The 71604-nt window shown below is 35.1% G+C and overlaps 8 protein-coding genes across 10 annotated transcripts; 2 read left to right on the top strand and 6 right to left on the bottom strand.

Annotated features, from left to right (window-relative positions):
* Window positions 1-3075: 3075 nt before the first annotated feature.
* LOC122578328 lies at window positions 3076-12086 on the bottom strand. The gene is made up of 9 exons (XM_043750266.1): window positions 11877-12086; window positions 11387-11571; window positions 8465-8646; window positions 6247-6531; window positions 6101-6159; window positions 5947-5983; window positions 5783-5854; window positions 5008-5332; window positions 3076-3654 (listed from the first exon to the last, which is right to left on the bottom strand). The coding sequence occupies exons 1-9, from the start codon at window positions 11974-11976 to the stop codon at window positions 3289-3291; spliced, it is 1611 nt and encodes a 536-aa protein (XP_043606201.1). The 5' UTR covers window positions 11977-12086; the 3' UTR covers window positions 3076-3288.
* A 3398-nt stretch (window positions 12087-15484) lies between these two features.
* Window positions 15485-17978, top strand: LOC122610448. Its single transcript, XM_043783439.1, has 3 exons — window positions 15485-15935; window positions 16101-16954; window positions 17082-17978. Exons 1-3 carry the CDS (start codon window positions 15485-15487, stop codon window positions 17655-17657), a joined length of 1881 nt encoding a protein of 626 aa, XP_043639374.1. The 3' UTR covers window positions 17658-17978.
* Window positions 17979-19466: 1488 nt separating this feature from the next.
* On the bottom strand, window positions 19467-20591 carry LOC122610449. Its single transcript, XM_043783440.1, has one exon. It carries the CDS (start codon window positions 20589-20591, stop codon window positions 19467-19469), a length of 1125 nt encoding a protein of 374 aa, XP_043639375.1.
* A 642-nt stretch (window positions 20592-21233) lies between these two features.
* LOC122610450 lies at window positions 21234-22271 on the bottom strand. The gene has a single exon (XM_043783441.1). It carries the CDS (start codon window positions 22269-22271, stop codon window positions 21234-21236), a length of 1038 nt encoding a protein of 345 aa, XP_043639376.1.
* A 2827-nt stretch (window positions 22272-25098) lies between these two features.
* Window positions 25099-34418, bottom strand: LOC122609942 (homeobox protein knotted-1-like 2). Of its 3 annotated transcripts, none has more exons than XM_043782899.1 (7): window positions 33713-34418; window positions 29304-29591; window positions 27696-27816; window positions 27313-27506; window positions 26674-26805; window positions 26251-26387; window positions 25099-25561 (listed from the first exon to the last, which is right to left on the bottom strand). In XM_043782899.1, the coding sequence occupies exons 1-7, from the start codon at window positions 34055-34057 to the stop codon at window positions 25558-25560; spliced, it is 1221 nt and encodes a 406-aa protein (XP_043638834.1). In that variant the 5' UTR covers window positions 34058-34418; the 3' UTR covers window positions 25099-25557. The 3 variants fall into 3 exon arrangements, with proteins under 3 accessions (XP_043638834.1, XP_043638833.1, XP_043638832.1); XM_043782898.1 differs by having other exon boundaries at window positions 25099-25569; XM_043782897.1 differs by having other exon boundaries at window positions 25099-25572; window positions 33713-34417.
* Window positions 34419-40585: 6167 nt separating this feature from the next.
* LOC122578723 (trafficking protein particle complex II-specific subunit 120 homolog) lies at window positions 40586-51609 on the bottom strand. The gene is made up of 10 exons (XM_043750744.1): window positions 51128-51609; window positions 50058-50264; window positions 49739-49921; window positions 48819-48928; window positions 47772-47831; window positions 46917-47205; window positions 44835-45127; window positions 43569-44446; window positions 41636-42571; window positions 40586-41065 (listed from the first exon to the last, which is right to left on the bottom strand). Exons 1-10 carry the CDS (start codon window positions 51539-51541, stop codon window positions 40845-40847), a joined length of 3591 nt encoding a protein of 1196 aa, XP_043606679.1. The 5' UTR covers window positions 51542-51609; the 3' UTR covers window positions 40586-40844.
* Window positions 51610-52697: 1088 nt separating this feature from the next.
* Window positions 52698-53759, bottom strand: LOC122609708. The gene is made up of 2 exons (XM_043782656.1): window positions 53430-53759; window positions 52698-53283 (listed from the first exon to the last, which is right to left on the bottom strand). Exons 1-2 carry the CDS (start codon window positions 53748-53750, stop codon window positions 52843-52845), a joined length of 762 nt encoding a protein of 253 aa, XP_043638591.1. The 5' UTR covers window positions 53751-53759; the 3' UTR covers window positions 52698-52842.
* A 2106-nt stretch (window positions 53760-55865) lies between these two features.
* On the top strand, window positions 55866-57175 carry LOC122610451 (protein MAIN-LIKE 1-like). The gene is made up of 3 exons (XM_043783442.1): window positions 55866-56204; window positions 56291-56683; window positions 56873-57175. The coding sequence occupies exons 1-3, from the start codon at window positions 55866-55868 to the stop codon at window positions 57173-57175; spliced, it is 1035 nt and encodes a 344-aa protein (XP_043639377.1).
* Window positions 57176-71604: the final 14429 nt, after the last annotated feature.

A 71604-nucleotide genomic window follows, 5' to 3' on the forward strand; every position in this document is an offset into this window, starting at 1 on the left:
ATTTTTTTAAGTGTGTGTGTGTGTGAAGAAACTGAAGGGCCCTCAGGCCTTTCAGTTGGGCAAACAGAGGACTGTTTTGGGGATGAATTTATAGGAAATGAAAAGGGAAGGGTATGTGTTGTAAATAGGTGGAAGTTCAGGGGGTTGATTGCTTGATTGGCGGAGAATACATAGGGGGTTTGGGTTGGTTAGTTTTAAAGTAGGGTGTCGTGTTAACTATGGTTAGGTTTAGAGTTTTATTTGGATATTTTAATTGAGTGATGTGATCCAACGGTGGAAAATGGTACACATGGATGATTAATATATACGAATGAACTGCTGACAGCTAATCACAATTCACGTGGACCCTACAGGTATTGTCTAGTTAATGACTTCATTAATGTCTTAATGAAATTAGATTATGCAAATCGAGTAATTTAGGTACAAACATAATAAAAACATCGAATGTGGAAAAAGATATTTGGCCTTGAAACATACAAGACTAAGAGGAGTAGAGGGTTATGGGAATGTCCATCCTTTACTCCAAGCTTGATACGTGTCCTGTACCAATCATAAGGAATGCCCCAAGGCATCATTCTTTTTTTTTTTAATATTTTTTTTATAATTATTAAATGTAATTTTTTATTATATATGTTATTTATATATAGAATAAAGCTTAAAATTGTAAATAAAACTTCGAATAATTAAAACGACTTACAAAAATTCAAATTAAAAATACAATATAAATTCAAATTAAAAGTACTTAATAAAAACATAATAAAACTAATCAAATCCATATTCGGCACGAATTCTTGCCTGCTCCTCTCGCAAAGCCGGTCGGTTTTTCGGCGGGACAGTAGACACGTCCCTAAACAATAAGTCCATATCTCTGCTTCGTTGTTTTTTGGTCTTGAATTGAAGCTTCTTAAGTTCGAATTCTTGGCGTTGCTTGCCCTGTTCTTGCAAAGTCCGCATCTCCACCGCTAAGTTAAACGCCTCCTCATCCGCCGCCGCCTCCTTCCCCTTTCGTGAGCCCCCTGCACGTCCGGCTTTTTTAGTCTGATCTCTCTCAACCAGACGGCTCAACCTAGACAGTTGTGGATGCGGTTCCTCCTCATCAGTATCATTAAGATCAAATGCAACCCTCGCAGTTGACCCCACACTTTGCTGTCCCGAACTGTCTGATGTCGTCTTAGACCTTTTTGAACTCGGCTCACCTTGACTACTCATTGACTCCATAGTTTGAATAACCTCCCACTTTGAACTCCTCCTCAAACACTGTCATTCCTTTAAAAAATTAAAATTCGGGTTTAGAGAATTATACTCGCTACACGCATTACTAATCAAATCCTGTTCGCTTGTACCACTTTGATAACCCGAACCACTAAGCCGAGTTATGATAGCATTGAACTTGGTGACACTAGTCCGGATTTTTCGCCACTTCCCCTGTAACGATTCAATGTCTCGATACGTCGACCTATTCAAGATTGTATGATAACATTCTTGAACCTTCAACCAAAAAGTCCGAGCCTTTTGATAATTTGCTACAAAAACATAAATATATATATATATATATATATATATAAATTGAAAATTATATAAATATATATAAATATAAACCGAAAATTATATAAATATATATAAATATAAACCGAAAATTATATAAATATATATATATATTAACCGAAAATTATATAAATATATATAATATAAACCGAAAATTATATAAATATATATATTAACCGAAAATTATATAAATATATATAAATAAATCTATACCGCATTTAGGGTCTTCGGAAACATCAACCCAAGCTCGACATAACGCCAAGCTTTCCGCTTCCGTCCAATTTAGTTGGGACAGTATTTTCTTCGGCTTGTCGGTGTCTCTCTTTCGATGTCTTCGTCTTTCTTTTTGAGGAGACGAAACACTAACTTCGGGGGTTGTGTCTCTTGAACCGCCTCCAAATCTTCGAAAGAGGAACCCGCGGGTGGTGTATTGATCATCCGTTGCGAATCTTAAAAACAAAGAAATAAACATTGAACCATATCTATATATATATATATATCCGAAATATATAAATAAAGAAATATATATACCGAAAATAATATATATATATATATATAAATATATAAACCGAAAATAAATAAATATATATATATAAACCGAAAACATATATAAATTTTACCAAACATGCCGCCGGGTGTTTGAGCGAAACCCGACGGAGAAAGATTATAACCAAAGTTATCTTGTCGAATCCACGGTGTCCTATTTCCCGGCGGAGTCATCGGTGATCCAATGTTCATTGTACCGAGTGATTGAATAAACTCCGGGTTTTGGTGAAGATTAGGATCATCAAGTAAGTCGGGTTGGAAGGGTGTTCTTTGAGTGTTACCCGCGGTTTGGTTGGGAAAAAGGTTCCACTGATTTGGAAACATTTTCGGTTTTGTGTGTAGATGATGATTTGTATTTTTAAAGAAAAAATTTGAGGTAGAAAATGGAAGAAGAAGATGGATAGATATAAGATATGTATAATGTATATATATATATATAAAGTTAAGACTACATGGATTAAAAAAAAAATAAAAAATTCAAACATTCATTCATTTTCCGAGTTCCAAAGCGTTTGACTACTACATGCCAAGCAAAAGAGACGCGTTCGAATTACGAAGGGGCTCGGTTTCAAATGAAGTGGAACGCCCCCCGGGGCCGAGATCCGGCGTTCCATGGCGTTCCGCACGAAAAAAAAAGGCAGGGGACGGGCTACTCCGTGTAGTCTAACAAGTTATGCTTGATCAAGTCACCACAAACTCTTTCTAAGTTACCCACAGGACCACATGTAACTAGAACCACAAAAAAGTCGACCTTATACTTAATAACTTGAGGCTTAAACCCAACCAAATCGAATGAGCTCGTGAAATGAATCAAAAATCAAGTTTCTGCTTGGTTATATATTTCAAGTTACTTTGATCACCGCAACCAAAATCAGCTTGTAAGACGCTTTTTTGTCTAGCTCAAAACCCTACTATTTCCGTACCATCACTTTCTTAAAACACATCGTTAACGAACGGAAAAATAAAAAGATCAAAGAATCTACGTATACCAAACATCATCTAGGCTCATCTATTAATAATAAACAATCACAAACTGAGATAGATCCAAAGATCATAGCAAAGCATAACGCTGAACGTATACACTACCAACTATTCTCAGAGTAAATACAACAATGGAGAACGAATGTCGAGTAACACAATCACATTCTCTCCAAAGCCATCAAAACTATTCACACTCTCCTCCGCATGCAGCAATCTTCACGTACCCTTATGATCATCTGTTCTTGCAATGAGTATTTTGGTGTAGACACGATGCCTTCTCTCTCTTCCATAAATAACCCAAAAAACAAGAGACAACAACACTGCCATTGAAACCATCAACAGCCCGATGTAAATCCAGTTGCTATATCGCCGAAGACCAGGACAGTAGACCCGTGAGATGTCACTAAAAGTCTTTCTGACAAATGTGCAATCTTGGAGTTCTACCAGAAAAGGCCCATATAGGTACAGCCCATAGCTTAGTTTTATTCCGGCTGACATTTGACTATAGAAATCAGGAGTTAGGCGGCCGGTAGTGGTGCAGATCCCGCTAGGTGAAACTTGACACACAAACTGACTGTAGACCTGCAACCAATCAAAAATGTGTAACTAAAAGATAGCATAAAGGTGGCATCAGGACGGGTAATGGGTTCCAGCTGAAGTAGCCGACTCTTGCTATTGTTCAAACTAAAAGACACATTTTTTTACTTTCTTATTAGAATGATTTGTAAGAGTTATGCCTTGTGAATACACTTGGAGCAACTTTAAAACCCATTAGACCCTTTCTTTATTCATATTCTATCAATTTTCTTGAATTGACCTATTAGAGAGTTTTACCAAATGGGTTGGAACCTCCCCTCTATATTTTATGATTAAAGATCAAATTTACTTTCTTAAGAAACAGTTGTACCCTAACAATTTATACTTTGATGCTGAAGAAAGAATGATAATATAAATTCTTTAGATAAACCGTGATGGGAGTCGATGTGCAACTAAGGGAAGCTTAACTTTCTTGGGAAACAGTTGATAGCCATAGTCAACATCATTATAAGTAATATGGCATAAATATTTGAACTTGTATCAACTACTAAGCATTAACAATAAAGGGACATTAGTTTTGATCTCAGTAGTCAAAATGCAGCTTTTGGTTCCGAAATGAGAGAATATATTCTACAGCAGTCCAGATCGTGTTATCAAGCATAATCATAAGAGAAATGATTAAAAGAATACATTTCAGGATCAAATTATTAACTTTCAACTTCCAAATTTCCAGAGAACTTATCATTTTAGAGGCAAGAAAGGGAAACACATTGCAGTCTATAATAAATTCTAGGACCAAAGAACATACAGGTGAGATCTATAACCTATAAATAGAGGAACACTAGCTTTGGCCTACAAAGTCGATGCACGTTACTGTGAGTGCAATATATGATGATGCATTCTTAAGAGTATAGAGGAAATCTAGGAAAAAAAAACTGCAACTATGACAAAGATAGTAGCTAGTGACATAACAACTGAAGCCGGAAGATGAAAGCCTTTTGAGATCATGTTTTCCAATTTAAAGGTCGTACTTAATATTTCAGATATAAAATAGACAGCATGTAACCATGCTAAGCTTCATCACAACTGATATTAATTGCAATAGATGGGCCTGAACTTCTGAAATCACATGTCTAATTATTGTGAGCTATGACTAAAAAAGTCAGGACACAGATTGCTTTAATTTGAACGAAATTAGTAAATTATAACATGGAAACCCGAAAGTAGAGGTGGCAATTTCAATCCATATAAATGGCAGGAGTGAGGTTCACTTGGCTCCTAACTTGGGATAATGAGAAAAAGAGTCAGCTGACACATTTTGGCTAGTGTTTGAACTGCCTACTGTTCCATCTTTACACGAGTTACAAATATAGAGAAATCTCACAAAGATTATCATACCTGTGTGGCATTGTTCAAGGACACTTCTTTTGGGTCACATGCTCGATCACTGAAGTCTGGTCTGAATGGATTGCAGAGAAGCGGCATCAATGGCCCAGACTGATTGAAAAACAAAGGCGTGAAATTTGGGGCGAAGTTAATATTAGTGACATTAGTGATGACTTGGTTGATCACATTAACAAGTTGAGAGGTGACTTCTTTGCTCCTCATTGAAGTTTCTTGAGCTGTAGCGTTGTCTACACAAGGGAGAATGTCGTCTAACGCCGTATGTGCAGTTGGGTTAGCAACCCACTGGTTCATCGACACACAAGTGTCTGCAGTCACACTAAGAAATCACAGCAAGAATATTGTTAGTGGTAGATATCAACCATACGCTAATTTTGTGAATCAGGTTTAACCGAATAGTAGACCTTCGTAGGGGGTGTTTCGATGTGTTTTGCAACTGAATGGGTGATAATAATCACAATAGTTTTAGGTATGGGACTGAATATTCAAAAACCCTCTAATTTTCTATTAAATAATAGTAAGCATTTTACCTATTTCTAAACCAAAATATTCTGATTGACATTTGAAAAACTGAGTAGTTCTGGACAAAATGTAAAAACGTAACTGCACTAAAAATGATCACACTAAGCATTTTATACCCAAAATTGCTCAATTACAGTGACTTATGGTCCACCAAAAAGACCCTTATAACTCTATCCAAAACTAAAGCACAAAGGGCCCATCTTGCTAGCTAATCAGTAGTTCATTATAAAAAAAAATGAAAACTTACTTGTGCAGCACAAGGAACACGCCAGCCAATATAAATGTTCCGGTCACAAGAATCCATCCAAAAATCACCAAGCTGCAACGGTTCAAAAAGGGGAACTTATTTCAGAAAAGAAACGAAATATGACATAAATAACATCATTGTAAAACATCAAATATCATACTCACGTGTAAACCATTGATTGCATGCCAAAGAGTGAAAACACTGCAAGAAAACATAAGAATTGAAGACTTGATATGAGAAAAATGAACAAAAAAAATAAAAAAATAAAAAATTAAAAAGATTCATGCAATGTATAGCAAAGGAATGAAGAAAGCGTACAGAACCCCAAGAATGTCAAGAAGAGCATCACAGCTGAGAGAATAATCAGAGCCAACCTCCTGTATAAAAAACATAAACTTTACTATTCTGTGAAACATTTGTTACTTACATTATATTGTTTTCATACTTTCGAGCCAGTAACTCACACGGCATTTAAGACACGGTGTATGTCTTCTTTATTATCTTCAGTTCGATCAGAAAGAGCATAAGATGATGTGTTCAGCTTCACTTGTATCTCATCAATATCTGATTGGACTTGAACTGGCAAAAACACCTGGGCTACCCCTATTTTCTTTGCAGCAGCAAGATCGTCAGACAAACTCCTTAGCTTTTCTGCAGTTGTATTTGCCTGATCTACAACATATTCTAATGTTTTTGTTGTACTGTGATGGAATTTCCCTTGCCCCGTGTATAAAACAACACATCCAACACTGAAAAAATCCAAGGAGAGCCGTTATTATTAATGTTATCTTTAAATTGTGAATAGGAGTCAAGAGATACAAGATCAGCAATAACAACGTTCAAAAAGGACTTTTGAACCATCAACATTCTTGACTTTTTGGTCATTCTTAAAGAAAAAGCATAGTTGTCAAAAGCGAAGGCGACCTCAAAGCGCAAAGACCCCAAATAGGGCGAAGGCGAGAGATGCAAAAAAAGTGCACGCCCGGAAAAACAAAAGCGCACTAAGTAAATAAATAATATTTATTATAGTGAAAAGTAATAGTAAAAAAAATCAGATGTCAGTTATAAAATCAAATATCATTCAAAAAATATATACTTTTCAACCAAAAACTTCAAATTATTAGACAATTATAAACATATATAAAAAAAAACATAACTTTTCCTTCCCCCCATTTTATATTTTCACTATCTTCTTTTATCTTCTTAAAAGACTATGGTCACTCATTTTGGACGGAAAACATTAGATCTAGCCCGATTTGGCCAGATCTTGAATGATTTGGTCGAATGTTCACCCATTTGACCATTTTGGCCATCGTTGACCACCACAGTATACCGTCGTTGACCCCCTTTTTCATAGTCGACTTGGGCCTAGAGTTTCAGGCGCTGGAGGTGCGCCTCGCCCGCCTTTTGCGCCTAGGCGCAAGAGGCGCTCGCCTTTAACAACACTGAGAAAAAGACAGGGAAACTTTTTGCAAGAGGTGTGAAGTATGGACTATCACATTTTACATATCCTAAACTTGTTAAGGATCTTAGACAATTCAGTATTTCTTTTTTGACTTTCAAAAATTCTCATCTGTTTGGAACAAAAACCAAACAGGGTTGAAAAGCTGATTATTTGATAATAAGTCGAGATAAGATTTGACGAATTATATAAAATGAGAAATAAAAATCTAAAAGTGTAACTTGTTATCTATGTTTACTAGAGACCACGTGACACATGATAATTCTTTTATTTGGATAGGGTTATACTCAAACTCACACGAGTGTAACAAATAACGCTTACGGTTGAGTAATTCACAATTTCAGTAATTTGTTTATTTTATATATATCTGATGCATGAATTATGAAATCACTAGTATTTTTTCATCTTATGAAATAAGAAGTCAAATAAAAAGGTAACAGTCAATCTGTTTAGCCTGATTAAATCATTGGTCAGCCACAATTCATTAACTAATGTAGTTGATCATAAGTCAAACCAGATGATAAGCCGGTCTGACTTGGGTCCTCATTGACAGATTGGGTATATATAGAACTAATATATATACATATACATACACAAATATGAATTTATGAACAAGCAAATCTCGGATCAAATGGTTAACATCCTTGCCTCTGGAGACAAAGATCAAGGGTCGATCCTTACTCCTTGCAAGGCCGGAGGTACTTTTTAACATGGGGCGGAACTAGGAAGAAACCTCTGTACCTCATGTGGGAGTAAGGTTGTCTATATCTCATCCTCCATCCATACACCGTTGAAGACGGTATTGGGACCCTAAATGTGTGTGTGTGTGTGCCTGTGTGTATTAATATAAACATCCAGTGACCTGCATGCTCGTATGCCTATATACGTATAGGACCAATAGGGGTGGTCCGGGTGGATCAGGCATCGTCAAAAAGAATCAAAAATGTTGTCACTGATGCACAAAACGAGTTTTTGACGCAAATTATGATTTTGATATAAATGGAAATAGAATCAAAAACTTGTCTAAAAATATTTTATTGCTTTTAGTTTCTTTTTGGAAAAACGCATCTTGTGCAATTAAATAGAACTGGAGAAATTGAAAACATAAAACTATTCAAACAGAAAATAAAATTTATGCCAGTTCACAAATTGATACCTTTTTACTTGGTGATTGACACACATACACATATAAATAGATAGAAAGGGAGGAAGAGGCATACATTGCAACGATGGTGAAGAGGACGAGGAGGATAAGAGAGAGCGCATAGGCCATTCTGGAATAGCCATACGGTTCTCGTGCACAACAGCAATAGCAGAGACAAATCATCGACAAGCACAACCCAAAGAACACGAACCAGGCAGCAGCCATAGCAAAGAATGGTACAGCAGTAAATGCCACAGACTGCATTGAGTATTTTTGTCATGATTACAACTTCAAGAGCAAAGTAGCATAAATATGTATAAGAGATTTTATATTTAAAGAGGTGGTAAATTCAATCCATCTACTTATAAAAGGTCTGATTTACCTTTTACTAAGATCAATGTAGTTGTATGTAAACCCTTCGAATGGAACATACTGATCAAAAGGGTTGAAACTTGAAAGTCGACTAAGATTAATAATGTAAGATACAGTTTCTGTAATCAGAACTAAAGCACTACTTGATTGCAAAAACCAGGATAAAATGTGTTTCAGGTAAACCCTTTCAACCCAATCTCTTGACACATTACCCAACCCAACCCAAACATTTCTACCACATCCAACCATGAAAATATAATGCTCCACCTATCCCACAAAAATAATTCTCTTTTCAATATGTGCCAAAAATTTGTACAGTCATTAATGCTCAATAGATTAATCAGCACAATTGTATGTCCATGTCCAACATTGCAACTTCAAATTTCAAACCTAGTGTTTTCTAAGTTAAGAACTTAGATCGATAATTATAGCATTTTAAATCAAAACGCTTTTGATTTTTATATGATACTATTGTTACAGACATTGATATATAATAAATTATTTCTCTAGAGCAAAAAATAATATGTAACAATGCTGAAGTCAACACTCAACACTAATCTGCCTGACTTAGAAAAGACAAAACTTAACTCTCTCTTTGCGAATGGAAGAGCGAAAGAATGAAGAATCTTTAGTTTTTAAAATATATATACGTCTTAGTTCTATACACACACAGAGTATAAGATCATAAATTACACTAAATATTTCATAATATTCATTTTAACAATTATGCTCAAAACAAGGATTATGAGCCCAAAAAACAGAATAATTGTCATTGGATGTCAATGGTGGCAATTAGAACATATCCATGTGCTATAGAACGAATAAATCAATAATTAAATGATATACATAATAAATGTATCATAAATTAACATTATATTGAGAAACAAAGATTCTTCAATAACGTAATTATGCCCACATGTTGGATTAAAAAATCATCAGTCTAATAGCAAAGATATGGACCAAAGTTTCATATCTTGTCTTTTACTCAAAGTCCCTTTATGAAATGCTAGCTAAAAGAGAAATTCAATAATGCAATAGCTGTCCTGTAAACTTTATATTAAAAATATACAATCGACATGATCTGTTTGCGTGTTGATATATAAATTAATGTTCATTAGTATGTGGTATTGATAATACTTTCTCAAAACTTATATAATATAGTATGAAACTTTCAAAACTATCAAACACCCTTTTTTAATTCAAACGTTGACTTCTAAAACATAAAAGATTCTCCAATTCACACGCATTTTAAATAGAAATAAACTTGGAAATAATAAGAATAAGAATACTGAATACTGTATGTGAGTTAATTTTAATAATGTGACATTCTTTGAACAGATATATTTAGTCCTCACATTCCACTCTTCCAGAAATAAAACTCTCAAATTTAATGTACTGGATTTTAGATATTACTAGTAAACGATAAGTTTTAAAATTGCAAAATACTGCCATGAAAAAAAGATGATCTGTTTTTTTCCCTACCAAACGTAAAATGTAATGTTTTACTTGGAAATTGGAATTAAACCTTTGGAGGGAGCAGTGTTTTTCGCAATGAGACATAAATAAAATCTATATTTAAGACCAATTATTCAAAGCTAGTGTACTTGTTTCCAACTAGTTTTTGACCCCATGGGTGCCATATAGGGCCACAGTCAAAAGTTTTTCCTCACCCACCTGTAGGCTCATTTGGGTTTCTTGTATGCTGGTCCATATAATAAAAAGCGTAATGTTATATTGTCTTGAAAATACTTCTTTTCCTCTATATTAGTAAAATGTTTCCTCCATTTATTCATATATTTAGTAAGGGAGCACATACATATATTACATTTTTTTATGATACCACAACATACAACTATTATAATACATAGTACAAGTATATAATGCACAGTAGTGATAGATATATCAAAAGTTGTGGTGCCTTTATCAATTCTCATTGAGTAAGAAACTTTTTGCCACAAAATAAATTTCTCCCAAAAAGAAAAGCTAAAGGGGGCAAATTTTCAAATTTCAAATTCTGGCCTCCAGATAGGATGTTAAGTCACAAGTCACTATCACAACATTCATTGAGATTTAAGATCTCCTAACATATAGAAATTAGAAAATAATTATCATGATTCAAATAAAATCTAGATTTTCCTATTTAGGTCTTACTTTTTACTGCAACATAATGATCAATGTATGCTTTTTAATCAACTTTTTCACTGTTATCTTTATGTGGTTTGTAAATAAATTAATGTTTTTTCTTAAAAAATCCACATGATTTCTGAGTTTTTTCTTTTCCTTTTCCAATACTTAATTCATAACTTAATGTCTTTTTCATTTTATCATTAAACCTCTTTTTCCAGATAATTTATGTGGGTTTCTTTTCACTTCTTTAATCCAAATAAATTCGTGAAGCAAAATTCCAAAAAATAAATCATATTACACCCATTTCCAAACTGTTTCCTGGCCACCCCGGACTTCTAAAACTACATAAAAGAATACGGGTAATCGGGTTATGAGACGAATTATGGACCTAACCGGTATATGTGACTGTTTCCGAACCATTTCCCTGGCCACTACTAAATATAAAGAAAACTAAAACATAAATTATAAAAAAATAAAATAAAATTTTAAGAAAACTTACAGCCCAATAGTGGCGCTCACTAATGTTCCATCCTCCTCTATACTTCTTAAATCCATCAAGGGGATCTCTCCTTGTTGTTCTTTTCTGAGCCAACACCAGTGATGAATTCAAAACATCTTCTTCAACAAGTAACCTTTTCGCCCCTAAACTTTCCATTAATTCATACTTAACCCCTTCACTTTCCGCTGCAAAAATACAACAACAAAACTCAATATGTAAAACCCTACAACAAATTTCATCCAAAACCCAGAAAAAAATTAACAGAAACTCAACAAATTTAATATCAATTTTTTTCGCCCCAACTTTCCATTAATTCCATATTTACCCCCCTTGATTTCCCCCTGCATAAAAACTCGAGATTTAAGACCCTACAACAAATTTTAACAGAAACCCAGAAAAATATAACACAAAATAAGACAAAACTTTATGAATTTACTAAAACCCATATAAAAAGTTTGAACCTTTTTTGGTTGGATCACAAAGAAAGTACCTGAAATAGATGTTTTGTGGGAGGAAAAATAGGGTTCTCCATTAGAGAGAATGAAGAACAGGGCAAAAAGAAGAAGAAAAGCATATGAAGTTGATTGCATTGTGTGATTTTTTAATCAATTATTACAAGAAATTTATATTATGCAATAAGAATATTTTTTTGTGTTCGGTGGAAATTTTGGGAGGATTTGAAAAGTGAGTAAAAAAACAGAGTGAAAGAGAAAAGGAAATTGCGGAAAAAGAACCGCTTGATATGCAAAAGGGGTTTATGACAACTAATAAGTGAATAATTAAAAAAAGAAAAAAAAGTTAATTTTGATTGAAACGTTAATTTGAAGAAAATTCTAAATTTAGTACTACGTAATAAAAGAGAGTTTATACAATCAAATTTGGTTGTATTTTTGTAAAAGTAAAGTAAAATAATGTGATTGATTTGGTAAGATTATAAACATGATTAATAATTTGATGTTGACATATAAAATCAACGAAGTCGGATAAACGGTTAACACCATTTCTTCTTGCGACATAAGTCAAGAGTATCAATCATATTTCTTGCAAAGCTTTAGGTTTTTTTTATTTTGGATTGAATTCATGGAGCAGTCTTTTCGTACTGTCATGGTAGGAGTAAAGATATCTAACATTTTAAACCCCCTAAGAGTAGTACAATACATTTCCATACCATTTGTCCATTTTTCTTTACCGATACAAAAATAATTTATGCATTTACTTTTTCTTACAAATGATTTTATCGAAAATCTCTTACAACTAATACTACAACAATAAAAAAAAATAAAACTTAAATATATTAAACATCATCAAATTCGTGGCAGTTCGTCAATGCAATCATAGGCCATGAGTAATGTTCGCCCTCATTATTTAATATAAGAAAAAGATGGCATGATGCAGAAAGAAACATATATTCATAACAAGAACATTATAGAAAGAATAGATGTGACTTTAACTTTTCTTCTTTAAATCTTAGAAAATCATATACGTTTGGTGAGGTTGTGTCGTTAAAAAATTTATCAAGAAAATCTTGTGAGACAATCAAGAGAAAAAAGAATATAACACATATTTTCTCCCTCGTGATTATATTACTTGAGATCCTAAAATTGATGAAATCGGATGTCACGCATGCTTCTTAAATTATGAGATAAGAAATGTACGTCTTGGTTAATAAATCTTTTAAATATCACGCTTCAGTGAGCTTGTTTGAAAAATGGCATATCGAGTTATCGACTAGTTAACATATATCCAACATAGTATATATATGATATATCTATCTACAAAATCAACTAAACCTATTTAACGTGTTGATGAAAAAATAATTATTTTGGTAAATCCAACATTATGATATATTTCATATCTGTATAAGGTGAACTATTCAACTATTATATATCATGATGGTCAAAATAATTAATTGGTATCCGATTGATAATTAAACTTATAAGTCAAAATCCATTATCAACTTGCATAGGTTACGCCACCTCTCTATTTAAATTTAAAATCAACAATGAAGATAAAGAAAGTCTAACATATAATAATACCGTAGTAATTGGAACATAGAAACTCATATTTATGATTGTTTAGTATGTATAAAACTAAACTAATAGACTAGCTAGATGATTTTTTATTTTTTGTATTTTTTATCTTTTTGAAGGACAAACTATTACATAACACAAATATCAACATAGGAATATATTTTATTACTAGTCTTGGGTCCGTTTGATTAACAGATTATTCTAAATCTTATGATGTTTAAGCAAGTATATAGGCTTAAGTTCTAAAGAGTTAATCTAGCTTAGGAAGGGTTGAAAGGTTGCGTAAGGCTTGTTGACGGTTCCCAACTGGTGTGAGATTAGTGAGATAATCGCACGCCACCAAGCTTATATGAGAGTGTTTGTGTGTGTTTCATTCTGCCTTGAACGAGATTCATGGCAAGGTATTTATAGGGCCTAAGGAAGGATCTAGACCCGGTCCCAAATCCATGACGCCATGGATGCAGGAAGCCGTTGAGTGGTGCGTCGTCTAGTGTAATGCAGTACTGAGGGTGTGCCAGATATATAGACGTCATGATATTGTCGTAGTCTATGGATGTGTATAGACGTCATGATATTGTCGTAGTCTATGGATTAGACTCCATAGCCTAAAGGGTGGTAGCCTAAGTAAGTCGTAGCCTACTTAGCCGATAGCCTAAGACTCCATAGCCTATAGGGTGATAGCCTAAGTAAGCCGTAGCCTACTTAGCCGGTAGCCTAAGTAGGCGGTAGCCTAAGGATTACGTCAACTAAATCTTTGCTAAAAGTATAGCCGTGGGTATACGTTATCAAGCCCCCCAGCCTAGCACTTGTGAGCTTGTAAAGTGTTGGGCTAAGAATTCATTTACAAATCTAAAAAATTTGAATCTCATAAGATTGGTCATGGCCGAAGGGTGTTAATATGGCCGTAGGCTGTATTTAAATTAGTCGTGACCCATTAGATAGATTTTGGCCGTAGCCTTATCCAAATTTTATTTTGGACGTAGCCTTAATATTGTTATGGTCGTGGCTCCTTAAATGGGTTGTGGTGATAGGATATTAAATTATTGTTTTAATATAATTGATATAAATAATTCTCATGTGCTAGGGATTTTGTGTGTATGTATTTGGTTTTCTTTGACTTCAAGACCGTAGGGGGTGGTGACACAGTGGGTCCATAGGCTATTAATTTTGCGTATTTGAATATTACTAACTTTTGGATAGTCCATGGAAAATCTAGATATTTTATTTTCTTAAAAAAGGAAGTAGGCTAATGTTTTTTTTAAACATTGTGGGCCTGAACCTAAAGAAGATGTGTCTCAACCTTATTGGCTTGTAGTTTCCATAAACCATAGGGTGTGAGCTGATGTGTATTTATACACTTATTCCCCCCTAAAACAGGGATACAGAAAACTACGAACGCAAACAAAAGATTCGCCAGAGAATATTAGAAAAATTGTGTGCGCGTGGTATAAGTGTGTCCACGCATGGGGAATCAACCTGCTGCTTCATATGTCTTGTCACATGACCCTATTTGTCTGTCTTTCTTATAAATAGGGGTAAGATTAATTTCACACATCTCTTTTCAAATCCAAACAATTGTTTCTCTCATGGGTGAAGAGCCGTAGGGCTCTCTTCTTTTTCATTACTAAAATTTTTTTTTATATATATATATTTTTTTTCTTCGGTCGTAGCCTATTATCGCCTCAAGTGACCGTAGGATATAGCCTACCTCAAGAGTTTCGATCCGTAGGCCACTTGAATCCGTGGGGTGCTCGATCCGTAGCCTATTATTTAACAGGTTTGTCTCATCTTTTGTTTTTAATTATGGGTGGTTGTAAGAAAGATTTAGCCTTACATACATGTAGTATAGACAAGGAAGACATGCTTTGGTTTCTTAAAAAAAATAGGTTTCCTCCTCGTAAGGGTTACATGGTTCCTAGGCCTACGGATACCATTAAAGAGGCTCCACAGGGAAAAATAGGTTTGTACTTTGCCATGTTTGAGGTTGTTAACGTCTGGTTACCTTTTACACCTTTTCTTTCTAAGTGTTCTCCATTATTTTGGATGTCATGTTTCGCAAATTACCACAATGGGAGCCGCCAAGATCGCCATGTTTGAGGCTTGTTGTAGGGCTCGTGATGGGGAGCCTACAATCGAATTGTTTCGTAGATTCTATAAGTTATGTTGTTCCGGGGATTGGTTTTCTATGGAGAGGAGGTCTGAGCCTGGCTTGGGTGAGTGTATTACAGATTACAAAGATTCTTTAAAGGGCTGGAAAAGTAGGTTTTTTTATGTAGATTCATCAATTGTGCTTCCTAGATATTATCAGGCTCTCGAGTTCAAGGATGTTCTTGACACTAAAGGGAAAATGTCTGACCCTGTTCCGTATGATGGTTTTGACGTGGAACTGTATAAGTCCCTGTTGGCATCTAAGGTTGTTTGGAGGACATTGCCAGAGGAGATTCTTTATCTTGCTAGATTAAGTAAGACATGGGCCCATCATCCCGCGGAGCCACTGATCTGGGGCGCGGATGGGAAGGGTATGGATATTTTAGTTTGCTTTACTATGACTAATTGTGTATATTTTAGTTTGCTTTACTATGACTAATTGTGTATAATTCGTAGCAATAACTTGTAAATATGTGCATATTTGTGACATTATATCTTGACTCTATTTCTAATTAAAAGATATCTTTTGATTGCAGTGATGGACTTTACCACTTTTCTGTTAGAAGGTTATGAAAATTCCTCTTATACTCCTGACGTCCCTAAGGGCGAGCGAGTGCCTACTGTTAAGGACTTGGATTATTCTAAAGAGCTTGAAGTACTTTTGGATGATGATGGAGAGCTTCAAGCTATAGATCCTCAGGCAGAAGGGATGGAGGGTGTGAGCAGGTCTCAAACTTTGGGGTTGCCTGCCTGTGCTAGTGATTTTGGACACATATCAAATAAGCAGAAAAAGAAGATTCAAGTGGTAAGCCACTCGGGTCCGAAACGAAAGGGTAAAATAGATAGGGAGACAGTATCTGATCGTCCCAAAGTTAAGAAACCTAAAGTTTTTGAGGGAATAAGGTTGTCTGAGCCGTCTGGTGGAACTTATAGGCTTCGTAGTGATGGCCAAAGTACTTCTGGTTACGGTATGGGGAAAAGTAGGGCTTCCCTGGTCAAGGTATTTGGTTCTAAAGCAGAGAGGACGCTCCCTGGCGAGCTTTCAGATGGAGGAAGGGAGAAAGAGGAAGAAGAAGACGAGGGAGAAGAGGAAGAAGAAGGGGAGAGTGCCACGGGAGGATACTATGCTCCTGATTTCAAAGTTGATTTGCTTCCTGCCATTCCTTCTGTTAAAGATTGGGAGCCTCCAGAAATCCCAGATGTAGATGGTCCTTTTACTTTGACGCTTCCTGGGGTTCCTTATAAGAGTGGTCTGCTCGAGAGGAGTGAGAGGGCGGCTTATGTTTCAGGCGTGGTGATGCCTTCTCGCTGTAAGGAGATGGCTGGTCGCACTACCGATTCCTTCCACGATCACGGTCGTGAGATAGCTATTCAATATATGTCTTGGCAGGTAGATTTTATTTTATTTTTTTATTATTATTATTTATACATACTTGGATATACAAGCTAACCCTTCATTATTTTGGGTTTCTCTTCTTTTTTTTTTTTTTTTTTTTTTTTTTTTTTTTTTTTTGCAGGATGATAATTTTCGCAGGTGGACGATTATGGAAAAGAGCCTAAGTGAAGCAAGGAAACAGGTGACGATGCTAAAGCGCCAGTGTCGCAGATATGAGGATAGAAATGGCACATTTGCATTCGGACACCAGGTTGAAGATCTTAAGACCGAACTTCAGATTGAAAAACAAAGGAACGGTATGGTGGATGCAGAGTTAGACCATGAAAGGGGCAAGATACGGGATTTGGTGAAGTTGGCGGAAGACTGGAAAGAAAAACATGATAACAATCGAAAGAAAATTGAGGAGTTGATGTTGGAGTTTAGTGAGAAAGAGAAGTGTTATCTTGATGAGGTTCGTGAATTAAAAGAGAAAGTAGGTGAGCTTGCTGGTGAGAAGCGGGCTGTGTTGGAGGCTATTCCAGAGTTTGTCCGGAAACTTCATTCTAGCCTTGAATTCAGTTTGGCTATGGCTGAGGTTCAAAAGTTTGCTGTACGTTTGGGTGCTCACCGTAACCTTGAAAAGTTACATGCTAGGAATTCTAAGTTGGACATTACTAAGCATGAGGGGTACAATCCAGGCATTATATCTGAGCTTTAGAGCGCAGGGGAAAAGTTTCGACAGAAGACTTATGCTTACCTTACTCAGCTAGCATCTAGTTCGGGACTCTCGGCAGAAGACCTATTGAAGATTCCGGCTCCGGAAACTACCTCTACTTCGTTTTCAGTTCCAGCTCCATCTACTTCTTAGGCTTTTCTCTTTATTTAGTTTGTTGCCTCTGTTGGTTTTAGACATTTCCTTTATGTTTGTATGTTGCCTCTGTTGGCCTTAGACATTTGTTGGCCTTAGCCATTTCCTTTTGTGTACGCTTCATGCTAACTTTGTGTTGAACAATTTTTATGTTGCTTGCCTTTGTTTTAATGATGTTGTTACCTCTGGTCTTATGCTTTGGATTCCTATCTTGGTAGCTAGAGCGTTGCCAAGATTAGTGGTAGGGTAAGTTCTTTAATTACTTCTTACCTTTATACGAATTGCATGTTTCAATGCCATAGATTAAATTTAGGGCTTATGCACTTCTAGTCCTAGTAGCCGGAGCGTTGCAAGGACTCTATAAAATCTAATTTTTATATATGTATGGTTTTTCGCACTACTAGTCCAAGTAGCCGGAGCGTTGCATGGACTGTATGGAAACCCTTAATATTCATGAAACAGGAAAATAAAAATTTGCTCAAGTGTTGAATGAAATGGAAACCTTTGATTTTCATGATTTTTCTGGGCCTGAGCCGCTTGTACATGTTAGGCCGTGGGCCGTAATGTGAAAAAGTTCAAAACGAATCATTTTAACAATTTGGTAGTGCATATTCAAACATAGCATTTTTTGAGTTGGCCTCCATTCCATGTCCTTGGGAGTTCTTCTCCCGTTGGTGTGGTTAATTTGTAAGATCCATTCCCGCAGGCTTCAGAGACTAAGTAGGGGCCTTCCCGTTGCGGTCCCAATTTGCCTTGGGCTTCTGCCTTAGTTGCATGATTATTTCTTAACACGTAGCCTCCTGGCAGGAAGGTTTCTTTATGCACTCGCTGGTTGTAGTACTTCTGCATCTGCTTTTTGTATTCAGCTTCCTTAATGGCTGCGACTTCTCGCCTTTCTTCCAAAAGGTCCAAGTTGGTTCTTAGTTGTTCTTCATTTTCAGTGTTGCTTATGAATCGTCTGGCCGTTGGAACACTAGCTTCAGCTGGGATCATTGCTTCTGTCCCAAACACCAGGCTAAAGGGAGTTTCCCCGTTGCTAGTTTTGGAAGTGGTTCGGTGTGCCCAAAGTACTTGATGTAATTCGTCCACCCAACCATTTTGGCTTCTTCCCAGTCTTGCCTTGATCCCCTTAACTATCGACTTGTTTGCTGACTCCACTTGTCCGTTGGCCTATGGGTGGGCCACTGATGTGAAACTTTGGTGTATTTCAAGATTTTCACAAAAACTTTTAAACTTTCCTTCACAAAACTGCTTCCCATTATCGCTCACGATTGTTTCTGAGATCCTAAACCTTGTTATAATATGTTCCCACACAAATTTCTCCATGTGTTTCCCGCTAATTATAGCTAGCGGTTTGGCTTCCACCCACTTGGTGAAGTAGTCAATCGCTACTACTAGGAACTTGAGTCTACCTGGGGCTGTTGGGAATGGTCCCACAATATCGATTCCCCATTTGGTGAAAGGCCAGGCTGCAGTTACAGGTATTAGATCATTCTTGGGAGCCTTCTTTACCGAGGAATGTATTTGACACAAATCACATATTCTTATCTCTTCTTCAACGTCTCTATGCATTGAGGGCCAATAGTATCCCATTCTTGTGATTTTGGCTACAACAGTTCTTGGACCAGAGTGGAGACCACATGCTCCATAATGTATTTCTCAAATAACTTCCTTAGCTTGCCTTGGTCCTACGCATCGAAGTAGAGGACCCAAGTATGATTTCTTGTATAAGCCTTCTTCCTTGAGTACATATTGCGGAGCCTTGACTCTGATTTTCCTTGCCTGGTCTCTATCAGCGGGAAGTGTCCCATTGGTGAGATAATCGATAATTGGTGTCATCCATGTAGGGTCGTCTTCTTCTATTGGGGCTACAGTCGGACTTTCTTCAATCGAACTTCTCTCTAAGGTTTCTACCAACACTTTCTTGGTAAGGTGAGCAAACGATGTAGATGCCAATTTGCTTAGGGCGTCTGCTATCTTGTTCTTGCTCCTACTGATATTCTGAATCCGAAAAGAGAGAAATTGTTGTCTAATCTGCCTTACTTTCTCAAGATATTTTTTCATAACCGGCTCTTTTGCCTCATAAGTTCCATCTACTTGAAAAGCCACTATCTGTGAGTCCACAAAAGCGTGTATGTGCTTCATCTTCATTTTTTGGGCTATCCGGAGTCCTGCCAATAGGGCTTCATACTCTGAGACATTATTAGTTGCCTTGAAGTTGAACCGAAGGGCATATGTGAATTCTTGGCCTTCTGGATTAGTAAGTATCAATCCAGCTCCGGAGGCATCGACACTGGAGGCTCCATCCGTATACAATTTCCATGTTTCTGGCTCCATAGGCTCCTCATACACTTCTTTTGTCGGGGTCTTCCTTTTTTGAGTAGGCTCTTTACTTGGTGTCTCTGCTAGGAAATCTGCTAGTACCTGTCCTTTGATGGCATTCCTTGGGCAAAATTCTATCTCATGCTCCCCTAGTTCGATAGCCCATTTGGCCAATCGCCCGGATAATTCTGGCCTAGTAAGCACTTGCTTTATCGGCTTGTCTGTGAGGACCTGGATTGGGTGGGCCTGAAAGTAGCGCCGGAGCCTCCTAGCAGCATGGATTAATGCTAGGGCCAACTTTTCAATTTTTGGGTATCTTGTTTCTGGACTTTGGAGCACTCTACTCACAAAGTATATAGGCACTTGCCCTCCCTTTCTCTCCGCTGTTAGGACTGCACTAATGGTTTCTTCTGAGGCTGCCAGGTAGACTTGCAAAACTTCTCCCTTAATGGGGGCTACCATCACCGGTTAATGTGTTAAGTATTCTTTAAGTTCACTGAATGCCTTTTCTGCTTCTCCGGTCCATTTGAAATTCTGCATGTCTAAGCAGCCTTTCAAAGTCTTGAAAAATGGGAGCGATCGTTCTGCTGACTTGGATAGAAATTTGTGTAGGGCTGCTAGCTTGCCGTTGAGGCTTTGGATTTCTTTGAGAGTTCTTGGTGCCTTCATGTTGTGTATGTCTTTTATCTTCTCTGGATCTGCTTTAAACCCTTCTCTTGTTATCACGTGCCCTAAGAATTGGCCTTCTTCTACCCCAAATGAACACTTCTTGGGGTTCAACTTCATGTTTATCTTGAGGAGGGTTTTGAAAGTTTCCTCTATGTGTACTAACATATCTTCTTCATTGCGACTTTTGATAACCATGTCGTCTACATAGGCTTCAAGATTGCGGCCTATTTGTCTTCCAAAGGCTTTGTCAACCAGTCTTTGATATGTAGCCCCAACGTTTTTCAACCCGGAAGGCATTTTTCTATAACAATAGATTCCATCATTCGTGTAGAATGCTGTCTTATCTTCATCATCTGGATGCATCTGGATTTGATGATAGCCTTTGTATGCATCTAGGAAGCATTTTAGACGGAATCCTACCAGCGACTCTACTTTTCAATCTATCTTCGGCAGTGGGTAGCAATCTTTTGGACATGCCTTATTAATATTAGTGAAATCTACGCACATCCTCCAGCCACCGTCATGTTTTCTGACCATCACTGGGTTTGCTACGCAGCTTTGGTATTTAACCTCCCTTAGTATTCCTGCCTTCACGAGATCTGCTACTTGTTCGCAGGCTACTTTGCTTCTTTCTGGTGCTAAACTTCTTCTTTTTTGCTTTATTGGTTCCACATGTGGTCGGGTATTTAGCTTGTGTTGAGTGTCAAACTTTTCTCCGTCAATGGTTATTTGCCGTGGGACACCAGTCATGTCTGCCAGGGTCCAGGCAAAAACTTCTTTGTGTTTCTTTAGGAGGCTTCTTAACTTTCTTTTGAATTCTGTTGGGAGCTGTCTCCCGATTAGCACATGTTGATCTGGGTGCTTATCATTGATGAACAGCTTCTCCTCCGGCCCTTCTACCTTGTTTGGCAATTCTCCCTTTGGTTTATCTTCAGTTACTTCAACATGGGCACAACAATACTCTTCTTGACTGTCTGCCTTAATGCATCCAATACCGTAGGGTGTAGAGAACATGACCATGCCATGCATTGGGGAGGGAATAATTCCCATTTTTCGCATGGCTGTCCTACCCAAGATAACATTGTAAGGGGAGTCAGACCGAACTATGATGAAAGTTAGCATTTCTGTTCTTATCATCGGGATCGTCCCCACTGTTACATGCAGGGTGATCTCCCCTAAAGACCAAGATCTTTCCCCTGTGAAGCCTACTAGTGGGCAAGAGATATTTTTCTTTGTTTTCCTTAGTGCATGCCGAAGTTTCAGGAAGCAGTGTTCATACATAATTTCACAAGCGCTTCCTGTGTCTACGTATACTCTTCTCACTGGGTGGTTCCCCATCACCGCGCTTACTATTAAAGGGCCTACGAATGCTTCTTCTTCTGCTATGGGGGGAAAGTTGATCATTGCCTTTTTCCAAGCCTCAGCCTTTCTTGCCTCTACTTTAGTATGCCTTACATCTGCTATGATTACCATGATTGGTTCTTCGAGAGGCTCTTGCTTCGTCTCTGAGGGTCCCGCCTGCTGTTTTCCTTTTGGACTTGGGGTTATTCCCCTCACCAAGCTAGAAAGCTTCCCAGTCTTCAACGCTTTTTCCAAGCCTTAGCCTTTCTTGCCGCCTGCTGTTTCATTCAATACATTTTTATAAAAAGAAATGTTAATTTAGTTAGTCATTGATACCATCACAAACTCGTGTTTTGGGAGAATGGTATGTCGACGGAAAGAAAAGAGAGATGTCTTTCACTTATCCAACTTTGATATGAAAGCTGTGATGTGGACATAAAAACATGAGATGATCCAACTCTTCATGGCACGCAGGAGTACAAGAACTCAAGAAGACTAAAACAATAACAAAAATTCAAAATCAATCAAGTGCAATATTATTAAGAACCAAGAAATGACAATTACCAACCAAGGATGAGATGCAAGTGACAACTTTAATATTTGTAACATGCCAAGTGGCAACTTTTCAGTGTTGCAACATATACAACAATTGCAATCATATGGAGATGCAAAATTTACCTAACCATTATACAGAACCAATGTGTTACATTCTACAATATCAATAATTAAATGTCTTGAAGATTTATTTTTCCAAATAAAAGTAAAAACATAAAAGTACATCTTTAAACCTATTCATGATTAATGATTACTTTCAATATGAACCTATTCTTTAAAAATATCAATATAACTATGTAAGTAACCATTATATGATACTCCCTTCTTCTTATATTAATTGTCTTATTTTGACTTTTTGATTCTTTTTCTTTCAAGTTTGACCATAAATATTTTTGTTTTAAGTATATAATATTTGATATAACATATATGAATTGATTGAATTTTTAATGTAATTTTCATTGATATAACTTTTATTAACTAATATATAACACAACAAAAATATTTACGGTCAAAGTCGGGAAAAAAAACTTTGACAAGTCAAAATAAGACAATTAAAATAAGATGGAGGGAGTACTAATGTTTTAAACACTCAAAGACCAAATGGAGATGCTCTAAAATTTCTTTCCCAAAAGGCCAAGACATAATGTTTTATTTTTTTTTTCAAAAGAACTGAGAAATCAATTATCGATTACCTCATGGACTCAAAAAGCCCAATGCAAATTTTTCACGCAACTTAGCCTGGGCAGGAATGGATTTGTTTGTAAATGAATCTGTTTCCGTACCACTGAAGTTAGAAGAAAAGACTTGGTTAATCAAATATTGCACATATGTCAAAATGGCTAGTCTCTTAGAAGTTAGAAGCACATTTTCTGTTATCGAGCTAGAGAATAAGTGATAACTTAGAACCCATTTATACATATAAAAATGTGTAGATTTGGGTTATACAATCTCGCGCGTAAAGGGTCGGAGTGCTTAGTGTACGGTCTTTTTTTTAGAACTAGGCGCAGTGACGGAACTTGAACATTTTTTTATGGAGGGCCACATTTTTTTTTCAAACTTGAGTTCAGGTAATTTTGAGCCTCCTGAGTGATTTTACAAGCCTGGGCTCACATTGTTTATAGCTATTAGCCATCGGCGCATTTTTCAATGATATTTTCTAAAGAGTTAGGATGACAAAACATTTCTAAACTACTAAATAGGCTTTATTTGCTAAAGTCAAGATCAAAATTGACGTGTACACTCTTGCAACTTGAAATATGGCCATTATAAGGCTATCCGGAGTGGAGCAACTTCACCCGGTGATCCACCTCTCGTTGCTACCTAGTCACCGGCTACACCACCCCGGGGTAGCAACCCAGCCAAGCAGCAACTCCTACGGGTTGCAAGGAAAAGCTAAGGGATCGAGGGAAATAGTCGTTGGGGTGGGGGAGAGTGTTTGACCAAAAACAAAAAAAAAAATTAATATTCTTATATTAATTATTTTCTCCTATATATATACATACAACTCCATTATATTTCACACTACTACATTATATATATATTTCTCTCCCATTTTCAATATTTACTAAAACTCATTACGAATCAGATATGCGCTGGACACCGGAAGAAGATATTAGTTTATGTAGAGCTTGGATGTCGGTATTGGAAGATCCAAATTCCGGTATATTTTGTTAATGTTTAATTCTTTTATATTATTGTTACTAATGTTTTATCATCATCATCTTAGTTCATTTTTATTGTTTGTAGATAATTTCCAACGGTCGAGAACATTTTGGGCAAGAGTTGTTACTTTGTTTTTGAATATGGAAAATCAACAGATCGGTTATCGTATCGATGACGCCATTGTCGCTAGATGGCGCCGTATGAGCACCTTCGTTCGACCAAATTTTCAAACGTTTGCACAATCTCCTTAACGAGACAAGAATTGAAACTGCGTTAGCCGAGACATTTTTTTTATATATATAATTTTAATGTTTTTTTTAATGTCTTTTTTTTTTTTTATTTTAATGTGTTTTTATGTAATTTTAATGTTTTTTTATGTAATATAATGTATTGTTATATTATATTTAAAATATATAAAATATCTTCTATTAAAAACACAAAGTCAAACCTACAAAAATAAAAAATAAAATAAATCAATCATTACCCTACCCCACCTTTCAGGTAATACCACTCTCCATTTTTTTCTCAGGCAACCCCCAACAACCCAGGATGACACATGGCACGCTGTGGTGAAAGTATCCCAACCCCCGACAATACTACTCCGGATAGCCTAACAAACTTCAAACATGACCATTACTAAACCGAGGTTCGCCAAACCCAAGTTTAAGGGAAACCAAACCTGGGAATAAGGGAAATTCAGTTTTGATGTCAGATGTAGCACTAGACTAATGCAGACACCATGTCAAGAACATAAAAACAGTATTATTGTATCTGCCATATTCATCCAGATCCATATATATTACGAGTAATTAACTGCTAAAATGAAACAATAAATTTTACGATATACACCTTGTAATTTCTAATCCCCCTATCCTATGCACAATATATTGAATGAAGTAGACTAACAGGACAGATGAATAAACTACAACGAACTAAATAGTATCCTAATTACAGTATTGATCATATTATCTTTTTAACGTATACCTTAATAAACATGATCATTGGAACTCTCCATTTTCATCTTGTTCTCAAATGTTGATGCGCACGCTTTTTCACTATGGTATGAAGATGAAGACTTGACCGTGGTTACCTTCGTGTGCTGCATGCTTGTAGATTACATGGACAGATATCTGGTATATTCTTGTGACAAATCATAGATGGAATCGTCTGTGAAGTCTACATGACATGATTTCCGTCACGTTCACCTGCATTGCTTCTTTTTAAGATTAAGGTTGGTGGGCAGCCATCGAAGAACTTATAATATTGTAAGAAAGCTATTTATATGATCAAACTCAATTCAAGTTGGTTTTGGAAAGAATTCCATTTTGTTAGTTACAAAGAGCATTTGGCCTAGTGATATCTAGGTGGCCTGGAAACCATCTGGTTGTGGATTAAGACTTGAGTCCCACTCGAGAAAAATGTATATATTTCTGATAAATGTGTGCTAATACATGTCTTTCAAAAAATTGAAGAATTGTATTAGCATTGAGATCTTTCAAGTTTCAACAAATAATTTAGTAAAACTATGAAAGCATGGAGATCCAAACTGTTTCGGAATTATTTCTCAGGAAGAGCACAATATTTAACCCAGCCCACCTTATTTAAACCATATCTAATACAGTAATTACTTGTATTGACCCGCAACCAAACCCGACCATTTTACCACTCCACTGTCATGGTCACCTTTCAAATAATGAATAACATGAAGGCAAGTGGACTTGAAGCAAATTAGAAATTACAAACAAATAAGTTACATTAGCTTTGAAATAGCACTAAATTGAAATCCAAATTTAATGAGACATTTTAAATTGGAGATTTTCATGTGTGGAAGATTATCAAGTCAAAGATTGTTTAGTCAACGGTAAATGACTGGGGCTGCATTTAGATGTAATACCTTTTGCGTTTGCTCTTCAAGACAGTAGAAGAGGAAGGATTACTATGCCAGTTGCGCTTCCTCTGATTGATAAACCAATTGTTTATCTGCTTCAATTGTAGGCCCGTTTCCTGAACCAATCGTGCTTTGTCTTCTTCCTAAACAGAAAAAAGAAAATTAATCAACAAAGGATTACTTCTATAGATTATTTTTGCGTTTCAGCTAAACTTTGTTCTCAACGTGATGCAAATAATGCCCGCCACATGCCTTAGGTGTAAAACGGTCTGGAAAAGTGGTACTTCTTGGTTGCTTTCTTAATATTTAGCTATAATAGTAGTTACTCTTATCATATTTAATACATTTTATGCAATGTGTAACTTGCAGCAGCATATATGAACACACGAATACAAAGGAGGATGAATTCCTATATCAATGAAAACTTACAGTTGGGTATGGCCATTTGGCGTGTGATTGCCACCAAGATTTTAGAACAGAAGTGGTATCCCCAGGTAGTTTCCCCGCTCTCCTCTTACGTAAAATTTCCTCTCGTATGTCCACAATCTTCTCTTTATAACCCTACAAAGAATAAAGCCACTTCAGGAATTTAGTTTGATTATGTCACAAATTCAAAAAATTATGCTTCATTGTTGCAAGGAACATGAACGTCGTCGGATTCATGATAACCAGGATTCGTTCATTCTGATAAACTGTTCGTGTATAAGGATGTATGTGTGTAAAAATACACAAATCCAAAAGAAGACCACTTAAAGAAGAACAATAATCATAATTCATTTACAAGCTAAATTTTATAACAAATGCATACATTTCAGCCTTATCATGCTTTTTGCTTTTATAATTTTTAATCGTGTCGTAGTCTACGTTATCTCCTAAACACGGGCTATATTAAAATTATGTACCATTTCATAATGTGTGAAATCTCACTTCATAGTACTCATTTCTCAGAATGAAATTAATTTTTGGTCAGGCATTTACACTTATGTATCCCCTTTTAAGCTATGGTCACTAATTCAGGAGTGTATTCTACCTAAGGTTCGAAGAATCCATAAGCATGATTTCACTCACCTGTTTGAGTTCATGTTTCAGCTCCTGCCTTACACGCTCCATCAACGACCTCTCACTCTCTGTAGGGACAAGAGGGCCGAAACCCATGTTGTCATGTCCATCAAGACTTCCATCAAACATATTGATGTCACTATCTACCGGATCTTCATCATCATCAGACATCGTTGCACCTGTGCCTTCTCCAGGTGAAACTCCTGTTCCAAGAAAAACACGTATAAGCCTTATGTTTCTGTTAATAAGAGTTTTGGTCATAGAAATAAGTTCATTAATGGACTCGTTTTATGGTACATTGCAAAAGTTATGATTTCAAAGAGAAAATCATGACAAATGTTAGAACAAAATCAAATAATTGTCTGCAATAAGCACAACAACTTATACATTACCTGTTAAGCTTTGTAGGGACTGCTCAATCTCCCAACAGGCCATAACCGCTTCCATTGCATGAACTCGAACGTGTTGCTGTAATTGTTCTTTAAAAGAACAAAGCAACAAAACATATTGTGTCTGCATTGCAATGCAGAAATATATTAAGTATCAAAGAAATGACTTTATAGCAGCTGTCGATATAGCTAATATATGAACGAGAAGATGTTTTTCGTGTTAGACGGACAACATCTAGACAGTTAATGTCAGCAGTCGATATATGCTAAAATGTTCATCTTTTTTTTTGAAAGACATAAGAACTGGCAACATCCCCTGAAATTGGTGTGCCCATCCCGAGTTCGAATCCTGGTAATGCCTTAAAGGGTTTGCTCTCCCATGTCTTAAATGGATATAACATTACAAAGTCCCCATCTCCAAATGTCTTTGGCAGAATTTGAACCCATGACCCCCACGAAACATGTTAAAATGTTAATCTAATCTGCATAACCAAGTCAAATGGTGTATAGTACTATGCACTCCTATATAAGGATGTAGGAGACAATGAGTCCTTTTCGGCAAAACATATATTTTCATTAAGCCATGATATATTCTTTGTTGGATTGGAAATACCTCATCGAGCAATACATCATAATAAGTAAAAACTCATATCGATTGACCTAATAACAAACTTACATGCCTAGAGCAATTATGATTTTGGTTTCATGGAATCCACTAAAGAAGATGTTGAAGCGTAGACAAAGGGACATTAATGCACATCAAGCCAAGAAACACATCAACCCGAGAACTTATAATTCTTAAGGATGCAAGTCTGAAAACCTTCAAATACTTGATGAGAATTGCTAAGAACCTTATAATCATATTTGGCTAACGCTTTGCATATAACCCTTCTGCCAGAACGAAATCACATCCATAGGCTTTGTTTGAAAAACATCCTTTTTTTAATTCATTGAAACCTCTGATCTTATCAATCCCTAGACTACTCATGCGTTGTTCCTATTAACCAATGTACTTAACAGTGGCGGAACCAAGCTTGAAAAGGACAGGTACCACAAATTATCTTATCGTTGCCTTAAATCGACTTAAAAAAACAATACCGATTAAATTGCTACGATCATTAGCGATTTTTTAGGATGTTTGGCTATTTTTATTGATTTTTAAAAGTTGTAGGCACTTTAGTAGTTTCCATTTATCATTTAATTGCACAAATACTGAGTTTTATTATTAGGATTTTTTTTCAAAAGTTTAGAATTAGTTACATTGACGGGTATCTCATATTTGATTGACCCGAAACACTAATAAAAAATACATCGTTTTTCAAGAAAATTTACACTACATGGATCTAACTTCGTAGCCCTGGCTACCCTAGTTCCGCCCATAGTACTTAACAAAACAAATTTACCCAAAATATAGATAAATGATCACTAGGGGCTCTAAAACTATGCTAATTAGCACATAATTCTTTTTAACATCAATCATCGATAATCGATATTTAATTACTACTTTTTTCTCTTTTGTATTAACCACAAAATATAACCAACCATCATATATAGCATAACATACAAAACTTCAGATAAATTTAAAGATGACGCAAATTAAGCAACACGTACCATAAACTGATCAAGCTCCTTATCATCGTGATGATCAATATCAGTATGTCCTCCAAGACCCGAATACTTAGAAACAACATTTTGTGATTGTGCAAGCTGTGCATCAATTCTAGGCAGCTGATCAACTGGTGTAGCGATACGTAAACATGCCACGTGAGCAGCTAACAATTGTTCGTACAACGGATGTGACAATAACTCTGCCTTTTGCTTAGCATTTTGCCAACTTATCACATCATCACTTTCTCCTCCTCCTCCTCCTCCTCCTGGAATCAAATTACTATTTTCCACCTGTGAATATAATTGCTTCATTATTAATTACAGTACTAATTAAAGTTACTCGTATTATGAGAAGAACTGAATTATTTGTGACCAAAGGATTTTGTTTTTGTTTCTTTTGTTGGATGTACATATACTATGAAAGGAAATTAAAAATTTTAATAATTCACACATGGTATTGTAAGGCCCCTCCTACTAAATCTCTTTCTTAAATTTTTTTTCTCACTGTCACATCAGTTTTTTTTAATCCAAAAACTACCCCTAACATTAAAATTTTTAACCCAAATATTAATAAATTCTTTATTTAAAATATTTAAAATATAAATACTTCAAATGTGACAACATAGGTCCCTCATTAAAAAAAAAAGGTTTTTTTTTATAATTAAACACGACACACGCTCCCCGGCCCCGCTCTTTCTCGTCCTCATTGTTCTTAATTCCGAAAGATGTCACTTTCAACGAGCATGAACAAGTCCGTGGCATTAACTTAAGGGGGCATGGACGAGCTCATCCATGCCTTACTACGAGCGACATAAACACGGTGCAAAAAAATAAAATAAAATTATGGTGTACATAAAACGAATATATTTATTGGTTTAGGTAAAACAAATAAATTAACAATAGGTTTCTGTTCGCTGAAAATCACCGTGCATCATGAAAATCATTGGGTATTAATTGTTTTGTGAATCTTTGTGCATCAATGTAACCACGATTTAAGGGTCAAGATTTTGTATTATTTGTTTTACTTTAATACTTGTTTTACAATACTCAACCCCTATATATATCTTAAAAAGAAAAGAAAAGTATCTTACTATCTTCCTATATCTTCTTATTTTTTTTCCTATCTTCCTAATCCCCATGACATAAGAAAAGATTATGTGTGAGCTATCTAGGCTAGCCAACAATGTTTTTCTTATGTCATGTTGATGTCATGAGACACTAATCTAGTTCTTTTTTCTTTTTGTTTTTTATTGTTTTAGTATTTATGTGTGTTTATATATTATAACTTTTGATTTTATTTTTATTTGAAAGTTGTGTTTATATATTATATAGATTATATATTTAATTGCCATAAAGAAAAAAACACCAAAAGAGAATTATTTAAAACCCACTAGAAACTTGAAGTTTTCCGACTAAGTACACCAACCCAAATAAAATGATCTTATCCAGTTACAAAAAAAAAAACTTTTTACTCAAATATTAATTATTTCACCTTATCGGTTATAATGAAAAACAAGTTTATTCAACAGACTCGTGTTTTACGTAAAATTTAAGTTTTAGTATATATATATATATATAAAAACAAAAAAAATGTAGGGACCTAGACCCTCCTCGTCCCTTCATAGCTTCGTTCCGCCTATCACACCGAGGGTATGTATGTACTCTCTCTTTCTCTCTCTCTCTCTCTCTCTATATATATATATAGTGTTTGGTTATATTGATAGACCAAATAATAATTCAAACATCTTTTATCGTATTCAAGGGTTAATTAGTTCATTGATGAACATTTACATCGTAAATATCTTGAACATTCCTTTTTTGAAAGATGTGAATTCGATCTCTCGAATATCGGGAGGTCTAGCTTAGACCCCTCCTTAAATAGATCCTCATTTTAAACCTCGAGAAACCCCAATCAACCAAGGAAAACTTATTCAAACTCACCATAGATAGAAATTAAATACATGTGATTACCCCCTTTAAATATGTATACGATAAAACTCGAACCCTATGAATTAGGTTGAGTAACATTTAGGATTGGAAGATAAGAAAAAGGTTCAAGAATATGAAAGAAAAGATGACAAAGAAGGGGATTAAAATCTAGCCAAGCCAAAATTTGAAAAATGTATAAGGAAATTTTTTTTATAAAAAAGTTGTGTTACTGTAAATAAAACAAAATTGTTTTTAAAAGTGTTTTCCGATCCTATGTGACATGCCAATATTTTTTCATAGGCTATTTTTTAGAAATACATGATGTCATAATAATTCTTATTTTCTTTCAAAAAATTATTTTTTACATTAGGCTTTATGTCATCTTTTTTTTTCCAGATTATTTTTCTAACCATAATTTTTTTAAAATGAATATGAAAATTGATCGATTGTATCATAGCTCTTCATCTTTTACCATTGATTTATAGTATTTACTTTTTACTTTTTCATCACCATAATCGGTTAATGTTGCTCTTTACAAGCATGTTGCTATCTCCATATCTTATTATAATGGATGGACAACAATTACATACGTATTTCTATATATTTGTTGGTTTTAAATTTTTAATTAATTAAACGGCCCGGGTTGAACCCGAATTGATTAGTTAGTATAATTGGTCGGGAAAAAAAGGGAGAATTTAATATATACTTAATATTAACATTTTAAATTACAATTTAAATTATACCCAACTTTAAGCTAGATCTTATCATATATCTACCAAATCCTAATTTCATATCTATACTTTCTTATAAAGCATTTTGAAATTTTATTTATGACATGTCTTAAAAATTTAAGCATACTTTTTTTTCTTCCGAAAAACCCCTTTCACTATATATATGGCTCTCAAAATGGTCCTTCGTACACTACAACACTGAATTACCCTATCTACCTTTATAACAAATTGTCACCCCTAAAACAAAATTCCGCCGCAACATGCGGGTATTATGCTCGTTTACCTAATTAAGATTAAGATTTCATTTTTAAGCAACTTTAAGTTATATTCTATCATATTGGTACGAGAAGATAGAGTCATAATCAAACATCCTGCAAGTACCAATTAAGTTTCACTCCAAAAATGTCCGTAAAAGCTTATATATGTAGTTATTTCGGTAAGCCCATTGTCGTAACCAGAAGTGGAGCATCTGATGCTCACTACTCGAACTCATTTCTTGGCAAGTCCCATGCTCACTCCAACTAACTCATTTTCTTATCCATAAATAAATAAATAAATTCAAAAATATCCATAATTAAAGTGTGATTTTTTTTAAAAAATTTTTTTTTTTTTTATATTTACTCAAATTTCATAGTCATCTAAAACTATTAACAATGACAACTAAAACGCTTGATATATATACAGCATAAAATGGAATTCGGAGGTACATTATGCATGGTTTCATTTGTTCATATATATATATATATATATATATTGGTTTTATCATTGGGACAAATAAAACGCTTATAACAATGATGACGACAAATATAGTTTATTTGTAATTTCAGCGAGCTAGCTAGTGAATGATATACATTTCATTAGGGCTTTACATATAAACAAATTGAGCCGATCGAGCTCAATCAATCGGTCTGAATTGCCTAAGCTCGGCTTAATTGAGATCGTTTAACTTCAGTGAGCTTTAACTCGGACCGTTTCAACTCTTACTGATAATTAATAAAGTTTGAGTTTAACTCGGAGTAATTTTAAGGTTCCAACTCGATCGTCGTCTCAATTTTAAAATACGAGTATATCTATATTTAAATTATTCTACTTTTTTTTATAATAGTTTGTAAACAAAAAAATTATAATTATATATCAATTTTTTATTTTTTGTAATATTATTAATAAATATAGAAATACATAATGATATCTATGAAATAACTTGTATTAAATCAATAATATATATGTGTTAATTAATAAAATGTCCATGTTTAGGCTCGATCATAAACTTAATCAAGTATATATATATATATATATACTCTTCAAATATATCGATGAGCTCAATTATTTGGAAGATCTTCAAGTTATGCTTAAGCCTGGATTGATGGAGCTCGTGTAGCTAGGCTCGGCTCAATTCAATTTGATGACGAGTCAAAGTCGAGTATAACTAACTAGTGGTACCAGTACGTACGTATTCATTTACATCCCTAGTGGTGTTAAAATACAAATAATTTTGTTGTATCGATCAGCAAGTTTGAAAACATGACGTTTGTTTTGTCAATATCACTAGCTAGATTACAACCTAGCTAATAATTCCACGTACGTACCCTAAGCCAGCCAATTTCATATAGCTAGCTAACTAACCATTTTAATTATATTATTATCTTAAAGTAGTTGAAAACTTAGGATATACGAAAAACTACTTATGAGAAAATTATCTAAACTTAAAAATATATATATATTTATAATTTCGATCAAGTTGAAAAATCATACCTGATGACTAGCAGGAGCAACAATATGATTATTGACTGATGAATCATTATTATTACTAGTGACTTGTGAAATATCACTAATATTCCTTTGTAATATAGATCTGGAAAGCCATTGATTATTATTAGTATTATTATTATTATTACTATTACTAGAACCGTCACCAAACCGGCTGCCTTGTTGTCTAAGAATAGCACTGTTAAGCCAGTGGTCTTTTGCAGTGGGACGAGTAGGAGAGGTAAGATGTTCGGGTAGGATTGTTTGGAGCACCGAATTGTTGTCGGTTTCCGAAAAATGTTGTTGTAGCGACATGCCTTGAGGATTAATATGGTTAGGATGATATGCCATACATATATATATATATATATATATGATCACTAAGATTATTATTATTATTAACTGTGGTTTATAGTTTTTCTTTCTAGTCGCTCGCTAGTTTTTAATTTAATAAAATTGGGGTTAAATAAATAAAAATATATATATATATAATGAAAAACTAGTAGCTAGGATTATTGGCTGTGGGGATTATGCATCGGAATTGTGGCACAGCAGTATAGTAGTTAGTTAAGCTATTGTTTTGTGTGTGCAATCAGGAGAGGGAGAGAGAGAGAAGGAAAGAAAAGTGGGAGGGAATTGAAATGAATAAAATAATGGAGACAAAAGTGATCTACATATACAGCATGTAGAAGAATATATCACTTCATGGCAAGGAATTTTTTAACACATACCTTGGACACGAGTGTTATTCCATAGATATATAAATATTAGTATGATTTTACAATATTATATAGATAGTTAGTCAGACGGTTCTTTCAGTTACTTTGTGAGTATGATATGAAGGCATGGCATTTCGCAGGCATCGTCTTTCTGCGGGAGGAATAGTGGGTACCAAATGATACACAGGATTAAGATATTTGTTTTCATTTATTTAATGTAAAGTGATTTATATGTCGTATAAACTATAAACAACCAAAATAGCTTAATGTTCAGGTATATTTTGATGTATATTCTCACAAGTCTAAAAAATAATTAGAAAAGTTCAAAAATTTTACCAAGTACTTCAATTAAATCACGTACATATATCGGAACAAGCTAGCCTCTCATGATTACCCCACTTTATATGGCAAATCCATTATTTGATATGTGATATATTTCTTACACAAACTTCAGTTTTGAGCGCACGTATATATAGACGCAAAATTGATAAAACATATGTAGAGGTTTTTCTAACAGTAAATTTTGGTTCAAAGTCTCCATTTTTTTAGTGAGGTCTTAGGTTCAAGTCTCACTTCATAAGATTTTTTTCCTCACAATAACCATGAGGATATCCCTCGTGCGGGGTAGTAACGAGTGTGGAACGTGAGGTCCAGGTCCGCATACTATTTATTTGAATGTTAATTTAAATTCTTGAGTAACCTAACAACTAACTCGCCGTAATAGTTAATCCACCATCTAAAAATAGACATTAGCCGATCGAGATTATCAATTTTAACATTTTATATATATAGACAGATCGTTATAACTTTTTGGCGATCTACAACAAATGTATATATTATACTGCATAAATGGCTATCAATTATTGTGAATTCATCACTTCTTGTTACTAAACTAGATTAAACTCGTACGTTATACGGTAAAAAAAATATATAATTATGACAATTATTAGCTAAAAGAAAATATTAAGAATATATCTCCATAAAAAAAACCTCTATGCAACTTTCACATAAAAAAATCATACCAAGAATGTTAAATTATTTTAACTTCATTAGTTATTAATTTAAAAAACACTTAAACAAAAATAAAATAGGATTACTTAAATAAGAATGTAGAGTTGCATTGAGATGAGTTTATATTTTTGTAATTATAAAAACATGTACATACCTTTTTTTCTCAACAAATTATTAATTTATTTAAATTTACCAAATAAGAATGCAATGTAAGATTAAGTGAGACATTTATATAAAAAATATTTATCTAAAGTTGACAAATAAGCAAAAATCCTATTTGTAAAGTACATAAAAGTGCCACATAGGATCTTTTATTATATCCTCTTATAGTTATACAGAGAAAAGAAGAAACCAATTTTGGGTCCGGTATATATATGTTTAGACATAAATCGAGATCTATGCCATTTTTGCATTCCTTAATTAAATTTGAAAAAACCCTACCCTATTAATAAATATCATGTTTAGATTAGAAGGCTGCTAAGAGTCATCACATGATTAGTGGTAAACTCGTTGTTCCCTTGATCACGAGTCCACATTATTGTGTTTTATTGATGGTCGACTAGTGACCAGGAGTTCATGATGGTAATAACGAGCAAGTAAGCCATGTGGTATGTTTAAATTTTAATTTTATTATTCACGGTATGATATTATATAAACGATGAGTCTCAAAGTCTCAACCTAATGATTGATTAATGATGCATTTAAGGTATTATATAGGATTAGCGGTTGAAAAGTGTTAGTGAATTTTATTTTCTAGAAAAATCCTAATTACAACCCTAAGAATTATATTTTTTATATATCAAAAACTCATTCTAAAAAGTACAACTATTTTAATCATCTTAATTATATGACATAAGGGTGTAGTTAGCAAAATCTTTTAATAGGTTATAATATAAATTCCATTTAATATATCGGTATTTCGTACACCTTGCTAGCTTGTCATCAATCATTGCCTTTAGATACCTGTTACTATTACTCTCTCGAATATTTCGTACTAATTAAAGTGAAACTTGTTTTAGTTTTCAACTATCACGGAAATATGTCATCCAAATGGAAATGTTCCAAAGTTGCGACAAGTACATATAGCAAATACTTTTAACTATTCTTGCATCTTTTCTTGGGAAAAAAAGATTCATATATATCATAAAATAAGCACACAATTCGGTTAAACTAAACATCGAGCATCCGGGAATGTTAGGTTTCAGAAAGAAGGATTGCGTTGGACTGAAACGAGCTCATGAAACAACTTTTTTTTTTTTTGTGTGGATCATTTGCTCGTAACAAGGATATAGCTTACGTTGTCTTAACCGGATCTACGCTAGAGAGCCCCCACACCTCCAATACCTTATAGGAAAAGAAACCCCCAATTAAATCGCTCGAAGACACGAGATTTAGTTGGGATAAAACTCAGCCCAGGAAGAATCTCATATATGTAATTCATAAATCATAGAATATATCATATATGGGAAAAGTAAATATATGTCCGGCACCTAAATTTAGGCATGAAACCTTTCACATACTAATTTTTTAATATTTGTTGAATTTTAAATAAATAACATGACCCCATGAATTTTATGGATTAAAATAATATATTTGTTGAATATAAGGCTCGTTTAGATAACTAACAACCTTATATTCTCATCTCCATCGTATATTTATAATACAAGTTTTCAATATTAATTAAGACTACAATCTTCTTGCAAGATATGAGCATCTCATCTGCTAAGCATGTTTATAACATGAATGTTTTATGTTATACTAGAACTTTGTGACATTTGCAATTGTGTGTTTGATACTTTAAAATTTGAAAGCATCAAGAGGATAAGGTAGTCCAAAAACTTGAATGACATTTATAGCCCACAACCCTCCTCTTTAATATTTGTTCCATTGTCCACATAAATAGGCTTTTCTTGCAAGGACCACACTAGCACTTAAGATAGCTCATATCCTAGCTTGGACCACAATACCACTTAATAACTTTCTACATTTCCCATCAAAAAGAAAACAAATAAATTGGGATCCACACAATTGATTGAATAAGCCTCAAGGGCAACTTGTAAAAAATCCCAATTAGTGAATCATGGTACAAAAGACCCCACTAGCCATATAAGTGACATGATAGATTAGGAAAAGCCAACAAGTCCAAAAGAACAGGAGGCCAAAGAAAGAACCATGGTCATTGATGAGGTGTGTTGTCTTTTATTAATAAGAGGTCACACCATTGCCTTGGTTACTTGAAGGAATATGATTTTTAATCATGGACAGTAGACACAAATAGTTGAAAACTTGAAATTCAATAGTTTCTTGATTTTATGTTTCTGACACTTGTTACATTCACATATTCATATATGCATACAATAAACACATGGCATAAGTGTGAGTGTGAATGTGTATGTTTCCTTTGGACAAAAGTGGGTCATTTTTTGGTGCAATTTAACCAGATATTTGCATGAACTTGGGCCATAAAAAAAGGCATGAGAATATGGAGTGTTTCTAAAGCATTTTTATGGAACTATTGTGGTTTTGGGAGTGGGACTGATTGGGGTGGAGAATCTTGTTATTGTGTGATAAGTTAAGTTGGAACTAGGATGTATCTTTTTTCGTACATTGATGGTAAATTATTCTTTAAATAATTGAAATCGAAGAATGTAATATAACTCTTTAGAATATACTTCTACCAATATGTTATATCGTTTGAAAATACTATTTTTTAAGATTTTGCTATTCCAGGCCTTATGAATTACACAGACTAATATGTTGTACATAAAAATAACCGTTCCATAAAATGACATTCAACAACCATGTATATAACATATATCTTTGGATTGTTGATCGCAACAGGAAGCATATTTCATTTTGGGAAGACTGCAACGAGAAGCCATTGATGAAGTGATTATAATTTACTTGTTGTTTCCTTGAAACTTGTATGAGGTAACAAAAAAAAACATCTATTACGAAGTGAAAACCGGTGGTTTGGCCTTCGCTGATGGGGTATTTTCTCGTCGTGGTTTCCGTAATTGACAAGAATTTTTTTTCAACTTTTTTGCAACCTTTTCAATTAAAGTTTTGGGACGGGACTAAAATAGATAATGTTGTATTTTTAAAGTGTTGTATTTGATCACTAGCATATTGCTAGTCGACTTCCATACTTAGTAATAATAATATTTCTTACCCTTCAAAAAAAATTAACATTTTTCGACGTCTTATTCATTGCCTAAAGCTACAAATAACAAATTCTTTACTAATCTAAACAAATTTACTGCTTAGAAGCTAGTAATCATTGCTTATAAAATTGTTTGGTCCTTTAGTAGTATTTGATTTTGAGGTTCAGTCTTATTATCAAAAGTCCATGCCTTTAAACTTATAAAACCCCTTATTCGACAACTAAAGAGAAAATATATATGCATGTAAAAGCTCCACGTTGCAAATGCCTTTTTTTTCTAATAAAGAGATAAGATGATTAATTCAATTGGTTAACAATTTTACATCACACTTGGGTCTTGACTTTGGCCTTTCTCATGCAATATATATTCTTGACTTTTTGGAAGAAAATAAACACGTACATAAAAAGAGTCACACGTTCAACATCACATGAGTTTAACGTTATTAAAGATTGTATATTTGTATTACATAAAACACAAAGAAAACTTTTTACTGTAGAAGACTAGATTTTAGATGTGACTTTCAGCATCTCACATGTATTTTTGTTGATTATACTATAAAATCAATTCATAGATTAAAATTACAGGACACATCATGTCCTTTTTTTAATACTATATTCTCAATTTAGTTTATCATCTTATTTATAAGTTTGTCGGGATTAGCCCAACCAGATATTTAATATCTCTTATGTCTTTTAAAAAAATGTTGGTTACGGGTTTAAAACCTTTGAAATGCATATTGAGAAGTCTCTGCCAATGAAGTGGAACATGGGGGTTTTCTCTATCATTTAGCTGATTTCCTTCAGAACGATGGTGGGACTTTCACCGCCAGTTATGCCATCGGATTGACTGTGATGATGACGTGGTCGATCTCTACCGCACGATGAAAAGACAATGTCGCTGAATCCAATCACCACTGTTGTTAAAAAAACTTATTTATAAGTTTGATAATAACTTATAGTATCTAAGCTCGGTTTTTATTATTTTCATATTTGAACTTAACCTTCTCAATTTTTTTCATTTCATATAGAAAGTGTATCTTTGATTTTCATATATAAAGTGTATCTTTTTTTCTATTAACTGTCTTACGGATCATATGTATCGAAATGATAGGATGGAGTCACAGATGACTTATTTGATATCATCTATCGTTGACTTTAAAATTCATTTCTAGTTTCATTTTTGTAACGCCATTATGTAAAGAGTAAATCACACGAATTGTTCAAATCAGCTTGCATGCTTCGACTTTTAAAATCGAATATTACATGGATGATCTTTAAAAATAGTTGCACAAATGATCCTTATACCTCATCCACTCATAACTGTCTCTTTAAACCTCATCTCAACAATCTCTACCACCCGTACCACCACCACCACGGCACCACCATCACTAGCCAATCATCTCTACCTTTCCTCAAACCTCCGTCAATAGCCACAGCAGGTCGACAGCCATTACCATCAACCAACAACATAAAACCTTTTGAAAAGCCTAAAGTTATGACATTTTTAAGTGGTTGAATACTTGAATCTAGTTTACAAAATACAAATAACTTCACCTGAAAAATGATTCAAGTAAAAATATGTTGAGGATTGAGATGAATACGATTTTCATATGGAAATTTTGGTTAGGTTTGAGATTTTGTATTTGAATGTTGATTCATATGAATTTGCATTTGATTTTGAGAGGAGCTCGCTTTTTAAAAAATATATGTGTATTTAGAAAACAAATCAATTATTAGAACTAACAGGTGTCTAAAGATAACGAAATACATGTAACAAAATATAGGACTTCGCTATTGACAATCTTTAAACTGTGAGATTGGAAGAAAAGAAAACATGTAGTCATTCGAATAGTACATCAGAGGGAATTTGTGGATATGGTGAAGGGATATGACACTGATAACTTTCCTTGTCAATATCAGAAGGATTTACACTAATACTTGTATGAAATATAATTAAGAACATTATTTCAGAATTTGAGAGAGGAAAAAGTGGAAACAAATGTTTAAAACTTTTCAAAATGAAAACCTGTTCTAAACACACGAGATGTTTACCGATAAATCTATAATAGTAAGAAACACACAATGACCCGGAGCTTTAAAATATTACAACATAGTACAAACAAATGCACACACTTGGTTGATACACACACATACATATATGTATGCACGTATGGGTGTATATAAAAAGATAAAAAAGATGGCTGTTTGTATGCAAGATGAATGTTAATAGGTGAAACAAAAATACTTAGAGAGTACCATTTACGCGAACATGATAAGGTGGGCCTCGACAAAAGATTGGCTCATCAGGTGATGAAGATTGGGCACGAGCCCTTAAAATTTCATTAGGATCATCTATTACTGCAGCAGCCAATAGCGTGTATTCACCCGGAACAAGAAAATAGAGACAGAATGAATGTTTAATCTCTGCAAGTGGAGGAACGTCCACCTTCATCCCACTTAAGGCACCTAAAATATAGATAATAGATAAAAAAAAACTCACGTTTAGATGAACACCATCAGGGTTAATTGCGTTAACAACATATGTGAGGGACCAAGAGTTAGTAACGAAAAATCAGACGATTCAAACAACAAAAATGTGGTTTGGTTCAGATTTGTTGAAAGTTGTCATACCACATGCTCAGTACACAAAAGTTCATGCTAAAATGAATGCAAACATATGGAGTATAGGTGGTAATTTCGACCCATTAACATTGAAAATCAGTTGATTTTTGAATATGTTTTATCTTTAACAAATTGAAGTGATAAAAAAAAAACAGCTAAAAAGGAATCTGAGCAGTTGGATAAAGAGTTGAATGCTTCATATGCAAATGTGATGGAAGATTATTCTTTGCAAAGTGTCTTACATTTTTAATATGCTGCATTTTCTTCAAAATATATCATAATTATTTTTAATCTGTTCCATTTTCTCAAGAAAGATGGTTTGTTTGCAGCAATGATGGGATTGATGGCTTAGTCAACAACTCCATGTATATGTATAGAGAAGCGCATACAAACACACATGATAAACAGTCTTACCAGACCATAGTACAGCAGAATTCCTTCCTTCGATGCAGTTTTCACCAGCCACATCCCTGCAAGTGACACTAAGACACAAACTGATAGAATCAGTCGTGTTATTCCGAACCAAAACCTCCATGGGTGTCATTTCATGTGCTAACACGGGCCCCTTTGGCGAAGAATTCACTTCAATAACCGACCCATTCAATAAATCTTTTTTCTCAACTTCTCCTGCATGACTTTTAACAAGCCTGAAACTGAAAGTCAAAGGGTCTGGCAATAGGACGTCCATTACAGATGTCTGAAGGGCAGCTTGTGTGGCATCCTTGATATGCAATTCGCCTGAGCTATTCCGCCCTGATACCCACCTAACCTTAATCTTTGAAATCAGATTCTTTATTGAGGCGTTGAGCTCAGCTTTCTTGTTCTTTTCTGAGAGATTCACACTTTTACCGCCATTCCCGTTTGACCGTGAATTTGTCACAAGAAAAGATCCGTCAAGAACAGGTAACTTAAAATGCTCCAGCGGGATTAAAACTCGTGCAGTGTAATCTCTGTCTATTCTTGTTTTTGGGTAATCGAACTCAGAAGAATCGTTATTTTCCTCATTATTGGCACTCTCTAGCTGTACAGAGACACCGACTTCAAAAACAACATCGGTTGGATTATATAACTCAAGTTCAAGAAATCTAAGGCCCCAACTTCCTCTGTAGGGATCAATTTTTACCAACCTATCTGTGTGTTTCGAGGTATCAGCCCCATTATCAGTATATTTATTATCTAAAGAACTATGAGATATTTCTCCCACATGAGCAGGAATTTCTGTAGACAGTAACCGAGCTTTCACAAAAGATAACCCCTGCAGAACACATACGTTTAAAGGAGTTACCAAGCGGCGACCAGGTGGCATGATACTAACACTTTCTGGTGGACCTTCATGGTTCTCTACAGGACCTGAGACATGAAACAAGTAGCAAGGGTAAATGGATAACAGTATAGGCATCTATTTGCAGAAAAACTGAGCTCATGAAACTCTACTGAACCACAATATCCAATTCAGATGTTATACTATCCTCTAGTTAGCTAAATGCAGGGTTATTATGAACATGTCTAGAACTACAAGTACCATAAAAGGGTATCTCACAATGGAATTTAACAAGATATGACAATAGGTTGATCAAAACAAGTGATTTCTTGTACGTGTCAGATAGGTTGGTGCTATACACTTTTTGTCCAAACTTCTGAACTATTTATAAATAATAAGTGTATCAAATATGATTATGGCAACTGCATAAGTTCAATGATTATTCAAAAATTTGAATAACATCATTACGGGGTCTATGCCCTAGATATACATCTGGGCACCTTTAGGCCCAGTTTAACCTCTTAATTACCCTTTAGAAATTATACATAACTCGAATCCACCCATTCATATGTAGATGGGTTCAACTAGTTACCTATTAACAACTTATTACATAAATGTATGATACTTGTGACCAGGCCACATAAAAGTCTTGTAGGTTTAAATGGGAAAAAAAAAACCTGAAATCTGGAACCTCAAGAATGACAACATAATGACCAACATAACTTTTTTTATTAGGAATGGCTATCCAAATAAATAACTACTTGACTCTCATAAAACAGGTAATATAACACACGAGGTTCAGATTCTAAATGAAGAATTCAAATAAAAGACAATTACACCTTGCAATGATTGTTAGCCACCAATACCTTCAATAAGGTTGCTACGCCATAGTAAATATCGAAGACAATAAATAGTATACATACTAGATAAGTAAGACCAATCTAGATGAACCAGGGATGAAACAAAACTCAATCACTTCAATCCTTACTTAGTAATGTGGATCGAAAGCCTTCATATTTTTTGCAAAATGGTTAGGAATGCTGCATTGTATGAAAAAACAGTGTACTATTGAGAAAAAACAGTTACCTGCATAATGGATCAATAACATTGGGCTGTTTGCATCCTTTAGCGGCCTTGTTGCATTTCCAGACGCGCTCTTGCTAGCAATGGTATCAAGATCCAACAAACCAAGTTGCCATGCTTTCAAGGTAACCGGTAAAGTCACTTCAGCCCCAGGCTTTAATGGAAGGGCAGACTTCAATGCATCATACCCAATAGATATAACAGAATCTTGATTCTTCCCAGATAAAGAAATATGTGCCTGCTCAACTGGAACTGTGCCAGCATTGGCAACTCTAATCCAAAGCTCACGAATCTCACCTTCATATAATATAACAGAACCATCGCCACCAACAATATGTGAGACCAACAACGGCAATGCGGGTACAACTGCAATACTTGGAACAACTGTTGTTTTCAATTTTCCGGATCCACAACACCGAAAAGGATCAGAAATAACAAGCCCTTGTGCAGCTCCAAGAAGCAAATTGTCAACATCTTTAAAGAAATGCTCCGTAATTACACCAAAACAATGAACCAGGCATCCCGGGATATTCACTGGACCCACTTTAGTTGGAATTCCTGATAAACTTATAACTTTAGATGAATTAGGAGGAAGAGTAACAGTGATTGGGAATGCATCAAAATTTCCAGAATGTACAGACAGATATATGCTATTGACTAGTAAGTCGAAGCCACATGGGTTTGCTAATTCCACTAACACCTGAATGGGTTCTCCAACAACCCAAACGAGTTCTTGTTTACTTGTGTTGGTTGAATCTCCTTTGCTGAATGGTGTATAAATAAAAGGACCTGAAGGAGTGGATCCTGTCCACCAGTCCGCTCTTCCAGAATCCCGTGTTATAATGTCCATTTGTGACGGATGCAGGGGAAACGAATGTAGCCTGGTGAAAGAAATGATTTTAGTCATGGTATTCACATTAGAAGACAGGCAGAAACATATAATGCAACCTGATTATTGTTTTTAGAATGATAAAATGGACAAGCTTTGTCATGTCAAAGTGGGAAATAACCATCAAGAGGTTACAGAACAGCAAAGAATAGTAATGAGTTCTAACTGTGTTTTATGTAAAACATAGAGAAATTTAACCTGACGGTTATCTTTTATTGCATGTATTGGTTTCCAATGATAATCATGGACCAAACAAATTTCTAAAAAAAGGCTTTACTAATATGTTATCCAAATGTATTAACCCTATCTACTACCAGAGCCTACGAACTAAATGATTTGAGTTCCTAACTAGAAGATATTACTCATTAGAAGGCAAGTACCTCACGAAAGGTAAGGCAGGATCAGCACAATGAGTTCCAGAAGGAAGCCTCTCTGCAGAATTGTTGAGTGCACTTGCAAGGCCATTTTGTCCTGAAGGTGTAATTAGAGGATAGTAAGATCTTAATAGACGTGCAGCTGCACTCCACGCAGCAAGAGGATCTCCAGCACGGACAGCTGAGAGAAGTATCTCTTTAAGTACAACCATCTGCAAGGTGCTCCATTGGGACTCAAATAGAGATACTACCAAGTGATGGTGCATTTTCCCACCATCAGTAACAGATGGCCCAATATCCTTGTACAATGTAAAACATGAGTCATATACATGAACAGAAACACAAAAACAAAACATATTCAACTTCTATAGAAGACAGAAAGAAAAAAAAAACCCTCTCTTTCTCATGTATTATGTGCTAACTTAATATACATGTATTATGTGCTATTTGCGACATTTTTCTAGTATAGCATGCATAAAAACATCAATTATATCACGTTATGGGTCATAAGCCAACTGCTCTTGATGTGACTAAGTCAGAACTTGTGGAAGCTGCCAGAAAACTTCCACTGATCTGATCATGACGATGCCTGAATCATTTTATTTAGAAGTGCTGTGTTATTCTATGTAATACATTGGGTTCTAAAGTTTTGATTATGTTCAGGTTTTTTGTTAATCTCGTCAACAGGATGTGGCATAAAAGGGTTCATTGGTCTAGCTTGTTGTCTTGTTTCCCCAAGACTTATCAAGAGGATCTTGTTTGCTTTATGTAACGGACTCCCATACAGAGTGTAATTAACAAGTCTCTTCAAGATCTATAGACTATAGATATGTCAATTGTCCTTGGTGACCAAAAAACAAAGATTAAAAAGCAAAACTTGACTGATCTCCTTCCCTTAAACAGGAGTACACACAAACTAAATCATAACAATGCGTCTAAAAGATATCAAATTTGGTGACCAGAATATGGAATTTTCTATTCGCAAACTTACAACTAGGTTTTATAGCTTCAGCTTGCCACTTTACACGTCTTCTAGCCTTTCCTAGGGCAAAAAATGTTAGTAGGAATAGGAAGTACATCGATGGTGATGCAGAAGAATGTAGTAGTTAGTAAACACCGCCACTCAACTCTTTACTCTGCAATAATCTAACAGCTACTTCCATATGAAGAAAGGATTTCTCTAAGAGGACCAGCATCCCTCCACCACTATTCATAAATATGTAGGTAAAAAGCTCAATGGCTGAATGACATCTTTTCTCTAAATCATGAGGGTTTCGGTCTTGAATAAAGAAAGAGAACACAAAAGCGTATAAGAGATTTTAAAATCAAATGTCCGACACATCACTCAACTAAGGATTGTCCCCACCATCCCTATTTAAGCAGTATGGGGCTACTGCCGCTTGAGATTGAAGCTGGCCTCTTTAGTGTTTGAGAAGTGGTCCTTGTCTCAATAGACACAGTTGCACACTTAAAGTCCCGTATTCAGTTATTCCAATAAAGACAAGATGCAACTGTTCAAAAGATTTTGGCACTTTGGCATATAAATAGGAAAGGTCGGTGGATTATACCAGGTTGAAAGAAGTCCTAGACTCTAAGTATGTTGATATCATACAAATAGCAACAAAGACATGCTAGTCATGCCATTTGTTGGATACCTTATGATGATTAAGTAGAGATTATGCTAAGTTTTAGTTGATTTCCTAAACATACAAGTTCCTTTCTTCTAATTTTTTTGATGTTCTGCTCATTTCCTAATTTTCTTAAAACCAATGTTGGAGAATTCATCCCTGAACATAAACTCATAAAGAGCGGGGAACTAAAGCATATAATATCATTTTGTAGCATGTAAATTTTCAGAAACTTCGTTACTAGCATGAATTATTGAAAAGAGCACTATATTGGGTATGTAATACGAAAAGGGGGTACACAACCCATATGCATAAGCTAGAATAAGGACCTATAAAATCAATCAAAATGCCAGATACCCCAAACCAACCAAGTAACAATACAGTAGGTGGTCATGATATGTATCACATGTTAAGAATGCATTATAAGACAGGAGTTATAGATGTCAGTGTTAAGACTTACATTGGGAACAAGATGTTTGGGAATAGAAGCTTTACTTTGAACACGATAAGCTTTTGTAGTCAGTGCCAACACTTGCATGGCACTGATAGCAGCCAAAGTGTTTTCTTGCTGTAAATATAGCTGAGCCACCTGCCTGGAGAAAAAGGCAGCTTTCCTATGGTAACCAAGAGTTCCATATAAACGGGCTATCTCAACGTACAATATCAGTCTATCACTTGCATCAATCAAAGACTTAGCCCCATCTGCAGCAGCAGTCAAAAGATCCACTACGTCCTTAGCCAGCTCTCGTCTGTTAATTAATGGAATGTCATATGAAACTGCTAACTTTGAACAATGCACACATGAGATCTAAACTTCTTACAAGCTTCTTTAATAATACAATTGAATGCATATTGACTATCAACTTACATATACAGATTACAAAATCCAAGGGGTTAGATAGGCACTGCTGATGCCTCATTGTATTCAGAGAGCAACAAACACAGAACAATTTAGATAGATACACAAACAGGTACACTACTATACTGAATCCTCTATTAGCAGAATTTTGAAAATATGGTATTAGGAGAAACAAAAAAAATAGATTTGAAGAGTAAGGATGTGCCAAAAGAGAAAACTGAAAAAAATACATTGACAGAATGACCAATTTAATAAATTTAAAACCTTATTTCTGTTAAGCTTCAACTTTAGCCTACATCCACAGGTTGTACCTTAAGTACTAACTGATTATACTCTCGGATTAAATTTAGTTTGATTTACCCATAGAATGGATGCTAGACATAGAACATATCACAGGAGTCATGCAACCTACCACAGAATGAAAAAGAAAAAAATAAAGAAGTTTCCCAGGTTTACCGGCATAGAAATCTTGCCAACTTCAAAGTAGCTTCCAGTTCAAAGCTGAGGGGTGAGACCCTGCATAAGTTGATAAAATAGATTTAAATGTATGTGTATTCGTGAAAAACTCAATCGGGAGATAGATCAGTACTTAACTTGCCAACAAATAACTTATTAACTTATTAACATGAAGTTTCTTCAATAACAAAACAAGTGACAATCCATTATCATATTTCTGAACCACTCAACAATGGCCTTCCTGTTATAGCAATCTATAATGTTACCACATATCTAGCCTGCCAATCCCAGAAAAACACACACCCATCTCTTCCCTCCAAGTCCCAACCAGTAACACCAGATGACCACCAGCGTCTTCCTATTAATGATATCAATTCATTTTTCACTAATACATATAGAACTATAGAAGATGGATTTCAAGCAAGCAGTCTACCACATATATTTTAGTTCTTAATAACTACGATGTAGTGGCAACATGACCGGGGGCAATAAGATAGACGCTGGGAAAAACACTTTCAAGAACGATGAACTAACCCATGAGTAACTAAGTTTACAGTTTACCAGTACACCATCGAGGCACCTTTAGCCTAAGTAAAGCTAATACATATTACAGTTATGCGGATATAACCACCATAGACTATTAAATATTTGAAGAACTACTAATTATGTGTCTACAACAAGGTGTAATAGCGCATCTCCATATCATATGGCACTCATGGTGAAATAGCTACCTTGCTACCGTTCGGAATATATGACAGGCACAGTGGAGAATACTCCCTTCGTTTCACAAGCATCACATTTTAACACTAGACAGACATTTTTGTAGTAAGTACTAGAAAGAATTGACTTGTAGCAAATTCAATGAACCAAATTGAACCCACGGTCTCTTAGCAAAGTTTGCTATGGTGACAATAGACCCTTTCAGTTATTACATCAAGTATGTGATATTCTAAAACAGGGAAAAAAATTTACTTGAACGATAGAGGAATGTTTTACAAGTTCATATGTTAAAGATGTTATCCTAGTGAATAATTTGTAAGGATCTACCTCTGAGCATTGTCATGTATAAATGACTTCCTGTAATGCACGATCACACTGTTGTAACGGTACTTGACCTCCTCCTCTATAACCGGATCCTTCTGAACTTCTTTATCCATCTTGTAGCACATAAACAAAACACACACAAAAATTAGATAACATATTGATGATTTGATGGATAGAGATCTAATCAGCAATCAAGCATGCAACAAAATTAAACAAATCGGATCACAGAGCCAATGAAAAGAATAGCTGGAGTTACCAAATTCATTTGAACGTGCCTTATGTGCACAGCCCATCCATACCTTCTAAGAAATTATACTTGCCACATACAGAGTTACAGATACACGTATTTAGAATCTTATATGATAAACTCATGCCTTTCATATATTTCTAATTCATGCTGAACCCCACCAAGTAGTTCATCACACATTTCCGTGATACTAACATCTTCCTTTTAGCCTTTTAGGAATAGTTCCATTTGGAATTTCTATCTAAATTAATAACTATATATTAATTGATGTCGTTTCCTTGCATGGGTTCTTGTCTTAGCTGCATATATGCCATACTTCCTTTGTTCAATACCAATATCAAGTCCATCCACTCATCTATCAAATTCTCCTTAAAGAAGTGACACCTAGGTTGCATTGCCATTAAACTAAGAAGTGACACCTAGGTTCAGATTACAAAGGGAATACAATAACGTTGAGATCACTATTAAACATCATGAGCAAGCATATAAACTCAAACCAGGCACATTAAATATGGATGATAGGCAGGCATGTTCTTATTAGAGAACCTCAAATAAATACGTCATATGGAAATTGTGCTATAGTTATCATGGATATAGAAGAACCAGATACCAAATGTCTACACCTTATCTACGATAGTTTTTGCAACTTTAGTTCATTGGACATTCATATGCTTACCAGCAACGCACAAACACCACCTTCCATTGCACCAGCATACCAGAAGTAATCCCCGGTCAGTCTAGCAAGCTCTAAAGCAGTAGAATAATGAGCATTAGCATCCACAGGTGATCCAGCTAGTAAACAATAATCTCCTATCGTTTTCTGTGCTCGGCCAAGTCTCCTTTTTTTTGCTTTGATAACCTGAAACAGTTGATATAGTTGGTTAAGTTGGCTTTCATAAATCATATACTTAAATTCAATGTTTGGTGGCTCCGAGGAAGTAAGAAAAACAAGAATATAGCAATTATTCAATCATCAGGACACCTAAAACATAAACCTCCTCTGAGCTGAGACTAGCTTGAGAATCTAAAGGTGTCTTCAGAATGGTTCCACCGGATTCCGCTTGAAGAACCCACTTCTCGAATTCCATTAGAAGTGAAGCAGCAATGTCTTGCATCATCGTTTGCAAGTGAATTTCCTGCGTTCGCAGGTCCGCAGGAGGAAACAAAACCACATTATTTCCTTTGTTATCCCCATTCGCAAGCTGTAATATAGAATAACAAGAACACTGGTGAGCCATGATACTGGATTTTAGAAAGTAAAATATAGCAGCCCTTTTTGTGATACTTTACTGATCACAATCAATAAAAACACTACAGACAAAATGAAATGAGAGCATCATTTAGTTAACCCTTAGTGATCAGCACTTTCTTGGCTTATGTTGCAATCTGCAACTTCTATCATTTTCAAACATGTTGAAACTTGAAAGTGATTTCAAATGTTGTTACCACTTTTTAGCATCACCAAAACAAAACGAACACTTGGAAGAAGAAAAAAGATAAACTTTATACACACAGCATGCAGAATATACCTATTGATATTATGTCACCTTAGATGTAGAAGTTTTGGGGCACGTAAGTCAAGAATGATGTGTAAACTATATATTTGTGTGTTCTTTTGAACAGATATAATAATAGACAATGATGCAACTTAACTTATTCAAAAACCTGCGATACCATTGAAACCTACACAAGTTTCCATACTTCGGTGCTCTACTTAAACTTAGAAAACGATTAGACTCATTTCTACAAAAGAGCTTTGCAAGAGATGTCGAATTTTAACTCAGCCGCCCATCAAACACGCCTAAACCACTCCATAAGACATAATACGTATTCTTTCCCTAAAAATCACACTTTTTCAACCACAAAGATCATTCCTTGAATTAGTTAAACTACGAGATCATTTACACACAAAAAAAGCATCAAACTTGTCATTTCTAGTCAAATAATACTATATTATTTAAACTACAATGTATCTAATAATTATAACTATTAACTCGGGGAAAACTAACTACTAACAACAAACATTTTCCGTTATATATATATATATATAACAAAATGTAACAACCTGCGAATCACAAGGCGAAAAAGCGAAACAGCGATGAACAACAGCAGAGGAGTAAGCTTTACAGGAAGCCGAAAACTGACGAGAGACGGAATCGAGATCGGGAGACGAAGGGCAGTGACAGATTCCGATAACGGCGTGGATTTTTCGGTTAGATTGAAAATCTTCCCAGGGACTAAGGGGAGATCCGCCGACAATAAACTTGAAACGTAAGCTGCCGGAATCCCAGGGCTGATGAGAAAAGGGGGATTTTTGATGTTCGGTGTAGAAAGTGGAGATGGAGGAGAGAGGGATTTTGGTGTGGTTGAGTGACAGCATGGCGGCGTATTTCCGGAATAAGTGGAGGTCGATGTTGTCGATTGGGATTACTGCGATCCGGATCTTTGAGCTTGTTTCTATGCTCACGTCTGGCTCCATTTTGTGCGTGTGTGAAGTGATTCAGTGAAGAAGAAGAAGAAGAAGAAAGGGGAATCAGAGAATACGAAATCAAGATCAACAACAACCCCTTTCTTGTGCTATGTATATATGCAGGTAGTGGTGGTTTAAGGAAACTTCAAGTTTGATCCTTTTACTTTGATTTATACGTCACAATTTTCCCTATTGCTCTTACGTGGCAATATTTTTTAATTTTGTAAACTTCTTAGGCCTCGATGGGCATGTCGACAAAGCCGTCAACAGCGGCTTCGTCATAGGGCAAGTCTTCATGTTCCATCGATGCATCGAAGGGGTTGACGAAAGGGGAGCGTATATGGGTCCGGGAATCCGATTAAAACCAAAAAAAAAAAACTTTTTTCAAATACAGTTTTTAAATAAAAAAAGTTGTGGAAATGATGAGGAAGGGGTGAAGAGTAGATAGGGTTGGTAGTGAGTGATTTAGGAGAATAAAAAAATAATGTAGCACAAGAGAAAGGATGGTGTGTTAGGGGCTGAGAGCCTGACCTTACGTGACAACCTCATTCAAGATTTTTGCTTATTTCTTCATTTATAGATACAAATTCTCATTTTAAATTATTATATGTATACTTATTCAATTTAAAATTAGTTGGCATTTTTATTTGGCAAATTAGTGCTAATACTAATACTAATTAATAATTCAATTACCGTATATGATATTAATATAATATAAATTTTAAACTTTTAGAACATACCGTATATGACAAGGTATGTGATTCTAATTGCGTTTGTATCCCTTGCTCGCCGGCTGGAGTGATGGTTGTATTTATAAAAGACACGGATATCTGCATATTACAACCCACATACCGTATATGACAAGGTCTGTCTCAACAATACGTCATGATGTTTCTCTTCTCAACCGGTATAGACTATAGAACATACCAACTCATTGACAAGCCGACAAATGAAAGGAAGTAAATATGTGATATTCATGTTGAAGTTTAACTGTTTAAGCTGGAAGTAATGTTTAGTTGAGTTGTCTTAAGTGGTTTGTGTCATTTCCTGTTTTCGTGTTCTAAGGCTTAGGCTCTTTTTAAGTAATTTTGTTTCGTTTTAGTTTAGTTTTTTTTATAAATATTATGAAGTGTTTTAAGTTTACGTAACTTCAAACAAATTTTAAAAAATGATAATAAACAAAAACAATTACATGGACAAAGTACCAGATACTACACTAGTTTGTATTGATGATATAGGTTTTTGTATTTTAAATAATAATAAATTAAAATAAAAAAAAAAGGTTGATGAATCTCCGGTAGCAGCAGCTCCTACGGCCCAGCCCTCTCATTCCCCTGTGCATCCTCAACAATATCAATGTGGAATGGATCATACTCTGCCGAAGCAGTCGAGACTGCCTGTGACACTGCCTTTGACATCCTCAATAACGATTGTTGTGATACCTGTATCTCATCCAAACGAGCCAACTGGCTCAATACCGATTGACGTGAAACCACTATCCCATCTGAACAAGCCAACTTGCTCAATAGAGATCGATATGAATTTAAATGAGCTGCAACTGTGTGTAGATCAACCTGGCCCGTCACATTGTCTTGAGCTCTTCGAGGAGTGGGATTAGTACCCTTGAAGTCAACTCCAACCATCCTAATAAATTGTCGCTTGGCAGGGCAATCAGACGGGCCCTCCTCATTCTCAGTCTCATTTGGTTGCGAGATCTCATCATCCACAATAACCCTGACAACAGGCATTTCCTGCAAATGTAGATATAGCAATGAAAAGCATCAAGCCGAGCATCAACTTGAAACTATATTTCAGTGGGTACGAGGTAATTAACCATAATCAGAGAGGAAATAGTAAAAATAATAACAGTAAATATACAAGGGGTAATGTGACTCACAGAAGAGCCTAGCTCACGAGGCACGGTAATTGTATCTTCACTTAACCTAAGAAAAGAGAAAGCTTCTTGTGAACCAATTCTGATAAATGCCTTTGTAAGAGGCTTCATGCATGAGGCAACCTCATTCTTAAAAGCTATTGAGCACCTCTTTTCCAATTCTCCATTGAGAAAACGGCCATTTAAGTAACCTTGACACGCCATTAAAATATCACGTGCGCGGCACCGAAAATGCCCAACAAAAAAGGCCTCAAAGTGCTGCATGCAATTAGCATAAATAGTTGGCAAAAAGCATATACATAGTAGACAAGGGAGATCTGTCATTAACTTTTGCTCCGGATTGACTAGGCTGTAAACCGCTCCTTTTTCTTTTTCTCATTTTCTTTTTCTGACTAAACTGGATAGTCTAGCAGACCAGCCAACAGCCGGGTCCAATGACCCTATAGGGTCTGTAAACGGCTAAACGCACAATGCCTAAGGACCAAAATTTCGGTGTTTCGGTCAAGGACTAGTATACGAAATATCGGTAATTCAGTGGAATTTCAATGGTATTTCGATAACTTTAATATCATGTAAAATATTATATATAATTATATATATACCAAAAAAATCACAATTATACACAAATAGCAGTTATCAATATACACTATATAAATCCCTACTTGGGTTTTTCTAATTATGTCCTATGTGACATGGCTTAGGAAGGATTCTTTATATTACACATCCCACCTTACATCAAATTTAATCAAACAGTTAAGGTAAATTGACGGTTCTTCTATGTAGGCCATTCGGTATTGCTTCCCTCCATTTTCATGAATTTGAAAATCGATTTTGAAATTGAATTGTATAACCGTATTGCAGTTTATTCATTACATCCACCTTCTGGTGTCTATAAGTACCAACCCATCTTCACCATAAATCACTCCCGTAAAATCAGTTTTGATTATGGCTTTAAAAAATCCCGTAGTGATACGCGAACTTCACGCAAACCACAACCCGTGTTCGATAACTATCACGATTATGAGGCGGTTGAAACAGCCTATGTATGGCAATGTTAACAACATCGGTAGCATCGAGATGATCTTAATGGACGTGGTGGTTAGTTTTTGAATGATTTTAATTATATTATATGTATATATGGTTTATTCATGAACATGTAAAACGTGCAACTACCTATCTTTGTTTCAACTTTATACTTTTGTTGTAAAATCTATAGTTGGTCGCTTTTGAATGTATAGTATGAAATTAAAGTCCGATGAAAAAAGTCACAAAGTTTGACAATCCAATCGAACTTATTTAAAATAATTATTTGATATTTCCAGTAATCATGTTTGTTTGTGTAGGATGTAGTTTAAGTTTGAGTCTAACTAAACATATGCTATCTTAATGGTCTTGGTTTGTATGTTATGTAGTTTACGTTTCAGTCTAAGAAAACATATATATGATATATTTTGTGGCTTAATGTTAGGTTAACCACATGGTTTTGTGGAAAATTATGATGATCTATGTAGATTCAATGATGTGTGAATTTGAAGATTAAAGTAATGCCATTACTTATTCTAATAAAAGAATAGGCTGTGAATAGTGATTTTTGTATTTTTGTGCCAACAAACATTGCATAAGTTATATATTTAATGAACAGATATTCAAAATAAAATTGAAGATAGATTGAGTGGTAAGCTTCCTTCCCTGCTTACAAAAGGTTGTAGGTTTGAATTTTAGTAGCACCTACACTTTTTATTTTTTCTTCTTATTTTCTGAAATTACATAAAGCCCCCTCATTTTTTGGGGAATGTTTACCAGCCCTCTTATACTTTTTTATTCATTTTAGACCCTTAAAGTTTATATCTCATGGAATGACATGTATTTTGTAACTTTTTTACTATAAGTTTTATAATTCATAAAAATGACACATGAGTTGTAACTTATTTTTTTTCTTCACATTTATTTTATACATTTAGTCTTAACTTTTGTTTAATTTTTTGCTTTTTTGGCTTGTATTTTACAATTTTCTTTATACTTTGTAACATTATCTTTTTTGTAGCAGGGTAAACCGACTTTTCAAAAGCCGGGTTTAAAAAAGTTACCTCGAAACCGGCTTCAAAAAAGTGACTTTGAAACCGGCTTTTCAAAAGCCGGGTTCAGAGTTTTGTCAGATGAACAGTACGAGCAACAGACAAGCAGCAATTCTGACGTGATGTGACCAGGCGTGGTCCAGGAGGCGATGTGACTAGACTTCGAACAAGGCTTTTCAAAAGCCGGTTTCGAATAAAGACAAAAAAAAAACGCATGCATTTTTGACCCATCGAGCTACTATAGTATTATATATACACACACATGATTCACATAGCAAAGCACGCAAATATAATTTTCATAAGCAAAACAGCAGAATTCAAAACAATTTTATCATGAACAAAAGCAGTATTTACATAATAAAAAATGGCATCCGTTAACGTCAACTGTGTTCCTAGAAACCCAGACTTGTTTTGGTTACAAGCTCTAGATGAGCATCGCTCATACAACGTCTCCCACAACCGTAATGTGACATTGCCACGTTGCAGAAAAGGTGATGGCGGGCTGGCTGAAGTGATGCAGGCAGGTGTGCCCGAGGCAGTTCTTGTCCATGTCAAGAGTGCTGGGTTTTTCCAACTCTTCCTGGCGGGTATTTGCCAACTTGATCATTCTTTGATCAACGCGTTGGTGGAGAGGTGGCGTCCGGAAACCAACACGTTTCACCTTCCTGTTGGTGAAGCCACTGTCACCTTGCAAGATGTGCAGGTGATGTGGGGTTTACCCATACCGCGGTGACTGGTGTATGGGTTACAGAAACCCAAGATGAAAATTATTGGAACAATCTGTGTCAGAAATATCTAGGTTTTATTCCTTTAGAAGATCGTGATAGCGTGAGCAAGGGGCGGATCAATTTTAACACCTTGGCTTTGTCCATTAATTTTAGCAATTTGGACGAGGAAAATGAGCAAAAGTGCATATGCATGGCTAGAAGGATTATTCTAGCTCTGATTGGTTCGGAGCTTTTTCTTGACGCTAACACAAAAGATGATAGTTTGAACTTATTGAGGAACTTGGTCGACCTGAGCAAAGAAGGTCGAAGGAGTTGGGGTTCAGCAACCCTTTGTTGTTTGTATAGAAACCTGTCTAAGGCGACCAAGCCTGATAGAATGGGCATTTATGGGCCTTTGTTGCTGCAGTATTGGGCCCCAACAAGTCACACCATTCAAAGAGGAAATAAACAGTCCGTATGCTTACCAGACTGTTTTAGCAAACAAGTGGTTAGGAGAATACTCAAATTTTCATACACCGGCACACTGTTTAAGTTCGTACCGATCTTTTTTTAATGCGCTCAGCAATGACCAGGTAATAATTAATATACTTTGAAAGTTATAAAAATTAGTATATTATCTTTTAATGTTGTTTTATTAATGCAGTTCAAATGGACTTCGTATAAGGATTTCATGAACCTGCTCTCCCCGAGTTGTAAGACTGGTCGAACCATATGGAAATATATGGGTCCCTTGGTCTTTTGGGATGAGGTGGAGGTTCATCTAGGAAATAGAGTTGCTAGACAGTTTGGGTTGATCCAAACTGTTCCAGAAGATTTTGGTTTTTGGAACCAACTGTTCATAAGTCCCTTATCAAATTGCGAAAGGGGAGACGTAGTGTTGTCGATTGGGGTGAAAAAAACGCTGACTATATTGAACAGTGGAACAACTGTAACACCCGTCGTTTAAAAATAAGGATTTCCAAAAAAATTTGCCTAACGGCGTTAAAAGAAGCGGAATTAAACTTTAAAAGTCCAAACCAGCAAAATCTGTTTGGTTTAATCATTAAATGGTGTTACGAGCCATATCATCAAAATAAGTCTAAATGGAAATCCATCGGTTGCCCAACATTTGACAACCGAACACATTATCAATACAAGTCATTATTATCTAAACATAAAGCAAATGTCTAAAGCGAGCAGCCACTATGGGTAAACTATAGCCAGCTTCAAAATCATCTACCTATGCCTCACATCTTCTCACATCTACTCGCTCACTATTGTTGGACCTGAGGGCACAACACATTTTAAAAGAGCAAGTGTTAGCTAACAAATTAGCTAAGTAAGATAACACATAATTTATAAAACGTTTGTCCATTTAAAACATTATATAAAAGTCATATTAAGTCGTTAAGACACATATCATCGAACATTTCATCTCATATACATATCATAGCATCAACATCATTCATATTAGGATGGGTCATTCTAATGTGCCTAGTCATCTTTTGCATCATCACATCTGAACATCTTTATAATTGTGACATAAGTCACGCATCTCGTATAACATATACATCATTATAAGTGAGACATAAGTCACACCCGACTAGATGAACAACCTTACGGTTGTACATCAATGTCGTTAAGGAATGGCAAGCCAATTCCAGGAGTAATCCGTATGTTTAAGGATAATGGGGCTGGTAAGACCTCCCGTATTACTCTTCACGTTGTACCTCGTTGCAAGGAGCCACCCGAGCAACCACATCAACGCACTTAACCGGGCTAGGGCAAGTACGGGTTAAGCTTAACACTTTCACATCAAATTTACGAGCTCGATTTCATATCACATATAGTTTAGGTGTTTACACAACCTAAACAATCATCACATATACATCTTTTACGTTTGGGCCCTTAAACATGCACGTGTCATGACAACTTAATAAGTCTAGTGAGCTAGATGAACAAGCCATGTAACCATGCACATTTCGCATATCATCATCATACATCACATTTCATAGCATTACATTTCATATCATCACATCTCATATCATTGCATAATATTTCATAGCATATCATTACATATCGTATCATTGCATAACATTTCATAGCATATCATTTCATATCATCACATCTCATATCATTGCATAACATTTCAGAGCATATCATTACATATCGTATCATTGCATAACATTTCATAGCATATCATTACATATCATATCATTGCATAACATATCGTTACATTTCATATCATAGGGCCTGCATTTCAGGCCTCAATAGTCATGTACATAGCCCATATCACCTCCCGTATAACCCCGAATACTCATAAGCAAACAAGTTATTTTTAGGGAAGTTATTATACGAAAACCATGTTTATGTTGAACCTTCAGCGTGTGAAAGTAGTATATCTTACCTCGTAGAAGCGTACAACAAATGATAACGTAAGTTACCGAGCTTTGCAAGTATTCTCGACTACCTATAATCAACGTAGGACCGATTTATGAGTATAACGAAACTAAACTGACCTACAGTCTAAATACGTGTCACATACTCTATAATTACCATCACTCCAGATACTAGTCCCTTTTTTACTATTACCCCTGGTGAGTTGTCTCTTTTTGTCTACTTCGAGACTATTATCCCAGGTAGTTAGTCTCTTTTTGTCTATTCTCAACTTTTGTCTATTTCTAGACTATTACCCCAGGTAGTTAGTCTATTTTTGTCTATTCTCAACTTTTGACTATTTCTAGACTATTACCCCAGGTAGTTAGTCTCTTTCTGTCATTTTTTCCCAAAAACGGGTTTTACACCAAAAGAAGACTCTTTTAAGGCCTAATGATGCAATGAAATCATTGATTAACTCCTACTTGATTTACATCACAATAACAAATGTTTTAGGTTACCGAATCGGTAAAACGGATGATTTTCAATAGATTAACACACCCTATGGTCCAGATCTGATATGACACCCATAATGACTCCATTATATCATAAAATATCAGTAACAACAATATTATACCTTCCGGAATCTCCAACACACCAATAGATTGCAATAACGGTTACCGGGTAACCCGAAATCAACGATTCTAGCAACGAAAAGCATATAATCAATCAAGACCAGGTATGAACAAATAGAATAGATGGAAATGATCAAAAATCAGTAATGATTGCAATCTATACCTTGAAGATGATACCGGATCGATATACAAGTGATTAATTGCTCCTAGTGGACCCGAAATCGATAGAAAATCGAATAGAGGATTGATATAGGCTAAGGGGTAGTTTAGGGTTCAAAGAGAGGATTAATTTTCTGCAATTAGGGTCAAATGAACTAATACAAAACCTTTAATCCCGTTTTTAGGTTTCCACCTATGTCGAAACTAGTCCCTGAACTTCCATAGAGCTCATATTTAGCTCAAAACTCCTATTGTGAATACTTACAACACCTTAAACACTTTAAGCACCTCTAAAGGCATTAAAATATACCTTTAAACACATTAACACATGAATCATTAAGGCTTTAAAACCTTACACACATAGCACATTAATGATACGTGAGCATTAAATCTCCTAAAGACTTAACGGTCACGTTGTGTTGACTTAACGACTCAAGTCAATCGTTAATTAAAAAGTTCAGGATGTTACAACAACAGGCAGCAGCGGATCCACCAGGGAGTCCCGGGGATCACCATTGCAGATGGCTACATGCAGTGGTATCTAGAGCGTACCGTCTTAACAGTCAGTAAACCCGGTCAGGAACAGCATCCAGGACAATACCCTCCCTGGGGGTTACCCAACAATTTTATGTAAGTATATTTTTTGTTCAATAAAAGTTACTATTAATTAATATTAAATTGTTACTAAAGTATAAATGTGCGCAGCAAGAGGGTTTGGTGCAGGTAGACGAGCGAGCTCGTCTACATCAAGAAGCTAATCCGCAGATAAGTCATTTTTTGCGGATTTTAGAACAATACCGAGAGAGACATTTTCTATGACTCAACAGGAAGAACGTATGAATTATGGATCTCAAAGTTGGTCGTTTCCATAGTCACAGCCGTTTGAAATGCCTCCCTTCCAAAATTATCAAGGCGGTGGTCCTTCCAGTCTAGGTGTTGGTCCTTCTAATTGGGGTGGTGGTACTTCTAGTTCAGGTGTTGGTCCTTCTAATACCCAAACTGTGTTTAGGGCCTTAGCAAATTCGGGGTTTCAAAGTTACCAACCGGGTAACTCACAAGCTGGACCCTCAAGTTCAGCAGCCCAACAAATGTTCCCGGGTAACTTGTTCACGGGTACCCCCAAATCCCGGGTTATTATACCCCGAATGCAGCACAGTTTAATCTTTTCGATATGCCTTCAAATTATTTTGCACCTGATTTTCACGGAACTGGTCTACCCCCGCGAAACATCTCTCCTGTTCCGATGCAAGAGTTCTGTGCTTTCGCAAGTTCTTCCCAACTGCCAGTTACAAATCTGGGAAATGACGAGGATGATGAAGAAGAACAACAACAAACTGTGGAGCCGCGAAGAACTCGCCGAGTTCATACCCAACTAGGATGTGGAACAGGGGGTCAAAGATAAATTGTATTATTTATTTGTTTTTTATTGATAAGTATCTGTTTTTTTTTATGTTTTTTAACTGATATTTTTAATTGATATTTCTTCGATTTTCTTCTTATGTTCGACCTTTCTTTGCTCCAAAACAAGCTTACAATCATTAATTTTGTAGTAAAGTTCATACCCATCGTCTATATCCTCTTTATATTTCGCTTTCAATGCATGAAACAAACTTATACTGATATACTTTTATAAATAAGTTATATAATATAGTTTTACGAATAAGCATAAGCCAAATTATATATATATATATTAGTTTTGAAACCGGTTTTTGAAAAGCCGGTTTTGAAGTTTGTGCCTTCGACCACTGTAGCTTGTTTGTTGCTCGTACTGTTCATCTAACAAAACTCTGAACCCGGCTTTTAAAAAGTCGGTTTCAAAGTCACTTTTTTGAAGCCAGTTTTTGGAAAGCTGGTTTCAAGGCAACTTTTTTGAACCCGGCTTTTGAAAAGCCGGTTTACCCTATTGTATAATTTTTTTTTTTTGAAAACTTGTCTGACAAAACAATCTCCCCAAATCACTATTTCAAAAAAAATTTCCTGAAGATTGACAATATTACTTTGTAACATATGATACACAGTATGAGAACGTATAAAAAATCCAATCAATTAGGCAATAACCACAAAACAATTCATATGATACACAAGCATGCAAAGAACATATCTATTACACGTATAAGGCAACGGTTCCAATTTCCAAGCAATCTTCCAAGCATTTTCTTTGTTTGAATTACTATAATACGTTTCCATAAAAATACTAATGATATGACCACATAATTACTAGAAGAGAACATGTACACAGTGTCTTAAAAAAGTCGTGGTTACGTGTTGTTGCGTGCATATATATATATGCAAAACTCACGGATTGTATAAACACGCAAGGGGCCAAAATCTTACTAAAGCAAAAACGAATGTAGATAATAAATTGCGACGATAATGCCAAATAAGTACGCAATACTCATTTTAAAACAAGAAGTAATTGGGGGAATCTTAGCCCCAGTACTACAATTGGATACCTATCGACCCACCCCATATGAGCCATATGATGCCGGTAAAATACCTCCATCCTAATCCCCACATGATCTGGGCACCCCGAAGGATCGAACCCGTGTATTTAAACATCACATATGAGTTTAGACTTCATTGGTAACATGTACCATAAAATAATTAATTATTTTTTGTGCCTAGCGGGAATAGAACCTAAGACCTTAAGGTCACAAAGTGTTTGCCTTATAACTAAGCTAATTTCTTGTTATGGTTTGTGAAGCTTGTCATGGTATGTTTGGAAAAGAAGTTGTAGCTGATAACCATAGCTTGTAGCTATAGCTTTTAGTTGGAACTATGTAAACTATAGCTTTTAAGCAAAGTCGTTAGCTAAAACTATTATTATTCAAAAGTGTTTCGTGCAACTAAAAAATGAACATAAAGGACAAAATATTATAATAACAAAAATGTCACTATATATAAGTAAACGCAAAAAAAGATATACACTTAAAAAAGCAAAAGCAAACATAAAATGCTATTTAGAAATCATTGACGCGCGTCGTGCATCCCGTATTAAATTAGTATTCTCATCTTGAGCATGTTTCATCTCATTAGACGTTCGGAAGACTAGTGTTATCAAACTACAAGTCTTGCTTTATCAAGAATTGTAGTCGTTTTCATACAAATCAATACTAGTACTATATCATTAGCAACAACACACATATTTTTCATTCAATTCTGTAGGATGCATGTCAAGTTTAAGCAATGTTTTTAAACCGGCCGGTCGGACCGATTGGACCGCGGCCTGATCGGAACTTTTAAGAAATCCGGTTTGAAAGCTACTGGTCGGATCTATAAAAGTGGACCGCAACAAACCAGGGTGAATTGGATGAACCGGAACGAATCGGGCCGTTTTGAAACCGTTTCAAACCGGTCAAATGGTCAAACTGGTGAAAAATTTGCCGGAAAACCAAAGGGTTGTTAGAAGGTGGATTTGAACTTTGAAAGGGCAGCGGTAGATTTGAAAGGCCAGTGGATTTAAAGGATCTTGAAAGGCTTATAGTTATTACGTATAATGACATGAAAACGGTGGATGATGAAGTTTCAATATTTCCACGGTGGTGGCGTAAGTGATTTTTTTTTTCCAGTTGACGAAGATGAGAAAAAGTAATTTCTAATTTGTGTAAAATAAAAGTGGTGGTTGATATAATGATATCACTCACATAAGTAGTGATATACTTTTAGACCATCCTTAACTATTCACCTTTTCACCTACACTTTTTATCGCCATATTAGGAACAACTTCTCATCACCTTCCCCTTCTTTTTTCCCATTTAACCATTCACCTTTAAAATTAATACCCACTATACCCCACAATACCATACAAAACATCCAATCAAAATAAAATATCTAATATACAAACAAAATAAATGGTCTCATACTTTCCTTTCACCTTAGGTGAAGAGTTTATCCTACCCCTTTCACCTTAAGCTTTCACCTATACTCCACAACTATTCACCTTCTTGCTTAGTCATTTCACCTAAGGGTTCACCTAGGCCTTACAAATGGTCCTACAGTATGTTAAAAGAAAGGGTCACGAGTAATTGGGCCCACTTTTGTACTCTTAAATTGTTGGTGGTAATTCCTCATGCAGTAGCTTTTTTTATTCATTTTTTATTGTTCTAGCTAAGTGTTAGTTTTTTGCCAAATTGGTGTGATTAGAAAATTTATTTACCAAATTAGTATGATTTCAAAAATATTTACAATTTTAGTATAAAACCTAATTAAACATTATATTTATTATATATAAAAACAAAAAAAATCCTTAATGACTAATTGAAAATCTCATCTCACGTCTCTTTATCTTCTTCTCCCCTGTTCTTCTTTAACCCTGGTCATAGATTAGTTACAAGTACATGAGGGGACCATTGCTTTTTGTCTTTCTAATGTTGTATGTATCATCTTTTGCAAACCCAGATTATGGTTTGTCTTTGCTTAAATCATCTTATGCAGACACATAGAGTCTTGGTTTGTAAATGATACTTGTACTTGGCAGCATACTTTCCATTAATTTAGGTTGTCATCATTGTGTAAAAACCTCTAGAAATAAAGGCATCTGTTATATTTTTTCTTTTTTTGTTTGGGGTCTTATAGTTGAATTAGTTAAATAAAAAGTATTTGGTAGGATTACAAGAAAGAAAGCCGTATAGTAAACCGTGGTGGATCTACAAATTTGATGATCCACATCTCCTCCTCTACTAGAGGAGGAGTTCGGCTGATGTCACAAAAAAGTGGTGTCAACTAGAGGCTTTGTCCACGTAGGATTTTGATGTCACTGCATGATGAAATTGCTATGTATTTCATGGTGTTTATACTATGTGTATAAAGTTAGATATCAGGGAGGAAAGAGAGAGCGAGGAGGAAAAAGAGAGCGGGGATTTAAATTTTGAATAAAAGCAAAGAGAGAAGCGACAGAGATGCATGGGAATATGTTTTTTCTTCCCCTAATATTCTTTCTTTCTCCCATTTTCAGATCAAATTTAAAATATAAATCAAATCTCTTTCTCTTTCTACACTTTGACTAAGAAATCTGATGTAAATCGTTTTGTTTTATCTGCTCGTGTTCGATGTGATTCATCATTTTCATCTCAGGTACTTTTTCGATCTTTTGAACTGCTTATTTCGATCTGATTTCTCATCTTCATTTTGCTTCTAATTTTTGGTGTTATTGTAATCTGTAGGTTTTTATTTTCGGTGTTTAATTGCAAAACAATACTGATATCCTATTATTTGATCAAATGAATGTCAAGTTGAAACTTTTTTAAGTGTTGTCTTATATCCAGAAAGAAATTTTGTGTATAATTTGAGAAAGATGAAAAGAAGTAAAAACTTATTATTATTATTATTATTATTATTATTATTATTATTATTATTATTATGATTGTGAACAAAATGTTTTTAGTTATTTGTGATTTAGGGTTACTCCTGAAAATAACCCTAAAAAAAGATGTTCTTCATCTTTTTCATTCTTTTGATTTTTTTATTTTAAAACTATTTTTCACATGTATATAGATGAAGATGAAGATGAAGATGATGATATGGTGGTTGGTTTGTCAACTTGGTTGAACAAAGAACAAGAGAAAACGACTTTCTTGGTAAGTTTTTTGTGTAAGGATTTGTAGTCTGGATAATTGGTGTTTTTAAAAGAGGCTGTGATTATTACAATTCGTGAGTTTCACCTCCATATTTGTGATTAGGTGATTACTGATACAAAGAAATAAATTTTATGGTGATGCATATAAGTGCTCGATGAATTTATGTGGGTACACACCAAGTGTTTGTGCAAAGTTTTCTGAGAGGCTGGTTCATGGTTATTGATTTCGATTATGAGTAGTGCTGAATTCTTTTCAGTGGTGTGAAGCTGTCAATTTGCAAGTAAGTGACCACTTATCAATTTCATTGTGTTACTATATTTTTTTTAGGTTTTGAACAGTTGCCTTAAGCATCAACATGGTAACTTTTTATGTTTCTTGAGAAATATAAAAACAAGTGAAGTTGGTCACAGTTTGTGATTGATTCAGGGTTGTTGTGAAATTTGTAGGTCAGGCAAAAGCTATTTGACCTGGATTCTGGTTTGCAATATGATTTGTGTTTTCGGTTTATTCTTCGTATGAGAAAATTTGCAACTTGATTGGAACCTTTGGTGCCAGTTGAAGTTGGTCACAGTTTGTGATTGATTCCTTGGTGTCAAAATATATCCGATGACATTTTTGTTGCTACTTGAACACTTGGTAATTGATGATAATTGATTAGGTGTTCTAACTTTGCAAAGTTTTCCTCATAGATCGAAGCAAAACCCACTGATAATAAACGTCCCTTTTATTGGCTATGATGATGTGTATGGATTAAAAAAATGAATTTATGTGTTCCTTGGCATGGCATTTGAGATGTGAACGAGACCTTGATGTCGCATGACAACTTTCTTTGATGCAGCCATGTTGAATCATTGCTCATACTTGATCATGTCTGAGCCAAATGAGTATATGATGAATTATACGAATGAGTATACTTAAATCATTGTAGGTTTTATGTAGCCAAATGAGTATATGTTGAATCTTTTAGCTGCTGTTTGGAGGCTGCTTGGAGGCTATTTTGTGCAGATTTTTGTGGTCGTTACGAGGTTCTCTTGCTATTATTTAATATTATGCTAATTTCTGCAGCTTTGGAGGTTGTTTTCGGGCTAATTTAGTTGTTGTGTTGGCTGGTGTTTTGTGCAGATTTGGCGGCTGATTTTGATGTTGTTTTTGGCCTATTTGGAAGTTGTTTTTAAGCTATCTTGGGAGATCTTTGAAAACAGCTACATGGTTAAGACTTAGGTTATCTTAAAGAATGTAGTTGTTTGCAAAAGAGGTAATATTGATTATCTTTTATTTTGTGTAAGAATTATTGTTTAGAGGGTCATGTGTTTTTATATTGGGTATTCAACTTTTAATATTCTCAAAGCTTTATTGATTGTTTGGGTTTTATAACTAAGAAGTTAAAGGGGTCTTAGATATTGGGTTTGATCATTGTTGGTTTGTCAAAAGGCTATTTTCATGCTAATCTTTTTTGTTGTTTTGGCTGGTGTTTTGTGCACATTTGAGGCCGATTTTGGCTGCTGCTCATAAGTCATAAAGTAAGCATGGGACTTTGGGGGATCTTTGAAAACAACTACATGGCTAAGAGTCCTAATGGTTTGTAGTCAATTAAATTTCCGCTACCATTTTCGATTAATCTACTATTCTACTTCCATGGAAAAAAGTATTAATCATTAATCACACTTATTGGACAACTTGATCAGGGACTTTCATCGGGACACGTCAACATTGGGTGCATTGCATTCCATTGTATCAGATCTCACACGTACAATGGGTAGATCTGACCTGCACCAAAATGGTTCCAACTGTAACGATGCAACAATGTCAAAGTTGAAAGACACGGATTGAACACTCGCATGCGCAACAATCAGGTTCTCACATACTGTCTTATGAAATACATGCTTATTGTCGTATCATATTTGTAAATTCTTTTGTTTTGGGTACAAGATTTTTGTTTAAAGTATTTGATTTTTGTTTAAAGTTATAGTTTAAAGTATCTGATTTTTGTTTTGGGTACATGATGAGAAACTTTTAGTCTGAACAGTTGCGAATTAACCGAGCATGATACGATTAACATGCCGAAAGTATTTCTGAATTCTTTTGGTTAGGGACATGAGAGAGGTCATGATGATGATGATGATTAAATGTTTTTGTTTTTTGAGCAAAATTAGAAGTTTGCTGACCGGATCTGTATCTTGGCTAGGTAATCCTGACGGCAATTTATTCTTTATTGCAATTGTGAATTGCAGCCATGGCTGATCTTAGGCTATTAAACTTCTGTTACAACATGTCTGAGCCTCCCTTTTACTACCAACACCAAGATATTTTATTTAAAAGTTTTTATATTATTTGTACCAATATCATTTTGGTCCTTTTCTACTCTTCTTCTAGATGAGGAGTTGGGTTGATGTAACAAAAACATGGTTGTCAAATAGATAGATAGGCCACGTCACTTTTTGAGATCACTGTATGATAAAATTGGTGTGTATTTGGAGGTGTTTATACTATATACGGTTAGAAAAGTACACTGTGGGGGTGTCCATGCAAGTTTTTTATGTCATTGGATGATGTAATTGGTTAGGTGTTATAACTTTGCAATTTTACCTCATGGATCGAAGCAAAACCCACTGATAATAAAGGTCCCTTTTTATTTGCTATGATGATGTGTATCGGTTCAAAGAAACTTGAATTTATATGTTCCTTGGCGTGGCATTTGAGATGTGAATGTGACCTTGATGTCGCATGACAACTTTCTTTGATGCAGCCATGTTGAATCATTGCTCATACTTGATCATTTCTGAGCCGAATAAGTATGTGATGAATTATACGATAGAATAGAATCATTGGGTTCATTAGTTTAAAGTTCGTTGTAAACCTGTTTGGCGGGCAACTTGAATGTTATTTGATTATGCAATCCGTGTTTGCAGCCACGGTATGTAGTAATGTACACAATTATGTGGTTGGATGTACACAGTTCGTTGTAAATAAGTTTTTGATAAAAAAAAAAAGATAAGTTTTTAAAGTTATTTTCTATTTAGTTTTCTGCTCTGCAACATTCCATTAATTTAGAATATTTGATAAGGATATGTAATTCTTTCAAAAAAATTTTCGGTTCTCAATCTATCTCTGTTTTTCACTAGGCAATGAAGAGTGTAATCCCAGATTATGCTAATTAACTCTTTTCATGGTTACGTGCTCCCCGGCCTAGATCTTCAACATGTGCTTGTCGAGATAGAAATCAGATATCTTGAAAAGATCCGAAGATAGGTTGGGTTCTTCGGCTAAGCGACTAACGGTATAACCACTGATGCATGTATGATGCTAAACTCCTATGAGGTATAAAACCGTACTAATGATACATGTTGTGAGTGGTTCAATTAATTGTTCAAATTATTGGATTGCATACTTATAAATAAGTTGTGAGTGGTTCAATTGTTAATTGTTCAAAAATTATTGGTTCAATTGTTAATTGTAATAGGGACAGGTGGTTCATGGCAGTTGTGGCTTGAGTCAAAACTGTCGTTCAATGAGCCTGTTTTCCATTCCAGGTGGTTTTGTGTCAAAATTAGAAATCAAAGTTTGTCAAAACAGCTTTGCACGTTAAGTGGTCTAGGCTGAGTTTTGAGCAGAAAGTTTGAGTCCACTTTGAAATATCATAGTTCACTGGATTTTGAGAGTTATGAGCTGAAACTATTTCAGGAAGAAACTTGATATGTTATGAGCTTAGAATAATTAGATGGGAATTTTCCTCATGTTATACGTAAGGAACCTTTTACATGAAATCCATAAATATTCCTGATATAGATGATGTATATGGTAGCTTAGTCGATCTTTTAGTGAAGTGAAACTTGAGAAGGTTTTTGATGATGATGATGATTGGCAGGAGATTGACATATTCTCACAATAAGCTTCAACAATAGGCGGGTATTAGCCATCAACCTCGACATCGGTGGTGAGCATTGGCAGAGGTGATATATCCACATATTCTAAATTTATTATCATATTCTTGTGAAATTTTGAGAAAATATAAATGTAAATAGTTGTAATATGAAGGGTTGGTTGGGTTATTTCAAGAAAATCTAAGTTAATTATCTTTGTTTTTGATAATGATTCCTGGTCCATTTTTATTTGTTTTCTGCTTAAAGTGGGTTTTGCTTGTGTTGTTATATCATATATGGCAAGTAGAGTTATAGCAGAAAGTGTAGTTATAAGTCTCGACAACGTCCTGCTTGAGTTTTTGAGTAGAAAACATATTCCCCTAAGCCATGTGAGTTCTTTTGCACGAGAACATATATAATGGATCATATGATTAAACCATGGAATGTAGTGGATAAAAGCTTCAATGGGCAGTTATGTCAACCACGCATTAATATTTGTCACACACTCAACGGGTTGGTCATTCACTAAAATAACCACACGAGTAAAGATCCACACGAGTATAGTAGCTATTGAATTTGCTTGCTGATGGTATGATTTGGGTTGGGTCAATATGGTTCTTTCATCCGTCTTTGCAAAATAATCATCATTCTTATTAAACTAGAAAAGTATATCGTAGTTTGTAAAAATGACGGATTTTGCTAATGTTTTGTCTGTTTTTTTTGGCAGATTTGAGTCTTATTTTGCTACTGTTACGGGCAGATTTGGAGGTTGTTTTCAACGTATCTTGGTGTCGTTAAGGTTTTGACCATTTTATAGTTCTAAGTCAGAACACCATATGCCGTGATTATGTCTCTGTTAGTGAAAGTGGAATAAACTTTATGCTTCTACTAAATATAGGGAAGCAAAGGTCCGTATTTTGTTGATTAGATACTCTTTTGTGTACATTTTTGCCTCTACATGTGGTAGCCTGCTTTTTTTTATTCATTTATTTATTTTGTCTCAAACAATTAACTGGTGTTAAACCACTATTTTTTTAGTTTTTGACTTTTTTTTTATTGCAGATACTTCTTCTATAACGACATTTATGAAAAAGAGATGCTGAGATTTATTTGACATATATTTGCCCTGTATGATCAATATAAAAAGCAATATAACCAACTTTCAGGAGTGCATCTCCCAATCTCAGTGGGGTGCCCCTGATTGTCAATATGTCCGGTTGGGTGCAAGGTATGCTCAAAATATGTTGATTTCTTTCAAAAATGTTATAAAGCCGCAACATTTTACAGCTTTTTGGTTTCGGTAATTATGCTTATTCAAGAAACTGATGTAGGGAGTACGAGATGACGGTTGCTCTATTTTTGCAACTTATTGTGAGCCAGGCTTCAACCTGTAATTTTCAGTCACCTTCTAAACCTGAAAGTTCTTACTGGAAGTTTGCAGATGCTAAAAGTTGTGTATGGTATGTTTCAGGTAGCAATTTTGATAACAATATATGTAGTGGAATCACAAGAACTAAAGGAATAAGTGGAAATGGGCTTGTGTCATTTGGCTTTACAGTATCATGTTATATTTCCCTCTTGATATCATGAAGTTCGCCATTTTTATAAATCCTTCGTGGCTAGGCTTGGTTCAACATGATTGACAACAGGGCATGTATCATTAATAAATCTTCGGGATGGGCGGGTTGGGTACGGTTCTGAGTAGTCGTCGAATTCAGGTTGTAAACAAAACACCCAAGAAAGACCCAAAAATTTTTCAATGGTGAAGTTGTTAATTGGGTTTTTGATGAAATTGGGTTTTATAGTGCAAGTTTTACTTTATTTTTTATGAAAGTGGGTTTTATAGTGTAGGTTTGACTTTGACAAGTATTTTTTATGAAAATGGATTTTTGGACATCAGCATGAATAATTTCATGCTGAAAGGGGTAAATGATTAAAACATGTCATTTTTTAGGTGGTAATAGTTGCTTCAAATGTGGTTCCCCTGATCATATTGTAAGAAACCTTTAAAAAACGTCTTGATCTTGATAAAAAAAAAAGGTGGCGATCATAGCTCAAGGTTGGTAAATCTAATTTTTGGGGTACAGATAGCAATATGGGTGGGTTGGGTAAAAGATTAAACTTAGTATTGGTTTCAAATGTCTTCAATCATATTAATCAATAAAACAAGAGACTCGCCGGGTGATTAGGGAATGAGTCAAATTGTTTGAGCAGGTCTATAACGGCTCAATGCGCGTTCATATTCATGATGCATACATGATGTTACCTTAAAACTTCAGAATATTATTGTGCTTATATAGCTTTAACCATCATCTAAATTCATTTATCATTGCAACATATAATACTATTTAAAAAGGTATACCAAAAGTGATTGTGAGTCAACCGGACTATTTATACCTTAAGTTTGCAGGTACGCATAGTGCATGAAATTCAGAGAAATATACAGGTAGAATCAAATACGGGGTGTGATTTTATTTCCCACTGGCAGCCTGGCACGTGAGCAGCCGCCTGCAAAAAAAGTACTCGACAACAGCCAAGTAGGCAAACGTATAGAATATGATTGTATTTCATTTTAATCATATTTTTTTAGATACAAATATCACTAATACAGTCCTATCTATTAAAGACTCACCCCACTTTCTATGTGTGTTTATTGTCACGATACAGTCAACCTAAAAAGCTATGAAAGCAACATGCCACATCGTCGATAACCCTCCAGTCACCGACACACATCAGGGTTCATGCATACCGTGGGCTCAAAATCACATAATATAAAGCGGCATTAACATA

This window comes from Erigeron canadensis, chromosome 8 (assembly GCF_010389155.1).
Source record: "Erigeron canadensis isolate Cc75 chromosome 8, C_canadensis_v1, whole genome shotgun sequence".
NCBI lineage: Eukaryota > Viridiplantae > Streptophyta > Magnoliopsida > Asterales > Asteraceae > Erigeron > Erigeron canadensis.

Bases quoted from the DNA above. Each gene is read 5' to 3' on its own strand.
- LOC122578328 (XM_043750266.1), bottom strand. From the start codon at position 11,976: ATGCAATCAACTTCATATGCTTTTCTTCTTCTTTTTGCCCTGTTCTTC. The intron at 6,532-8,464 runs GTATGCCTCTTC...GGATTTTTTCAG, and splicing joins CTCTTCACCATCGTTGCAAT to TGTTGGATGTGTTGTTTTAT. The intron at 5,333-5,782 runs GTAAGTTTTCAT...GTGATTTCTTAG, and splicing joins GTGTTCCTTGTGCTGCACAA to TGTGACTGCAGACACTTGTG.
- LOC122610448 (XM_043783439.1), top strand. From the start codon at position 15,485: ATGGGAGCCGCCAAGATCGCCATGTTTGAGGCTTGTTGTAGGGCTCGT. The intron at 15,936-16,100 runs GTATGGATATTT...TTTTGATTGCAG, and splicing joins CTGGGGCGCGGATGGGAAGG to TGATGGACTTTACCACTTTT. The intron at 16,955-17,081 runs GTAGATTTTATT...TTTTTTTTGCAG, and splicing joins TTCAATATATGTCTTGGCAG to GATGATAATTTTCGCAGGTG.
- LOC122610449 (XM_043783440.1), bottom strand. From the start codon at position 20,591: ATGGTAGCCCCCATTAAGGGAGAAGTTTTGCAAGTCTACCTGGCAGCC.
- LOC122610450 (XM_043783441.1), bottom strand. From the start codon at position 22,271: ATGGTAATCATAGCAGATGTAAGGCATACTAAAGTAGAGGCAAGAAAG.
- LOC122609942 (XM_043782897.1), bottom strand. From the start codon at position 34,057: ATGGCATATCATCCTAACCATATTAATCCTCAAGGCATGTCGCTACAA. The intron at 29,592-33,712 runs GTATGATTTTTC...TTATATTCACAG, and splicing joins TTGCTCCTGCTAGTCATCAG to GTGGAAAATAGTAATTTGAT. The intron at 27,817-29,303 runs GTACGTGTTGCT...ATTGCAATGCAG, and splicing joins AGGAGCTTGATCAGTTTATG to ACACAATATGTTTTGTTGCT.
- LOC122578723 (XM_043750744.1), bottom strand. From the start codon at position 51,541: ATGGAGCCAGACGTGAGCATAGAAACAAGCTCAAAGATCCGGATCGCA. The intron at 47,832-48,818 runs GTAGATCCTTAC...CAACTTATGCAG, and splicing joins ATACATGACAATGCTCAGAG to GGTCTCACCCCTCAGCTTTG. The intron at 42,572-43,568 runs GTAACTGTTTTT...TTCATGTCTCAG, and splicing joins GTTATTGATCCATTATGCAG to GTCCTGTAGAGAACCATGAA.
- LOC122609708 (XM_043782656.1), bottom strand. From the start codon at position 53,750: ATGACAGATCTCCCTTGTCTACTATGTATATGCTTTTTGCCAACTATT. The intron at 53,284-53,429 runs GTGAGTCACATT...CTACATTTGCAG, and splicing joins CTCGTGAGCTAGGCTCTTCT to GAAATGCCTGTTGTCAGGGT.
- LOC122610451 (XM_043783442.1), top strand. From the start codon at position 55,866: ATGGCATCCGTTAACGTCAACTGTGTTCCTAGAAACCCAGACTTGTTT. The intron at 56,205-56,290 runs GTGATGTGGGGT...AATCTGTGTCAG, and splicing joins TCACCTTGCAAGATGTGCAG to AAATATCTAGGTTTTATTCC. The intron at 56,684-56,872 runs GTATGCTTACCA...TTATTAATGCAG, and splicing joins AAAGAGGAAATAAACAGTCC to TTCAAATGGACTTCGTATAA.